This window comes from Rhinoraja longicauda, chromosome 5 (genome assembly GCF_053455715.1).
Source record: "Rhinoraja longicauda isolate Sanriku21f chromosome 5, sRhiLon1.1, whole genome shotgun sequence".
Classification (NCBI taxonomy): Eukaryota; Metazoa; Chordata; class Chondrichthyes; order Rajiformes; family Arhynchobatidae; genus Rhinoraja; species Rhinoraja longicauda.
Genome location: NC_135957.1, coordinates 27,314,417 through 27,386,505, shown reverse-complemented (window position 1 = coordinate 27,386,505; position 72,089 = coordinate 27,314,417).

The following is a 72,089-nucleotide window of genomic DNA, read 5'->3' as shown; positions in this document are numbered from 1 at the left end:
GACGGCAGACGATCTCCGAGGTCTGGCAGATGCATAAGCCTCTCGGCTCGCTCGTGCCTACTAAACCCGAAGGTTCGAAGCATGATTACCTTTAGTGCTTCGTACTTGCCGTCTGCAGGAGGAGAGGTGATGAACTGCATCACCCGCGCGGACATCTCAGGCGGTAGAGCACTGACCAGGTAGTAATATTTGGTCTCATCCACCGAGAAGCCTCTTAGATGGAACTGCGCTTCAGCATGCGCAAACCAAAGGTGTGGTTGGTGCGCCCAAAACGGAGGAAGATGAACGCTGACCGCGCTTAGCTGCGGTACGCCGGGCGTTAGAACCGGAGCAGGGATGTCGTGTCCCTGCATGGTGGGTGATCGGCTAGATCACGTCGGGGTCACCAATATGGCGAGTCTGAAGGCTTGTAACTTTGCCAAAGAAGTTTATTGCGGTAGCAATATTCAATTACAAAGATAACAACCGAGATCGCAGACGACCATTAAACTCAAACTATTCACATCGAAGTCCTCTTCCCACTGACTGGTTTTGGGCGCCAAAACCACCACGTGACCTTGCTGGCCAATCCGAGTGTTCGACTCTCAGGACCAATCCCTATGGTCGCTACAGCATCACAGTTCGACATGCTGTTCTCACTAACCCCCCCCTTGCGTGAACTTCTTGCACTGCCGTTAAACATTCTCTAACCCACTGCCTCTCTCAGCTCCAGGAAAGGAAAACCACGTACAATCATTACCACACTCATAGAACAAGAACCAAAATATAATAACAAGGAACTGCAGAGGCTTGCTTATACCAAAGATAGACACAAAATGCTGGAGTAACTCAGTGGCTCAGGCAGCATCTCTGGAGAACATGGAAGATTGAACATGGGGAACTTTTCAAGTCGGAACCTTTCTTCAAACTAATTGTAGGGAGGCGGAAAAGAAAGGTGTGAGAGAGAGACGGGGCAGGACAGAGCATGGCAGTAATAGGTGAACACAGGTGAGGGAGTTATTTGATAGGCAGATTGTTGGACAAATGCCAGAGATGAAGAGACAGGTATGAGGATAAAGAGTTGTGAATTATTAAACTCAGGGATAGAAAAGTTGTGTATTGGGTATATATTATAAAAAGTACAAATGGAGGGGGAGGAGGGGGAGAGGAGAGAGGTAGGAGGAGGAGAGAGGTAGGAGGAGGAGAGGAGAGAGGTGAAAAGAAGGGGAGGTGAGGGGAGAAAGGGGAGGGGGAAGGAGGCTGTTGCTTTAGTTACTTAAAATTGGAAAATTCAATGTTCATAGCATTGCTACCCAAGTGGAATATCAAAGGTCAAAGGTCATAGGTATGAGGTGCAATGTGAGGAATATGAGAACAAGAATCTGAATGGATCCATATCTACAGTCAAACAAATAATAAACTGATGGAAATTAAATTTTAAGTACTCAATTTCTAACACTCTATCGCATTAACAAATAACCAAACTAAAAATTACCCAGTAATTGCAAATAAATTAGCAGAATATTTATCTTAATAAGAAATTGTAGGCTCTAACAAGGACTTGCAGAAAGATGATTTTGATAAGTTACTCCGTGCATTTTCAGAATATTAAAATTTCAAGAACAATGTAGGAAAAACTGAAACTAGCCATAAAGACATGGAGGTCAAGTTAACATTATTTGATAGGTTAGCATAAGGATATGGAGGAAGTTTACATAGATATGGACTGTCTTAAGATTTAGTTCACAAAAGCTCAGGGCTCTGGGTTTTATTCAGCTTCAGGGTGGCACAATGGCACAGCGACAGAGTTGCTGCCTTACGGCGTCAGATATCTGAGTTCGGTCCTGACTACATGTGCTGTATGTACGGAGTTTGTACGTCCTCCCTGTCACTATGCGGGTTCAGTAAATTGGCTTCAGTAAATTGGAAATTGTCCCTAGGGTGTAGGATAGTACGAGTGTCCGGTGTGATCGCTGGTCAGTGGGGACTCAGTGGGCCGATGGCCTGTTTCCATGCTGTATCTCTAAAGTCTAAAATATGTAAGGTGCTGATATGTCAATAAGCAAGGCATAGATTGAGAAATTCTGGGTTGGTGGTACTCCTCGATGCATCTACTTTGGGGAATTTGATGGCACTCTTTCTTGCAGTGAAAAATTAAAATAAACCCTGTGCGGAAACAGATCTTGTATCCCAATTCCCACTTTATCCGAGTTTCTACTCGAGAGACCTCATAAATTGCAATGACACAAGATGCTAAAATGATAGTCATCTGCACTGGATTGAAAAGCTAGATTCCAACAATCTGCCTTCTCTGTCCTGAACATTTTCTCATGCATTTTAAGAGCAAAAACTATATCCATTTTAGACTTCAAAGAATGCTGCTCTGTGTGATTTCTACAGATGGAAATAAGACTGAGAATTTGAAGCTGAGGCAATTCAGAAGCATATGGATCTCGCACATTAATATGAGGATCGTAGGCTTTCAGCATTCAGCATTCAGGCTGAGTATAAAAATACAGTTTTCTTTCTAATATGTTGAATATGAGAAATATAAGATCTTGCAATTGCTTTGACTCAGAAATAGGTGTTGATAAGTACAGTACTTTCGATAATTCATAAATTCATTAAGGTTCACTAATTTCTTCACTCTCGAACAGTTAGAACCAGAGACAGAGCTTCTCCACCTGCGCCTCCTCCAACCTCGTCTAATGCATTCATTGATAGCAATATTTTTGGGGGCTGAATAACAATGCCCACTTCCAGCGAGAAATAAATAAAAAAAATTACAAAGATCATGGAGAGAACCATACAGCACGGAAACAGGACCACCTGCCCAATTTGTCCAAGCTGACCAAAGTGCCCCATCTAAGCTAGTCCCATTCACCTGCATTTGGCCCATATCCTTCCAGACCATGTACGTTCCCTAAAATCTTGAAATGTTGTTATTGTACCTCCTCAACTATTTCCTCTGGCAGCGTCCTGTGCTCCAAGACATCAATCCTAGCCTGTCCAACCTCTCCCTGTAGCTCAGGCCCTCAAATCCTGGCAACATCCTCACACAACATTGCACTCTTTCCAGATTGAGTGATCGGGAAAAATAAACTCCAAGCAAAGAGGCTCCTTAATGGTCCAATGGTACTTTATTGTCACGTGTACCTCAGTACAGGCAATTCCTTTATACAAAGACACGATCATACTTTAATACAAGAGTGTAAGAATAGTAGATTGCACTGACGCAGTACTCAGGTCACCAAGTTTGCAGCGCCATTTTGTAGTCTTCAAATGCAAAGTTGTTAAAAACGTTAGTCTTAACTCGGCCTTAAAGGCCCATTATCCTGGCAGCAGCACTAGGTTGCAGTTGCAGGGGTTGGCCCGGCCAGGTGATGTTGTCAATGCCCCCACTGCTGCTCTGCCATGTTGAGGTCATGTGACATCCTGAAAATTGCACATTCAAGAGGAAGCTGAACACTACACAAATTGCGCACCACTCCGAGTACGAATTAGTGACAATATCTTTCTTTGTGGTAAATATTTCTGGCACCTCATAATACTGAAACATCTATTTTTCCTCTCTTCATCCAATACATTTCTGTACAGGGTGGAAATAATTTCTGATGCCAATGTACTACGAGTTTTGAAATCTGGTTGACCAAACTGGAAAGTGAGATTACAAAGTGAGTATTTGCAATTACCTTTGCCTAGAGCTGAGGAAAATCTGTTCTCCTGAGTTTCCTGAAAATTACCTCCATTCCTCCCATTAACAATCTAACCGTAAGAAATATCAGCGGAGTTGGAAGTTTGCAGGAGAGCCTCTTGTGGTGCAAGAAACCACGGCTAAAAGTGATCAGTCTGAAGAAGGGTCTCGACCCGAAACATCATCCATTCCTTCTATCCCGAGATGCTGCCTGACCCGCTGAGTTACTCCAGCTTTTTGTCTCTGCCAACTGCTAAAAGTAAAGTTCTTCACTGTACCTCAGTACATGTGACAATAAACTAAACTAAAACTACTGGTCAGGTTTGCCTGATCTTTTATCTTGCATTACCAGAAATTACTTTGCCGAACATTGTCTGAGGAGTATCAGTCCAAATCACTGCCTTTTATAGCAGACCCTACCCATGTCCTCCAGATATGTATTGAGTTACTCCAGCACTTTGTGTTCTATGCAGGATTCCAGCATCAGCAATTTTTTGTGTCTCCTTTCGCAGCGAACTGCTTCTGATTACACACCATTTAGAACACACTGAAATTCTAGCCTCTGGCATTTATAGCTCTCGGATCAGATACATGTTGAACCTATGTGAGGGTGCTAATTGACACAGCATGACAACTTTAGTTGGAAGACTACTCAGCATATCCAGTACTCTCTGAAGAGAAAATATTTATCTTTTTTATTTAATCCTCTCTCTCGAGCTGCTTAATATTGTATCCACAACACTCAGTTTATTTGCTGAGTTAAATATACATAATCCATTCCCTGCAATATTGCAATAATCCTTTAACTACCTGCAATATTGAGTACAGGAGTATTCGCGTAGGCAGGCATAACATAGATTAAAGAACGTCAGGCAAAAGGGCCTGTTTCTGTGTGATTCACCTTGATAACTCCATGAGACTTTTTTTGATCCAGGGTCATTCAACCAATGTGATCGTTATCCAAGACGACAAATTGACATTGTATGTGATGAAGGTTATTGCCAGTGTTGGAGGGGAACTTGTTCTTAACCTGCACCGTGAGTCACAAATTAAACATCTTGTAGAACAATGGTGAGTTTTTCAAACAAGTCGGTTTATTCGAGGCCTTAATAGCATGCACTGGAAACACTGAGAGAACCTGGGGTGGCACGGTGGCATAGCAGTAGAGTTGCTTCCTTACAGCTCTTGCAGCACCGGTGTCCTGGGTTCGATCCCGACTGCAGGTGCTGTCCATACAGAGTTTGTACGTTCTCCCCGTGACCGGGTGGGTTTTTTTCCGAGATAGACAATAGACAATAGACAATAGGTGCAGGAGTAGGCCATTCAGCCCTTCGAGCCAGCACCGCCATTCAATGCGATCATGGCTGATCACTCTCAATCAGTACCCCGTTCCTGCCTTCCCCCATACCCCCTCACTCCGCTATCCTTAAGAGCTCTATCCAGCTCTCTCTTGAAAGCATCCAACGAACTGGCCTCCACTGCCTTCTGAGGCAGAGAATTCCACACCTTCACCACTCTCTGACTGAAAAAGTTCTTCCTCATCTCCGTTCTAAATGGCCTACCCCTTATTCTTAAACTGTGGCCCCCTGTTCTGGACTCCCCCAACATTGGGAACATGTTTCCTGCCTCTAATGTGTCCAATCCCCTAATTATCATATGTTTCAATAAGATCCCCCCTCATCCTTCTAAATTCCAGTGTATACAAGCCCAATCGCTCCAGCCTTTCAACATACGACAGTCCCGCCATTCCGGGAATTAACCTAGTGAACCTACGCTGCACGTCCTCAATAGCAAGATCTTCGGTTTATTCCCATACTCCAAAGACTCCAAAGACGTACAGGTTTGTAGGTTCATTGGCTTGGTGTAAGTGTAAATTGTCCCTAGTGTGTGCAGCATAGTTTAGTGTGCGGGGATCGTTGGTCGATGCAGACTCGGTGGGCCGAAGGGCTAAGTAAATTAGCTATACGGTGGAACCTAAACGCCGTGATAAATCTATTTATTGGCTCACTAATTTCCTTCAGTTCCCTACTTTGGCTATTTTCCCATCATGTATGTAAGTTCTTGGGTTATACAGATTACAAACTACTCATCTTCCTTATAATTTTCAAAATTTCCAACATCACCAGCGAGATCCAACTGCCATTCAATAAAAGTGACTGCATCTATTGAGTAGGAAGGAGGGGACTGCGTATGCTGGTTTACACCAAAGATAGACACAAAAAGATGGAGTAACTCAGCGGGTCAGACAGCATCTCTGGAATAAAGGAATAGGTGACGTTTCAGGTCGAGACCCTTCATCAGACTGAGGCTCAGTCTGAAGAAGGGTCTCAACCCAAAACATTACCTGTTCCTTTTCAAATCTTCATTTGATATTATGAAGAGATATAAAAGGTAGAATAGAAATATTCCAGCATTTAAGAAACATATAAAAAATGAATAACTCTCATTAGTTACTCAAAAAAGCAGAGGTTTCATAATTTCTGTGCACAAAGACTTGAAAATTCTTACAGCTCCGAAAATCCAGTGAAGTTCATTTGGCATATAGTGCTACAGGGAGGGGGGGATATTATTTTTAAGAAGAAATGTAAGTGATTTTACATTAAAAATCCATTTACCATGAAGGTTGCACTCCCACTTAATCACCTCTATTTAAAATGCTTCCCATGATTGAAAATGTATTCCATTTTATGCACACTGAATGCATTGTAATGAGTTTTGCAAAATTATTCTTTCTGATCACTGGAAATCTGAGTATTGACAGTGTATTTTGCATATGATTGCAATACACTCAGACAGTGGCTTCTTTTACACATGTCTATGAAAGATTATCGAGCTGAGTTGAATGCATAATGAGAAGAGGAGTTTCTATTTCAGAAATCTCAAGGCACCTTTCTACTCATTAATCTGAGCAATAAAAGATGTCACTATAAAGTGGGAAGTTCTGCTGTATTTCCAATTTTATTTTATATTTTAATTGTCAATGGGTTATTTGTCTCCTACAGAGGCAGTTCCAACTGGGCAGCAGACATGGACTGGCTTTCCCATCATGTATGAAAGTTCTTGGGTTAAATGGATTATGGCTATGTTCACGTTGACCTGATTTGCTGGACTCAGGGTGACGAAACTGACGGCACTGCACTGCTCAGTAAACTGGCCACCTTTGGTCTCTCCCTGACCTCACGTTAATTCTGGAAGGTCAGGGAGAAAGTCCGCCGGGCGGTTCATAAGTTATAGCAACAGAATTATGGGTGGCACGATGACACAGAGGTAGAGTTGCTGCCTTACAGCGCCAGAGACCCAAGTTCGATTCTGACTAACGGTGCAGTCTATACGTAGTTTGTACGTTCTCCCCGTGACCTGCGTGGGTTTTCTCCAGCTGCTCCAGTTTCCTTCCCACTCCAAAGATGTCCAGTTTTGTAGGTTAATTGGCTTCGGTAAGGATTGTGTAGGAATGTGTCGCGAATGTGTAGGATAGTGCTAGGGGATTGCTGGTTAGTGTGGACTTGGTGAGCCGATGGGCTAGTTTCTGCATTGTATCTCTAAACTAAACTAACCTAAACTAAATTAGTTCATCTGTCCAATCAAATCTACTCTGCCATTCAATCATGGCTGATATATCTTTCACTCTCAACTCCTGCCTTCTCCTCCTAACCCCTGACACCCTGAGAAACAGGAATCTGTCAATCTGTGCCTTAAAAGTACCCAGACTTGGCCTCCACAGCTGCCTGTGGCAATGAATTCCACAGTTCAATGAATAAGAGCAGTTTCCTCTCCTCGTCACTGCTTAAAGTGCATTTTTCTGCAAAACAATAGTGTGCCATAAAATCATTAAGTACACTTTAATCAAATCTTCATTTAATATTGTAGAGATATTATAAGAAGTAGAATAGAAATATTCCAGCATTTAAGAAACATATAAAAAATGAATAGGTTTCATTAGTTTCTCAGAAAAGCACATAACTTCAAGACAATAGACAATAGGTGCAGGAGTAGGTCATTCGGCCCTTCGAGCCAGCACCACCATTCAATGTGATCATGGCTGATCATTCTCAATCAGTAACCCATTCCTGCCTTCTCCCCATACCCCCTGACTCTGGTATCCTTAAGAGCTCTATCTAGCTCTCTCTTGAATGCATTCTGTGCAAGAAGACCTGAAAAATCTTTACCATGAAGCTGACATGAAGACGGAGACACAAGAGTCTGCAGATGCCGGAATCTCCAGTATAAAACTGCTGGAGGAACTCAGTGGGTCAGGCAACATGTGTGGAGGGAAATGAACAAACGATGTTTAAGACTGGAGTAGAGAGGATCCACCAATCAATCGCTGCTCTTGTACCACCCCTTCCCCTCACCTCTTTCTACCGGCTATTTTCTTTCTCCTCCAGTCATGAAAAAGAGACCCTGACCCGAAACTACATCTGATTATTTACCTCCTCAGACACTTCCTCATCTGCTGAGTTCCTCGAGCAGTTTGTTTTTTTACTGAAGACTGTCACAGCCCAGCACTCACCATAGCTGCTCTCTCCCGCACTGGGCTCAGTGTCACTCGCCAGAGGTTTACAAGTCAAGCAACTGCGACTGAGACAGACACAACATGGTCTACAAGCCGGAAATCCCTCCTTTTGATGCACTGGACATCACCGTTTGTTGCCAAAACAGCCTTGCTTAGACCAGCATGGGAATCTGTAAAGGAGTGTTTAGAGTTTAGAGATACAGCGCGGAAACAGGCCCTTCAGCCCACTGAGTCCGCACCGATCAGCGACCCCCATACACTAGCACCATTCTACACACTAGGGACAATGCACAATTTTTCCCAACCCAATTAACCTACAAACTTGCATGTATTTGGAGCGTTGATGGAAACCGGAGCTCCTGGAGAAAACCCATGCGGTCACGGGAAGAACATACAAACTCCATACAGACACCACCCAGAGTCAAGATTGAAACTGGGTCTCTGGCGCTACAAGGGAGCAACTCTACCACTGCGCCATTGTACTGCGCAAAAAACCCTGAGCGATCAGTGAATATTCTGCAGGACAAAAAAACAAAATACATCATTAAAGCAAAACAACTGGAAATTCTGAGATTTAAACAGATAATGTTGGAAATATTCAACTGGTTAAGCAGCACCCATGGTGAGAAAAACAGTAACGATTTACGGTCAATTATCTCTCACCACAATAGGAAATGTTAGAATTAAAAAGTTTTAAGTTGAAGCGAGGTGCTGGGGGTTTGGGGGGGAGGGGGTGGCGAAGGGAATTAAGGGAATGTTAGCGGAAAACAGACTGAATGAAGTGAAAATGATGAAGGTTTGCAGACCTATCTGGGGTGACATAAATAGATGGATGTATACAGAGAAAAAGGTAGAACAGTGAAATGCAAAACACTGCAGTTGCTGGAAACTAAAATACATTTGAACTCTGGAAATACCCAGCAGGTCTATTCACATCTGTAAAAAAAAAATCAGAGTTAACATAATATATAAAACCTGGCCAGTTCTGACATAAATTGGAGTTGTTGGTGTCTGAAATAGGCGTATTTAGTGTTGTGTCCTGAGGAACATAATGTGCCGTGATGGAAGATGAGATGCTGCTCCATCAGCTTATGTTGAGCTCAACTGGAAAACAGAAAGGCACAAAACATGGAACAGGGTGAGAGCAGGATGGAGAATTAAATCCAGAAGTTCAGGGTCAACATTCTGTGGAGGACGGGAGGGGGGGGGGGGGGGTGGGGGGGGGGGGGGGGGAGGGGACTGGAGGCGAGAAAAGGCCAGAACAAATCAGAGGCAACAGATGACCTCAGGAAGGGTGGTCCATAATGGCCCATTGTTAGCTAGGGAAGATGTGCTAATGAGAGGGATGCAAGGATCTGAACAGCGAAACTAGTCAGGCCACTGGGGTGGGGAGGCAGAGAGAGGAGTGGGGGGGGGGGGGGTGGGAGAATGCAGGAGTTACTTAAAATTAGAGAAATCAACGTTCAGACCTCTGGGTTGTAAGCTGTCCAAGCAAAATTTTAGGTGCTGTTCTTCCAACTTGTGTGTGGCCTCACTCTTACAGCGACGCAGGTCCAGGACAAAATGGTCAGTATGGAATTCATTAACATGGAGAGATGGAGTGGGTGAAGCTCCAGGCTTGGTTCAGAGTGAAGATAATCAGAAGATATAGTGTGAACAGCGTGACAAGGAAAGAGAGGAGATTTACAACAGCTGCAAAGTTATTACCAACTATAAACCTATTACCTGACTCTGTCCTGCCCACCTATCTTTCAACTTCTGAAGAAGGATCCTGACCCGCTGATCCATGTTTTCCAGGGATGCTGCCTGACCCGCTGAGTTATTCCAGCACTTTACGACTATTTTTGTAAACCAGCATCTGCATTTCCCTGTATCCAGATTCGCAAGGTGTTTCCTGTGCTGGAGGTATAAGGGGAGATTGCATGGGCTGGATCCATTTTTTCTGGGTAGAAGGAGGCTAATAGCTGATGTGATAAAACTACAAAAAATTACGAGAGGTTTAAGGTGAGAAGGAGAAGGTTTAAAAAAGATCAGAAGGAATTTTATTTATTTCAGATTTGGGATCTACAGTAAGTTGCCAGATGAGGTGATGGAGGCAAGAACAGTAACAACATTTAGTAATCATCTAGTCAGGTACTTGACTGAGCAGAACAGTGAGAGTAAGAGGTATATGGCATTAATGCAGGCAAGTAGGATTAGTATAGATGGTTATGATGGTCAGCATAAAAGTGGTGTGTTGAAGGGCATATATCTCTGCTGTACAACTTTACGACTCTGTGACTCTAACTGCCTACTTAATATAGCTGATAATTTTAAAGCTTGCAGAACCATCGGATGAGAAGCCGAAAAGCACAATTATGACAGCATTACCTGGGAAATTTCTGGCGAATTATCAGAGGTTGTGGGGTAATCACTTCACAAAAGCAATATGATGGATATTGATTTCACAAGTGTTTGCCGTCTGGATGATAGGTGATGATTTCTCATATATGCGATGTATATTAGTTCATCCTGCTGCAGCCTGTATCTCATCATTTGATACTTAGGTATACCTGAGTTGAATGAGAATAGTAACACTGTGCTGTGCTGATTTGTTGAAGAGGCACGGGTGTCAGAGATTATCGGGAGAAGGCAGGAGAATGGGGTTAGGAGGGAGAGAAAGATCAGCCATGATTGAATGGCGGAGCAGACTTGATGGGCCAAATGGCCTAATTCTACTCCTATCGTTATGAACTTATGAGGTACAAGATTTATGTTAAGTTTGAATTATTGGAAGGTTTCACATACACTGTTCTGCTGGAATACCTCTAATATTAACTGGCTTTGTATCAATCATTACTCCTGGGTCTGCATTTAATTAAAATTGTTGGAAATAACATTGAAGTTAATTGGAAACCAAGACAATGATTTACAATTATTGTGACATCCATACTGAGGATTACAATGAACACTCTCAGATTTTATTCATCTTTGAAATGTTAATTGCAATGATAAAAATAGAATTTAACACTTTCATTTTCAATGCAAGAGTAATCTCAGCACACAATTATATCTTGGTACAAAACAGCAAGGCCAGTAATAACAGTTGTCAATATTAGTCCACAAACATTATCTGAGTTAATATGCTCCTGAATTCCATTTAGTAGGAGTGCTAATCCATTTAATTTTAGCAGAATGATGAATGCGTTAAAGCAGTATGCAGAGAAAGGTTATGCAAACCTGATAATCTCATTAATTAATACCAAACAATAGTGTCCAGGCAAAGTTCTTTGCCATAAATCACATAGAGAGGACCTGGAAAAAGATAGGGAGCAGATATTTACAGGTAAAACAACAAATAACCAGTGAAAGATTTTTAAGAGAGTTAGTAAAAAGTCAAGGCCAGCATGCTCCAGCAAGACTGAAAGGCAAAGATGGAAAGGTTTGGGAAGAGGAAGCATGTGGTGGGTTTGGACAACGGAAATAAAGGGAATGAGAAATATAGAGTGTAGAGATGAGAAAATGAAATTAGGAGAGTATAATGGGGCCATCAGTTGGACGGGAGATGTAGGAGAATCCCAATCAGTGCAAAATGGTTGGCAGGGAAAGAGTGGTTCCTATTTGTGATTAAAGAGATAACCTCTTTGTGGAGCGACCAGATGTGGGCAAGGTCCCAAATGAATACCTCTCATTTGTATTCACCAAGGAGAAGGACGTGGAAGATAGGGAGTTCAGAGACGGGTCTGAGGATAATCAGTAAGTCAGTGTTAAGAAGGAGGAAATGTTGAAAGTCATAGGATGCTTAAAGATTGATCAATTCCCTGTGGTAGATGAAATTCTCTCCCAAGATGCAACGGGACCCACGACTGGATAGCCAAGTACGGCAAATCGATCTTTAACTTTGCTGATGATGCTGCTGTTGGTGAGATCACATCAAAGATGAGATGAAGTACAGAAAAGAGATGAAAAACCCGGTGCCGTGCTGTCAGGCCAATAACCTTGGTCTTAACATCAGTAAGACAAAGAAGTTGGTTGTTAACCTGAGGAAGCTTGAGCAACCTAAGGAAACAGGAAGGTGGACACAAGGTGGATAGTGGGCAGCGCGGTGGCGCAATAGTAGAGGGGCAAAGTTTAAAGGAAATGTGCAGGGCACGTTTTTAACACCAGAGTGGTAGATGATTGGAACCCACACCCAGAGGTGGTGGTAGCGGCAGATGCAAAAGGGGTAATTTCAGAAGCTTTAAGATAGGCAAATGGATAAGCAGGGAATGGAGGGATGTGGAACCATGTGCAGGCAGAGGAGATTAGCTTAATTTGGCATCATGCTGGGCATGAACAGAGTGGGCTGAAGGGCATGTTCCTGTGCTGTACTGTTCTATGTAGGATCATAGTAGTTAATAAATCGATAATTGTCCATCTCATCATGAAACATCTGAGACACTGCTAATTAGAATCTTTCACAAACATCCATTTTCACCTTTTCCCATGAACAACGATCCAAATCCAAATGGTCTGAGGTTTTTAAAGTAATGGGAGTAAACAAATACATTTAGGTGATTGGAGAATGGCACTCGCCCTCTACTGCAACAGTAAGTCAACAGTCATCCCATACTGCAACAAGAAACAACAGCCTCATGCCTGAAAGTGAATAGATCAGGCCATCAGGCCAGAAGTACTTGATTCCACATTTTAACACCACATGCCCCTCTGAAATGGAGATTATTGTTCAATTTCTTACATTGCATTGTGTCTGCAAGTATTGTGGATTGATTTGTGTCAAGTTACTTATAAATGAATGAATTTAGCTGGAGAAAGAATCTCCTTGCGTCGCCCTCCTGTAGCCCAGTTCAGCACTCTGCAAATCCAGGAACAGCTGGGCCTATTAGACTTTAGAGATACAGCATGGAGACAGGTCCTTTGGCCCACTGAGTTCGCGCCGACAAGCGATCACCCCGTACACTAACACCATCCTACACGTTAAGGACAATTTATAATTTTACCAAAGTCAATTAACCTCCAAACCTGCATGTCTTTAGAGTGTGGTAGTAAACCGGACCACCCGGGGAAAATCCACGCGGCCACAGAGAGAACATACAAACTACGTACAGACAGCACCAGTGGTCAGGACGAAACCCATGTCACTGGCGCTGTAAGGCAGCAACTCTACTGCTGTGCTACTGTGTCACTCCTAATGTGTGTGGTTAGCTTTTTCGGGGATTCCTTCCTCTGATCATGCCCCAAATTACTGTCACAGATTTGGCTGGATGCAGGGAAAATTAGCAGTTTTCATTGACTGCAAAGCAAAGCAATCAGTTAGAGACATGATACTGATGTTTAAGAGGCTTTTAGATTGGCATGTGGATATGCAGGGAATGGAGCAATATAAATCATGTGTAGATTAACTTGGCATCATGTTCTGAACAGGCATTGTGGGCCAAAGAGCCTATTCCAGTACCTTGCCGTTCTATGTTCTAATCTGAGCAGCATATTTGTTTGAAGTTGCAACACCATGTTTGTGCGTTCTTTCACAATTACTCTTTTCTGTTCTTGCTCTGCAAGGTACAAAATTTCATAGAATTGACAGAGTTCCATTTACTGAGCAAACCAAAAAAATGAATAATGATGTTTTGATAAAGCTTAGCGGGAACCTCTTCTTATTTCCTGCTTCTGTAAGACAGCAGTCAGCGTGTTCCCTTAAGCATTTGTTTTCCTAGCTGATATAAATTAATCCTCTACTGAAATCCAGGAGTCAATAATATTTTATTCCAATTCTTCACTGTTATTCAAATGAACTCCTGCAGATGTTGATCTGCAGATTTCAGCGTTGAAATTTATTGGAAATTGAATGCAATATTAAAAGCAGAGATGATCTGTAATTATTTTTATTTGTGTTGGGAGAATTTATGGATTAACCGCACCAAGGACAAGCAATGTCATGTTTTTCATACTTCCTCATTAATTTGCAGACAGGAACCACAACAGATTGTTGCAGGTAGCTGAAAGTGCAAAGGAAATTGTAACGTGCCAAGTCATGTACACAGAGAGCAGACCGGCATAAGTACTGTGCAACATTTTGTCAGATGCAGATACAGATGCATCTCGAACTGAACAGAGAACCTATTGTGAAACAACAAAAGCCACCAGGTTGTTTCAATGTGAGGTAGTTCACGCGGCATGTATTTCCTTGCCAGCGGTAACTGGATTATGGGACGTGTGTCGATGCATATTTTATCACAGTTAGGGGTTGCTTTTGTAATCAATCTCATGCAAAACAATTTATTTCACCCAACTTGTAAAAACTAAAGCACCCTTAATCTTCACCTCATGCAATTCTTGGTTAGTCTGGATAATGAAAGAAATAATGAAACCAGACCCGATCACTGTGAACAGGCACGCTGCTCACCCAATGATACTTTCTGCTGAAGTCTAACTGCTGCACAAGCTGTTCTGCATGTTTCCCCCACCACGTGCTTCACATCCAACAGGTTAAACCTATTCCACAACCGTAAAGTGGCTCGACATTTACACCTCTGCAGCTGGCCTGAAATCTCCCGCATGAGTTCAGTTCAGCTTTAGTTTATTCAGTTCAGTTTTAGTTTGTCGTCACATGTGCCGAAGTACAGTGAACTCAGTGGGTTAGGCAGCATCTTTCGGGACCGACCCAAATGTTTTTTTGTCCACACTGCCCGACCCGTGCATTCCTCCAGCACTTGGAGTTTTGTTTGAACTTCTGCTGCCACTTCTTTTACCAGCTGTTGTTGCGTGCTAACCAGTCAGCGGAAAGACAATACATGATTACATTCAAGCCAGTGAGGTATCGCATGAGAGCAATACCGTTTGTTAGCGGCCGCCGGCAGGCAAAGCCTCAACATGCACATTGTTGTTCACATCAGAACCACGAATTGCAAGCTTTCTGTGCACAGCTGGTAAAAGAAGTTGCAGCAGACGTTCAAACAAAACTCCAAGTGCTGGAGGAACGCACGGGTCGGGCAGTGTGGACAAAAAAACATTTGGGTCGATCCCGAAAGATGCTGCCTAACCCACTGAGTTCCTCCAGCACTCTGTGTTTTGCTCAGGATCCACCATCCACAGTTCCTTGTAGCAGCAGAAGCTCAAACTCCATTCAGCTCTCTCCCGCACCGGAGGCTCCAAATAGAAGGTCTGGGGAGAGGTATCAGGCGTTCCCAGCTGACAGATGTACCATGACAGGCGATGAACCAAGTAGAGATAGCGAGTGTGCCCCAGATAAAGTACTTTAAGGCTGACCTTTCAGCAGGGCAGTGTGACTTAAGGAGCCTCTGCCGAGCCCTTGAACTACACGGAAATGAACTCACTATTTGGCCTACTCTAGCAGTCTAAGATTAAGCTGTTCCATCACCTGAATGGCAACAATAAATGCATACACGAGGCCATTTCTCACCATTTTCTATATACTTCAAACGTAGAGAGCACACTGACCGTTTGCATCACTGCCTCCCCCAAATCCCCCAAAATGTAGAAGGCTGCAGAAAGTGGTGGATTTAGCCAGGCACAGGAGATTGAGAATTGACACTTCCAGGTTCAAAAGCAACCTCTTCAGGCTATTGAAGAACCCTGCACAACTCTAACGACTACCCTACCTGAGTACCAAATTATGGTCTCTTTAAAGGTTGCACTATGTGCTTTGGCTTACACTATTATGGTCTGATTGCCTAGTATGAATGATAATCTATTGGTTATTGTATATTTACTTTGTGTATTGTTGTGGTAATATGTCTGTAAAGCTGCAACAAAGAAGAATTTTATCATTGACAATTAAACACTTTTGACTCGACTTAAAACTATCTTCTATGCCAACTGATGCCAAGCAAAACATGGGAATATCAAAGCTGATCAAAAGCTTTATCAATGAGGCGGGTCTTAAAGGGAATTTTACAGGAAGACAGAGAAATGGAGAGCGGTAGACATCGGCTGGAGAATTCCAAGCAGCAGAATCCACATGGAAAAAAGGCCAAATCTGAAAGGTGAAGCCAAAGGAATTTTCTGGAAGGAAGGTGAAGGGGTGAAAGCCTGCCACTGTGTATCTCGAGCAGTTTGTGGCAGGAAATCTTGCAACCTAGCCTGTACTTTATTGGTAAATTAATTATGTTGAATGGCTAATGCTAGGTTTAAGGCACTTACAACCTAATTTATTTCAAATCCTGTATTATTTGTTCCAAATTCCGGTCCAGCTATCATTTTATATCATTCGATTTAAATCTTTGGACGCATTAATTGTTTACTTTTTATAATTGCAAAATAAAAATCAGATCATTGGGGTTTAGCACTCTTCCACACTTTTTTGGATAGGATCCTCTCATCTCACACATTAGATTGGTGGAGCATAAAACTGATTCATGTTTTGCAGGTTTAAGAAGATAACTAGTAAAATCTATCAATTAGTCATACATAGTTAAAATCGTGGTTCATTTCCAAGAAAGTTCAAAAGAAGAATTATTTATTAACTTTAAGAAAGAGACTCTCAGTGATGGTGGAGAATTCTTAATCATTATCTCTTCCTCACAGGTTATTGGTGCTCTGGCACTCACTGTCCGGGACCAAATGAGAAAATATTTTAAAGTTGACGTGGAAGACTGAACACATCACACAGAACAATGAAGGGAGAATTTCTGAATCAGTAGTAAATGGGAACAGCAGGGGATAAACCTGCCTTGCCATCCAGCTTGCTTAAATGAACGTTGTGTATCACGCCTATCAAACATTTCACATGCACAGGGTTTCATCTCACTGATCACAGATGAAAATGAATGTTTGTGAAAGATTCTAATCAGCAGTATCTCAGATGTCTCATGATGAGATGAATAATTATAGATTTATTAACTGCTATGATCTTACATAGAACAGTAAAGCACAGGAACATGTCCTTTGCCCCACTGTGTTCATGCCAAGTTGAACTAATCTCCTCTGCGTGAACTTGGTTCCATATCCCTCCATTCCCAACATATCCATGTGCCTATCTAAAAGCTTCTGAAATATCCCCTTTTATATCTGCTTCCACCACCATGGGTTCCAGGCACACATCACTCGTGTGTTAAAAATGTGCCTTGCACTTCTCCTTTAAACTGCTCACCTTAAAACATTGCCCTCTGCTCTGACATTTCCAGCCTGGGAAAAGGGTTCTGACTGTCTAACCTCTATATGCCTCTCATCATTTTATATACATCTATCAGATCTCTCCTCAATCTTTGACATTTCAGAGAAAATAATACAACCTCTCCTTATAGCTAACCTCTCCATATAGCCACGTTAGCGCAGCGGTAGAGTTGCTGCTTTACAGCGAATGCAGCGCCGGAGACTCAGGTTCGATCCTGACTACGGGTGCTGCACTGTAAGGAGTTTGTACGTTCTCCCCGTGACCTGCGTGGGTTTTCTCCGAGATCTTCGGTTTCCTCCCACACTCCAAAGACGTACAGGTGTGTAGGTTAATTGGCTGGGTAAATGTAAAAATTGTCCCTAGTGGGTATAGGATAGTGTTAGTGTACGGGGATCACTGGGCGGCACGGACTTGGAGGGCCGAAAAGGCCTGTTTCCGGCTGTATGTATATGATGATATGATGATATGATAATACCCTTCATTACTAACCTTACAGCTGATATCCTCCATCATCATCACCCTCTGTCTCCTATTACTGAGCCAATTTTGGATCCAATTAGCCAGCTTGCCTGCGATATCATGTGGCTTAATCTTCTGTACACAAAGATCTTTTGGTTATCGGGATCCACTCTTTCCCTAACTAGGCTCTTGCTCCTAATATATTTACAGAATGTCTCGATTTGTTCTTACTCATACCTTCCTTTTTGTACCCCTTATTAAACCTTTAATATCTTTTGTCATCCAAGATTCCCTAATTTTGTCATGTTTGCCTTCCACCCTTAATGGGAGGTGCTAGCCCTGAAGTATACTAACTCTCTTTTCGAAGACTTCAACTTGTCAGATGTAGATTTACCTACAAGTCTGTTCCCCATCGACTTTTGCTAAGTCTTCTCTTACGCCATTCATATCAGCCCTTCCTCAATTTAAGGCCTTAACCCGAAGAACAATTTATCCCATTCCAGAACTAAATTGAAACTTACAAAATTGTAGTTCACTTTTCCTAAAGGCTCAGGCTGAAGAAAGGTCTCAACCCAAAACTTCTCCCATTCCTTCTCTCCAGAGATGCTGCCTGTCCCACTGAGTTACTCCAGCACTTTATGTCTATCTTCGGTGTAAACCAGCATCTGCAGTTCCTTCCTACACACTCCATCAACATTTCCACCAACCACCCAGATTAATTTCCTAAGATAAGGTTGTGTACAACACCATCTCTTATATGACCATCTACACATTGTTTCAAGGCACTTTCTTGAACACACTTCAGACAATCTACCCCATCTAAGTTCCTTACAGTAAAGTAATTCCAGTCAACATTAGGAATACTGGTAAACTAAGATAAATGTGGAATACAAGAGAAATTTAAAACCAAGCCATTTAAATAATTAGGAGCCTTATTTTGATGAAACCTCCTATTATTTGTCTTCACAAAACCTTGAATTATAATTCAAATTTCATTTCTTGCACATAATGGAATCATTGATTGAAATTTATTATTCAGCAATGGAAACTAGAAGCTTCAGAATATTGCTGCAATTTTGAGCATTTTGTCATGCAGAAGAATAATCTATAGATATGCAGAGCTCTGAGAGTATTGCATGGTAAAACGTTTGATTGCAAGAATAATGATTTTTATCTGCATATTAAAACATGTTGAATGCAATTGTAGAGCAATTGGAATAAATAACGACATTTCACAGATTGGGTTTCTTTTGTTTGGAATGATCTGAGGGTGATCCAAGAAAATAATGTAAAATTGTGAAAGATATTGTTGAAATGGACACTGGAGTGAATGTTTCCATTTATGGGCTAAAGCAAAGTTACTGACCGGTCAGAGAAGACCATCGGCAAGGAGTTTGTTTTCATCATAAGGTCAGAAGTGGAGACGTGAAATGGAGAGTACGAAACTGTGCATTTTGTTCAGAATTTATCAGCAAAAGAAGATAACACATTCCTGCATGCAGCAAGACCAAAACAACATTTGGATATGGGATGAAAAGTGGCAAGTAACATTCAGGTTATATGAGTAGAGAGCGACCTTCTCTAACAAAGTAGAGGTTAACATCCTGCCCTTGATAATCACAATGTGACCATTGCTGAGTCCCTACCACTAACATCCAGTGAGTTATCATTGAGAAGAAACTCAAAAGTTCAAAAAGGATGGCAGTGAACTCTGGCCTTGCACAATGTCCAGGTCCTACCAGTTAATATGTGACAAAAATCCATAGAATTGTTGTACATATATTTATTTTGGCCAATTATTCAAATCCCGCATGCCCTCAACAATTGGTTTATCGTACTGAAGAGATTTAATTAATGTCTGTGAGAGGTGCAGAATATCAAAGGACTTGGCACTACCATCTCTCAGGTTACTCTTCCATGGCCAGCAATGTATCCACTCCAAATCTGCTGGACTCCCTCCATTAGCCCAGAAATTGGTCCAAATGAGCAAATAGTTGATGCTTGAATATCAAATCCAGAATCTCAACATGGGAAATTGTTTGAAAGACCACACAATTTGTTTATTTGTTCAATTTCAAATCAGAAACAGAGTTATGCTTAGATTAATTAGTTGCTTACCTTGCATTCATGACTATGTGAAGCATTAAATTAAGATTGCATCATTGGATTTCATGCAAGTTTTAATTTAATTATTTTGGAGAAATTTCAAACATGCAGTCATTCAAATATTTACATTTTTTCAAAATACTAAGTAAAGATATTAAAATGTGAGTAAGAAAATAAAGCTCTTGGTAGCTATTTTCTCCAGCAATATAAGTAGCTTTGGCTCTTTTGGCTCCAAAAGAGCCAAATATTTTTGGCTAATTAACTGCTTCTCAGAGCAACTTCGCAGCAACAAAGTATCATAGAGGCATAGAGTGATACAGTGTGGAAACAGACCCTTCGGTCCAACTTGCCCACACTGGCCAACAATGTCCCAGCTACACTAGTCCCACTTGCCTGTGCTTGGTCCTTGTCCCTCCAAACCTGTTCTATCCATGTACCTGTCTAATTGTTTCTTAAGCAATGGGATAGTCCCAGTCTCAACTACCTCATCTGGCAGCTTGTTCCATACACCCACCACCCTTTGTGTGAAAGTTACCTCTCGGATTACTATTAAATCTTTTTCCCTTCACCTTGAATCTATGTCCTCTGGTCCTTGATTCCCCTACTCTGGGCAAAAGACTGTGCATCTATCCGATCTATTCCTCTCATGATTTTGTACACCTCTATAAGATCATCCCTCATCCTCCTGCGCTCCATGAAATCGATACTCAGCCTACTCAATCTCTCCCAATAGCTCACACCCTCCAGTCCTGGCAATATCCTCGTAAATCTTTTCGAACCCTTTTAAGCTTGACAATATCTTTCCTATCACTTGGTGCCTTGAACTGAACACAATATTCTAAATGTGGTCTCACCAACGTCTTCTTCAACTGCAACATGACCTCCCAACTATACTCAATGCTCTGACTGGTAAGACCAAAGTGCCAAAAGCGTTTTTGACCACTTTATCCACCTGTGACTCGACCTTCAAGGAACAATGCACCTGGACTAGACTAGACTACTGCAACTCCCTATACACTGGGATCAGCCAATCATCCCTGTCCCGCCTGCAACTGGTCCAAAACGCCGCAGCGAGACTCCTGACGGGTACCCGTAGAAGGGACCACATCACGCCGATTCTGGCCTCTCTCCACTGGCTCCCTGTACCAGGGCTGTCTTAACGCATTGGCCTGATGGGCACTTGCCCGGGGCCCCACGAGCATAGGGGCCCCATGCTGATCTGTGTATGTTAAGTGACTTGCAATAAATAAATACTACTTTAAAAATGTAGGTTCAATAAATGCTTTTTTCGCAACATTTTCGGTCCCTAAGTGCTTCTCACAGCGATCTGTAAGTGCTTTTCGCAACAATGTAGCACCCTAAGTCCATCGCTAAGTGCTTTTCGGTAAGTGCTTTTCGCCGGCACGACAGGGGGGGGGCTGGTAGGGAAAGGGGGGTGGGGGAGAGTAACGGTAGGGGCACCAGTACACTGCTTTGCCCGGGGACCCATAATGCTGTAAAAACGGCCCTGCCCTGTACGGTACAGAATCAACTTCAAGCTCCTCCTATTCACGTATAAAGCCCTAAATGGACATTCCCCCCCCTACATCAAAAATCTTCTAACCCACCTCTCTAACTCCAGGTCCCTCAGGTCGGCCGACTTGGGGCTACTCACTATCCCGCGGTCTATGTGCTTAAGCTCAGGGGTGACCGCGCTTTTGCGGTTGCAGCTCCTAGACTGTGGAACAGCATCCCTCTCCCCATCAGAACTGCCCCCTCCATCGACTCCTTTAAGTCCAGGCTCAAAACCTATTTCTACTCCCTAGCGTTTGAGGCCCATTGAGGAGGCGCTGTGAACTGTTTTGTATGTGCTGTTATGTTTGTGTGCTACTGTATGTTTCATTTTTTTCCTTAGTACCTAATCAGATGTACAGCACTTTGGTCAACGTGGGTTGTTTTTAAATGTGCTATACAAATAAAATTGACTTGACTTGACTTGACTTGGACTCCTAGATCCCTCTGCTCTACAACACTACCCAGAGGCCTACCATTTAGTGTGCAGGTCCTGCCCTTGTTTGACATCCCAAAATGCAACACCTCACACACAATCCTACTTTTCCTCAGAGGAACAAGTAAGTCCCCTTCCCTTAATGTTCCATGATATTATTTTGTTGGATCTGGTCCCCGGACATGTTCTTGCTCTGCGATGCTGGCTTCCAGCCGCTTGACTTGGCCAAGCGTCATACAGGACCTCTCTGAGTGTAACTGACAGTTCCATCCCCTGGACTAACTGCTTGATGAGCTTCCAGCCCCTGGTTTACCAACTGTTCAAAGCTGTCTTTGAGACTGAATATTGGCGGAAGTTTTTAATGATAAATGCACCAAAATTATTCATGAATAAAAATACCATACAAGACCACACTAGAGCAGAATTAAACCAATACATTGAGATCAATGTGTCTAAATAAAAAAAAAAGATTATCTGAAAATCACCTATGTTTGGATTCATTCCTTTCCACTGAAATAAGTGGGTCTGCTGGACAGACTGCACGTGTAACAAGCTGGACTCATGGGATCTGTGATAAGTGGCACAATAACGCAGGGGTAACAGAGTTTGTAGGTTCTCCCTGTGACTATGTGCGTTTTCTCCGGGTCTTCCGGTTTCCTCCAGCACTCCAAAGATGTTCAGGTTTGTTGGTTAATTGGCTTCTGTAAATTGTAAACTTGTCCGTGAAATGTAGGAATAGTGCTAGTCCATGGATGATAGCTGGCCGGCGTGAACTCGGTGGGCCGAAGGGCCTGCTTCTGCACTACATCTCAAGTCTAAAGGCTGAGGAGGTTGCGAGGCTTCTGCCTGTACTCAGGAGGACCGATCTTCTCTGTTGGTAAATATGCGGAAACAGCAGTTCTTAGCAGAGTAGTCAAATTTTGAATTGCCATGATAATTCTGCAGTTTTGCTGACCCAGTCTGGCCTTAACAATCCCCTAACAACATGTCCTCATGTCCAAGGGATGCAGACTTTAACTTGACCTGCGTAGGTTTTGTAAAAATTGTCCCTAATGTGTGTAGGATAGTGTAAATATGTGGGGATCGCTGGTCGGTGCGGGCCCGGTGGGCCGAAGGGCCTCTTTCCTCCCAGTATCTCTAAATAAAAAAACCTTCTGGAATGTTCTGGAATTTAAAGATAATTTTCACTGATAGGGATGCTGATGTGGTAATCAACATTTATCAGGTAATCAGTCTTAACGTTTTGATGTATAGTTTTATCTACCAGAAAATAGGGCAATTTCATGACATTCAATGCATTCAGTTTATTAGATGAACGGCAAAAGATATTTTTTTTTACATTTATAAACTAACAGTGGAGCCATCTGGTAAGAATGAAAAGTTTTGTACCTTGCGTTTTCTAGTCCATTAGACTGCAATTATTAGCGAGGGCCATTCATCTCACTTATTTTACACGAAATCATGCATGAATATTATTGTATGGAATTGTTATCCAGACAATGAATGCAGACATTCATTAGCTTAGAGCCTGTGGTCTAACCTTATTAAAGGTACTTGAAACATAATCCACTTCAGTAGAGCACAGAGGGAGCTGCAGTAACAGAGCTGTCTCTTGGACACGAGGCTCTGTCAGACCTTTCAGGTGGACACTGCAAATCCAAAATCTAATGACTGATACTTAATCGTCATATAAAGGAGATTTTCTGCTAATTTTTAACATTATGTTTCTGTGTTTGAATTAAACGATATATTTTTGACATAACAAGTGTGACTCTTTTTCAAAAGTAATTAATCAACTATAAATGTCATCAATCGTCCTGAAATCATAAGGGCGTTCAAAGCCTTTATCTTTTACACTTAGATCGTAGGAAACATGATGATGTGCTTCAGCTGCCAGAGAACATGAAAGGTTCTTATTGATGAAAGTGATGACAATGAAACAGAGTCACGCTTAATTTTCACAAGAATACATGGCCGCTATGAATCATAACAGAATCATTTGGACAACAAAACTTCTCTTAAAATTTGGTTCAGGCTTTTTGGATATTTACTTGATCACAATGGTTATTAGCACTCTTGCCTCTAAGTAAGAACTTGTGAACTAATCCCAGCCCAGGTGCACTGGTGCAGAGGTCAGATGGAATTTTTAAATTTAGCCCACCGAGTCCACGCTGACCACCCTGAACACTAACAGTATGCTATGCACGAGGGCCAATTTTACAATTTTACCAAATCCAATTAACCTACAAACCTGTACATCTTTGGAGTGTAGAAGGAAGCCCACGCAGTCACAAGGAGAAACTCCGTACAGACAACACCCATAGTCAGGATTGAACCTGGGTCTCTGGTGCTGAAAGGCAGCAACTTTACCACTGTGCAACTGTGTGCCGTCCTAAGTGATAGGGGAGGCTGGTTGGGGAATGGTTGGGCTGTATTTATAACTCTGCAATCTCTCACAGTCTTGGGCAGAGCAATAGCCATATGGGTATTCTAGATATCTAGCTTGGTCCAGTTTTGTCTCTTGGCATCCCTGATGCATTTGCGAATGTCCGTAATAACATTCATAATCTTTCTGAACTCTACAAATGTGGATAATGAACAGGGTGTCTTTCCAGTTAGAAGTACGTACGGTATTAAAAAGACAAGCAGGTTACAGAGAGGCTGTACAGCTGTTCAAAGCCTTTATTTATGCGATTACCCATCCACCATATTAGGAGCCGTGAAACCTGGTCTGAGGTTATCTTGGTCTACGGTTTGTCATTCTAATCATTTTTCTCTGCCGTGTAATCAACCTTCAGCAAGCAGTATAATTTAGATAAGTAATTTAGTGCAATGGAAAAGGCAAACCTAGCTCCAGAAACCCATTTGCTGCATTCTTTATTATTATGTTTGGAAATTAAATCAACAATTTGACTTAGTGTAAAGACCTTGCCTTTACTCTTTCTAAAAATGGAAAATAAAGCACAGCTCTGCATATTTGCGGAAATAAATTTACACAAGAATAAGCCTGACGAATGTAAAATGAATTTTTATTTTTAAAAAGTATCATCCTTGGACTGTTTAATTATTTTTTTAATTAAAATGAAAATTACAAACAAATTTAATGGATAACTTGTGATGTGTGCTTTCAAACACTTGGCACCAATAACCTTCAAATATATTAGGCAGCACTGTGTATTTATTCAATATGCAGCAGAATGCAGAATGAATAAAAATGTTCTATTCCTTTTTATTGGTAGTTATTTCTAGGTTGCTTACAATGTGAAAGGAATAGACCTGCAATGATGTCTCCAAATATAGGCACATATGCTGAGCTGTATTTAATTTAATGAATGTGGTTTGTAAACAGAAAGGTTTAACCATGCAATGTACTGTGCTTATCAATTTATAGTTATTTAGAAAATATTAATCAAGCTACATTCTTTATTTTGCTTCTTGCCACAACACCAGGAAATATATGTAATGGCCATAGTTTGGTTTATCGGTGTATATTGGTTTGAACATTGATTTTCAAATTTTCCTGAATAAAAATTTAGCTGTTTTCAGGAAGTATTCAATGTTCAGGAAACTGGCATTTTCCAGGTGCTTGATGCCCCACCTGGAGCAGGAACATAGAGAGGGAAGTGTTTGGAAAAACAACCTGGAGACCACACTTCAGCCAATGTTCCTTGTGAATAATTATATTTACTACTATATTTAGTACTACTTTGTTTAGACCATACTTTAGCAATGGCTGCCTCGCCAACAGTCTGTCTGCCCTTTCTTCTGTTTTTGTTATTTTAAGTCCTTGTAGGAGCCATTTATGTTTAGACCACCTACTGTTGGCATATTATATTATTTTGTCTAGATATATCTTGCCGTGTTATTTTGGACACTTGGGGGCAGTCGTTAGACATACAGGGTGGTGTAAATATATGGGCATAGGGACTGCGAGTGGTCAGATGCAGGGAGGGAGAGTATACATTCTTACCAGACCTGTGAGCAGACGGGGGAACAGACCTGGGAAAGACCTGGAGACCTGGGACCAGACCAGGGTCAGAGCAGCCAGCTACGACTTGTATGTGAAATAGCTACAGCCTGGTATGTTCATCTCCTTGTTTGTACAACTACTTCCATAAACAACTAATTAAACTGGAAAAAAGACTGGAAGATCTGTTCTGTTGAGGTTTGGGTAAAGATCACTCCAATTCCCTGTGTAGTAATGGCAATTAGAAAAGAATTTACTGGCAAAGTCTGGAAGTTGCCATTGCATTTTAAGTAAGAACTGGCTCTATGAGTGAGACTGGAGCTTGTGAATCAACTGGACAGAACAAGGATTGTTTTATTTCACAAGCCTGACGCCGATTCCCACAGACTGGACAAGGTCGCCACCTGCGCTAATCTGACTAATGGAGATTGGAAACTTCAAAAGCCAGCGCGCAGGGAAAGTGAGTACGTACAACATTAAGCTTTATTAGAGAAGCTACATGCGATAAGCAGTATTGGAAAATGGCTACTGTAATGGAGAATTGAGAACAAAGAAGTGACCCTGAGAATCGCACGATATCAGTTGTTTTGAATACTTAGGCTGCTATGATTTTACGTCAACGCGTCTTAAAGGGATATGTTCAAGTATGTCTGTGGTTAGATCTGATGTTCAGTCACAAGATGGCGATATCATAAAGGATTCCATAAAGAAAAAAAGGTTTTCTTCATCATGTGCACCTTCAACATTCTCTGCTCGTATTAAAGCTCAGGCAGATAAGGCTGTTCTCATAGAACGGGTGGTCGCCCTGAAAGGCAAGCATGAGATTGAGGCACAAGAAGAACAAATGGAGGAAGAACAGAAGAGAAGACAATTGGAAATGGAGGAAGAAAAGAAAAGATAAACTTCTTAAAGAAGGGAGTCTGTTTTGGATGTTTGAAAATAGGTCACATGAGCAAAGACTGCAAGAGTCATTTGGCTTGTGATGCGTGCAACCAAAATCATCCTGAAATACTTCACATTGAACAAAAGGACAAAGAAAAGAAGCCAAAACATACAGAACAGAATGAAAAACCAATTGCGATTGATGCTGTTCTCGCATCTCAAATGTGTGGGCATATTGGGGCCAGCATGATCCAGAAATCAAGCAAGACATCACAATGAACATCATTGTCAAAAATCCAATGAACCCCACAAACTCTTTGATCACCTATTTCTCATCATGGAGAAATCTGAAGACTGCCGTAGCGTGGCTTCTTAAAGTAAAAACAACACTCTTGCAGTTGACTCGAAAGAGAAAGGAGATTCAGACTGCTGTGAGTAGCCTTGAAAAAGATCCTGGCAAACTAAAGGAAAAGGTTGAAAAGGAGATGCAAGTCCTTAAAGCAACACTCCGTGGACAATGTTTATGTCCTGAAGATCTTTCCCAAGCAGAAACGGCAATCATCTCTTTCAGTCAAAGACAAAGATTCAAAGATTTTTCAGATTTAGATTTAGAGATACAGCGCGGAATCAGGCCCTTCGGCCCACCGGGTCCGTGCCGTCCAGCGATCCACGCACATTAACACTATCCTACACACACGCTAGGGACAATTTTTTTAAACATTTGCCCAGCCAATTAACCTACATACCTGTACATCTTTGGAGTGTGGGAGGAAACCGAAGGTCACGGGGAGAACGTACAAACTCCGTACAGACGGCGCCCGTAGTCAGGATCGAACCTGAGTCTCCGGCGCTGCATTCGCTGTAAGGCAGAAGAACTATCAGTACTAGAAGCTGGTAGAAATGATGTCAAAAGAAGCAGTCATTTGTACCAACTGCAACTAGTGCTGAATGATGGACTTCTGAGAGTAGGCGGTTGCCTGAATAGACTAGCAATGCCTGGATAGGCTAAACATCCTGTTATTCTCTCGAAGGACCTTCACATATCAACACTACTGTTATGATACATCCATGATCAGCTTAGACATGGAGGAAGAAATCAAATGCTGTCTCGCCTCCGTAAAAGATACTGGATTATCAAGGCTAACTCCGCTGCAAGAAAGGTCATAACAGATTGTGATGTGTGCAGACGACAGCGGGGAAGATTGAAGAATCACTAAAATAGATTAGATGCCAACATATAGTACATACCTTTTTTTTTGATTATGTGTAAAGTTTTTATAGCTCCTTTTAATGTTTATTGGTAATTGTTTTGTTATATACGTAGAACAATTAGGGGTCGGTGTGTAGGAGCCATTTATGTTTAGACTAGTCACTGTTGGCATATTATATTATTTTGTCTAGATATATCTTGCCGTATTATTTTGGACACTTGGGGGCGGTCGTTAGACATACAGGGTGGTGTATATATATGGGCATAGGGACTGTGAGTGGCTAGATACAGGGAGTTCTTACCAGACCTTTGGGCAGACGGGAAAAACAGACCTGGGAAAGACCTGGAGACCTGGGACAAGACCAGGGTCAGAGCAGCCAGCTACGACTTGTATGCAAAATAAGTACAGTCTGGTATGTTCATCTCCTTGTTTGTACAACTATTTCAATAAACAAGTAATTAAACTGGAAAAACAACTGGAAGATCTGTTCTGTTGGGGTTTGTGTACGATCACTCCGACTCCCTGTGTAGTAATCGCAATTAGAAAAGAGTTTACTGGAAAAGTCTGGAAGTTGCCATTACAGTACGTGTTAAAGAGTATGTTTTAGTGTTCCTTGGTTGTTTTATGTGGGGGCGGGGGGTGGGGGCTGGACGATTTTTTTTAAAATCTCTTACCTCGACAGAGATGCGATTTTTTTTCCGTGTCGTATCTCCGTCCCCACTGCGTCCTAACATCGTGCAGTGGCGCGGCCTTTCCTGGAGACTGACTCGGCACTTCAACCGCAGCCACGTGGACTTTAACATCGTGGAGCCCGCGGTCCCTGGTTGGAGACCGATTCAGGAGCTCCCAGCTGCGGAGAGTTTCAACCATCCCGATGAGGGCGTTTAAATCACTCCGACGCGAGGGGTTCGGATGGCCGGCTGCGGGAGATTTGATGTCCCCGACTGTGGGTGGTTCGACAGCCCCGACCGCCCCGACCGCAGGAGAATAAAGAAGGAGAAGATTGAACTTTATTACCTTCCATCACAGTGAGGAATGTGGGGAGCCACTTTGGTGGATGTTTATGTTAACTTTTATTTTATGTGGCTGTGTGTCTTGGTGCTTTTCACTTAGTATGGCTGTATGGTAACTCAAACTTCACTGTACCTTAATTGGTCCTGTGACAATAAACTGACCTTGAAACCTTGAAGTCATTGAGACAACTGATTATGAAAAAATACTGAATGAAATATTGAGGAGAATGTACTTTTCTAGGTGTTGATATATTTGCTTTTGTCTTCTATTATCTAGTCGTTGCTGCTCTATACATTTAACACAATTGACTGAGCGTAGATTTTTATCTCTTAGAAACAAAGGTCAACCACACAAAGTTTGATCTTGGCATTTTAGAAAGTAACTGGAACTGGACAAGCTATCAGGCACATGAGGAGTCATACCCTAAGGCAGTGTTTCCCAAAGTGGGGTATGCGTACCCTCATTGGTACGCGAAAGGTCTTCAGGGGGGTACGCGGCAATTTTCAGCTTTGTACTACTGAAACATAGATTCAATATTAGAAAAAAATACTGTGCTTACAAATTATTTTATACATAAATATTTGCAAATAAATTATATATTTTGTATGAATTCTCCTACTCAAGTTGTGATAGCTGCTGCATTTTGGGTATTTTGCAGACTCCCCCACTAAATTTTGTTTTCTTGTTTTGCAACAACTTGTAAATCTTTTTTCGAGCCCTTACATTCTCAATTACGGATCATTGGTTAAAAACTGGGTGTATAAAATACACCAAAAAGAGCAATAAGGGAGATAGAGGTAGCCACAGACAACGAGAAAATGTCGATATTTCTGAACCATACGAATGTAATGAAATTGAGAAGGGTGTGTGTGTGCCACCTGTCATCTCGAAAGGGCCAACTAAGAAGATGGCGAAGAAACTTCGTAAGCACGATGTAAAAAACTTGAAATATGGATTTTCATGGACGGGAGATGAAGATGAACCAGCTCCATTATGTGTCATTTGTCATGAAATTTTAACAAATGAGAGTATGAAGCCTTCCAACTTGAAGCGCCATTTTGAATCGAAAAACATGTCAAATACAAAGACAAACCTGTGGAATTTTTCAAGAATAAACTTAAAGATTTTTTAAAAACTCAGAAAATAATGCGGGGGCCTGACAGGGAGTGAGAATAAAAAAAGCCTTATTAGCTTCATATATGGTGTCACTCTTAATAGCAAAAAATGGCGCAATTTTAATAGCAACAATTGCCGAAACTTTGGTCGAGCCTGCAGCAAAGATAATGGCAGAAGTAATGATTGGAGAAGACGCATAAAGATCTTTCGATCGTATTTGTCTCTCAAATAATATTGTTCATCGAAGAATCACCGAAATGGCTGAAAATATAAAACAAATATTATTGTCCGACATCCGTCAGAATCGCTATTATGCAGACGAATCCACTGACTGCAAATTTTGCAAATCTTTTGCTGTTTGTTAGGTATGAAAAAGACCAAAAACTTCATGACGACCTTTTATTTTGCCAACCTTTGCCAGAACATACAACTGGAGAAATCTTTAACATGATGGATGAATTTATGCAACAAAACAAACTTGATTGGAAGCGTTGTGTTGGAATAAGCACAGACGGAGCGAAGGCCATGGTCGGATGTAAAAAAGGGCTTGTTTCAGGGATTAAAACTATTGCACCAGATGCAAAATCGACACATGGTTGCACACAGAGAGGTTTTGGCTACACATATGATGTCTGCAGACCTAAAAAAGTTCTAGACGAAGCAGTGAAAATCATAAATTATATTAAAGGACGTCCGTTAAATGCCCGACTTTTCTCACAACTGTGCAAAGAAATGGGTAGTAATCATACCCAACCTCTTTTCCATAGCGATGTTCATTGGCTTTCTCGTGGAAAAGTGTTGACTCGTTTATTTGAACTCCGGTATGAACTACTGGTTTTTCTTAATGAAAGCTGTGAATTGAGAGAATGTTTACAAGACTAGAGATAGCTGTCAATTAGCATATCTGGCAGACATGTTTTCTGTTTTAATTAATCTTAATTTGTCCTTACACAGCAAGGACATTTCTATATTTCACATTCAAGATAAGGTGAGCGCCACAGTGGCTAAATTGAAGTTGTGGCAAAAGCGAGTTATTAAGGGAGAAGTGGACTATTTTCCATCTCTTCATGAATTACAGACAAGTACGAGCGAACAAATTGAGGACGGCGTGATGATTATTATAATCCAGCATTTACAGAGTTTACATATGAATTTATTAAAGTATTTCCCTGAATTGGACATAGATATTGAGTGGATAAGATACCCATTCAACGTCAATCAATCAGTGCCAAAAGGTCTGTCACAAACAGAAGAAGAACAACTTTTGGAACTAGCTTCTGATGGATTCTTAAAAAACAAATATAAAGAGAACACATTATCTTCATTATGGTTACAAACACAAAATGAATTTCCAGAATTGTCAGATAAAGTCCTAAAGTTCATTTTTCCATTTCCAAGCTCATATCTGTGTGAAGTTGGATTTTCGGCCCTTGTGGACATTAAGGCGAATAGGAGGAACCGCATATTAGATGTCGAACCGCAACTGAGGTTGAAATTAATTTCTTCTCAAACGTTAGTATTGAATCTATTTCCGCACCCTTTCTAATGATGCAAACTATATCATTAGCACTCAATCCATGGAAAGTATGTGCCTCATCTTCTCTCTCGTTTTTTTTATCAGTAATGCTAAATCTGATCCTCTGAATACAAATCCTCCGCTTACTGGAATCAGTTTCTCCCTTTTATATCTTTTAAAACTTGTCATTATTCTGAACTCCTATGTTGAATCTCTCCTTTACCTTCTCTACTTGATGGAGAACCACTCAACTTTTCCAGTGTCCATCTTAATTAGTTGGAAATCTCATTCAGCCAGACTATATTTTGATCCAAATGAAAATCAATCAAATGACGCTCAGTAATATTCTAATCAAGAGTGTCAAATCACAAGGTCAACAACTGCTTGTACTTCTGTATTGTTAATACTGTACAAAGTTTGCAATACTTTTATCTTTCTCGCAGCTTTTCACACTTCTACCAATCAAAAACTTAGTTTCCTCCCACATCCTAAAGACGTGTGGGTTTCGAGGTTAATTGGCCTCTACAAAATTGTCCCAGGTGTGTGGGGAGTAGATGAGAAAGTGGTGAGATAACAAAGAACTAGTGTAAATGTGTGATCGATGTTCAATTGCTCCCCAGGTTATCATTGGAAGCCATTGGCCTTCCTTCCAATGGTTGACCAAAGGGCCTGTTTCCATATGGTATCTCTTAACTGAAGATGATAGGGTGTAATTTGAGGAGGCCTATGCAGGCCCTCTCCAGCTGGCAATCTCCTGACATATGCACTGCCCATACATCCAAACGACCATTCAGAAGACCGCTGGGATTGTATTTCCGGTTGCTGTGGGACTGTAAACAAATCCTGCTGTGTGGAAACTGAGTTCAAAGCTGCATTTCCAACTTGTAAACTGTCTGGGTTACAAATAAGAATCGAGTCCTGCTGTAATCTAAGGGAGGACTTATATCATCCCGAAATTTAATAATTTTTTTCTGAATTACTATTATGCCTTAATCAATTCCCCATTTCGCAAAGAAAGTGGTCTCTCTGAATAAGATTTCCAATTTATAAATAACTGTCAGTAAATTAACATGTAAACATCATAGTGACGCAAATAATTCCACTATTATTCTGGACATTGGAGCCACTAATTCAATTCATTTGTTGTGTCTGAATAACAACGTCAACATAACTAAAGATAAACCATTGCATTTAAGCAACATGTTATGACATTAGTGGAGGCATAAAACATCATTGTAATGATAGGTTAGTTGTAAAATGCTATTGATTGAAAAAAATTGATTTACAGAAAAGCATAACAATACTAATAGCCTGTGATTTAATATAAACAATATCTAAAGTCATCACTATGCTGCCAGCACACAACAGATCCAGGTCAAATCTTAACAGGTTTCCACCACCTATATTGAGAGGTTATTTAATGGGTTGAACAGAAGCGAGACAAGGGCCATATTTTTTCCATCCATCACTCTCTTTACTTCAGTCTCACAGATGCACAAAACCATTCAGATATTGAACCTTGATACAGGAGACAAAATACTGCAGCTGCTGCCAATATGAGATAATGAAATAAGAGTTACAGAGTAAAATAGCAAGGAAACAGGCCATTTGGTCCATCACATCTACACTGACCAGTGGTGACCAGCCCATATTAATCCCATCCCCCAGCAGTTGGCCGGTAGCTTTCCATGCCTGGGCAATTCGAGTGCTCATCCAGGCACCTTAACTCTGCATCCTTCACTCTCTGAGTCAGTGTAATCAATGTACTCACCACTCTCTGAGTGAAAATGGTTCCCCTCGGAATCTCTTCCACTGTACCCTAAATTATTGTCCTCCATATCGTTTTATCTACTATGATATGGGGAAAGATTTCTTGCAGTTTCATGGACCACAAACATGTCCCCTCTTAATCTATTCCACTCCAGGGGGAAAAGACCTAGCCTCTCCAGTCACTCCTCATAACTAAAAAGTTCTATTACAGGCGACATCCTGGTGAATGTCCTCTGCTCTCTCTCTCTGTCGCTATCACGTTCTTCCTTTAACATGTTGACCGGAGCTCTCCACGGTACACCAGCTGAGGTCTGACCTATCTTTTACAATGTTAGCATATAACCTCACTGCTCTTACATTCAGTGCTCCATTTAATGAAGACTAGGAACCCTTACACTTTCCTCATCACCTTATCTACCTGCATTGTCACCTTCAAGAATCAATGGATGCACTCCAAGATACCTTAATACTCCTGAGGACCATACCATTCTTAGTGTATTACCTAACCACAGTTCTGTTCCCAGAATGCGTCACCTCACATTTACCTGCATTAAAATTAATTTGCCATTTCTCAGCCCATTTCAACAATACTCCATTTGCAAGTTTGCAGATGACACTGAAGTAAGTGGTATAAGCAGTGAAGATGATTATGAAGAATTACAGCGGAATCTTGATCAGCTGGGTACATGGGCCGAGCAATGCTAATGAAGTATAATTCAGATAAGTGTGAGGTGTTGCATTTTACAAAGTCGAACTAGGTCAAGATCTTCACAGTGAGGAGCATTGTAGACCAGGTGGATGTAGGAGTCAAGTAGATAGTTCCCTGAAACGGATGTCAGAGGTAGTAAAGGTGATGAAAAAGGCTTTTGGCATGCTGGGCCTCATCAGGTAGGAAACAGAGTATAGAAGTTGGGATGGGTAGTCTTGGACCACACCATGACATCAATGATCACAGTCGTAAGGTCATACAGCACGGACGTCCTAGCCTGCCCAACCTCTCCTCAGGTCTTCAAGTCCTGGCAACATCTTTGTAAATCTTCTCTGTACTCTTTCCAGCTTGATGGCTTCTTTCCAGTAGCAGGGTGACCAAAACATAACACAATACCCCATGTGCAGCCTCACCAGAGTCTTGTGCAACCATAACATAACGTCCCAACCTCTATACTCAATTAGTATAATGAGCATGAAGATCAAAGTCACCAGCTTTTTTCACCACCCTATTTACCTGTGATGCCACTTTCAGGGTATTTGAAGCGGCATTCTTCGACATTGGGTAAAAAAATCTGGCCATTGCAAATACATAAAATCCCTCAAAATCTGTATTGTTTTTTTAAAAATAAATGCTGGGCTGGTGACTTGATTTAACAATTTTGTAATGATTTTGGAAGCTGTCTTGAATTTAGTATTAAATAGATTATGAGAAATTCTTTGTCCATCAATTATTAGGTAAACATTATGGGGAGAGTTGGGGGGGGGGGGGGGGGGGTGGTTGCTGGGTACAAAAGTCAACTGCTGATGCTCAGCAAACACAGTGCATTCAGAAATTATTCAGATCCCTTCACTTTTTCCACATTTTGTTACGTTACAGCCTTATTTTAAATTGGATTCTTTTTTTTTTTAATCATCAATCTACACACAATACCCCATAATAAAAAAGCAAAAACAGGTGTTTAGAAATTTTTGTAAAGTAATTAAAAAGAAATAACTGAAATATCACATGTACATAAGTATTCAGACCCTTTGCTATGACACTCAAAATTGAGCTTAGGTTCACCGTTTCCATTGATTATCCTTGAGATGTTTCTACAACTTGATTGGAGTCCGCCAGTGGTAAATTAAATTGATTGGACATGATTTGGAAAGGCACACACCTGTATGGTGTGTCCACACAGGTCCCGCAGTTGGCAGTGCATGTCAGAGCAAAAACCAAGCCATGAAGCCGAAGGAATTGTCCTTAGACCTCCGAGACAGAATTGTGTCGAGGCACAGTTCTGGGGAAGGGTATAAAACAATTTCTGCAGCATTGCAGGTCCTGAAGAGCACAGTGACCTCCGCCATTCTTAAATGGAAGAACTTTGGAACCACCAGGACTCTTCATAGAGCTGGCCAAACTGAGCAATCGGGGGAGAAGGCCCTTGGTTGGGGAGGTGACCAAGAACCCGATGGTCACTCTGACAGAGTTCCAGAGTTCTTCTGTGAAGATGGGAGAACCTATCAGAAGGGCAATTATATCTGCAGCACTCTACCAATCAGGCCTTTATGGTAGAGTGGCCAGACGGAAGCCATTCCTCAGTAAAAGGCACATGACAGCCCGCTTGAAAAAGGCACCTAAACAAGATTCTCTGGTCTGATGAAACCAAAATTGAACTCTTTGGCCTGAATGCCAAGCGTCAATAGACAATAGACAATAGACAATAGGTGCAGGAGTAGGCCATTCAGCCCTTCGAGCCATCACCGCCAATCAATGCGATCATGGCTGATCACTCTCAATCAGTACCCCGTTCCTGCCTTCTCCCCATACCCCCTCACTCCGCTATCCTTAAGAGCTCTATCCAGCTCTCTCTTGAAAGCATCCAACGAACTGGCCTCCACTGCCTTCTGAGGCAGAGAATTCCACACCTTCACCACTCTCTGACTGAAAAAGTTCTTTGGAGTCACGTCTGGAGGAAACCAGGCACCGCTCATCACCTGGCCAATACCATACATACGGTCTGTGAATGTCCTTGAGTGGCCCAGCCAGAGCCCGGACTTGAACCCAATTGAACAACTCCGGAGGGACCTGAAAATAGCTGTGCATCGACGCTCCCCATCCAACCTGACAGAGCTTGAGATGATCTGCAGAGAATGGGAGAAATTACCCAAATACAGGTGTGCCAAGCTTCATAGCGTCATACCCCCAAAAAGACTTGAGGCTGTAATCGCTGCCAAAGGTGCCTCAACAAAGTACTGAGTAAAGGGTCTGAATACATATGTAAAGGTGATATTTCAGTTATTTCTTTTTAATTACTTTGCAAAAATTTCTAAACACCTGTTTTTGCTTTTTTATTATGGAGCATTGTGTGTAGTTTGTTGATTCATTTTTTTTTAAATCCATTTTAAAGTAAGGCTGTAACGTAACAAAATGTGGAAAAAGTGAAGGGGTCTTAATACTTTCTGAATGCACTGTAAGTAACTAAAGCCAAGGTGATGTCTCAATAATGTTCACAATGTCTTTACAGTAATTAAATGCTGTTAAAAATAACTTTCTTGACATTTATAGCATGTCAAAACTTATGCCATTATTGATTGGGTGCTTGTATGCATATCTGATCGTTCCTCCAGAAATTCAGATCTCTAAGGTGCCATTTTAATGAACCATTGTTGACAGATCAAGTCATTAAAAGTCTAGGAGAATTATTCATCGTTAATGATACTGCTGCATCTCCATTGATTCTTGGTAAATTATTAAAGCCTATTTTAAACTGAAGATTAATTTCCCATCTGCCATTCAGTAAGTACAGGATGCATAAAATAGCTTTTGGAATGGAAAAAAGACTGGAAGCATACCAAAAATATTTAGGAGCTTAATGAATTAGGAATAAAATATGTCAAATGATATGGTAGATCCAGCATTAAAATTCACTGGTGTCCATGAAAAACAATATTTTTATTGTGGTGATAAACATGGGCAAATTAATGATGTATTAGTTTAACTTTGGTGATGAATTCTAATGACAAAATTGAATTCAATTGTACCTCAATACATTAGAGTTTTTTTAATACATATCACCTGAAGTCTTGATGGCCCGTAATCTCCCCATCTCAAGGCTTTCCTGATTATTCCAGGCTTTACTCCAGCACTTTATGGATAGAAATGAGAAATTGTAAGGGTAAAAAGACCCTAATGGGAGTTATCTATAGGCCCCCAAACAGTAGCCTCGACATAGGGTGCAAGTTGAATCAGGAGATAAAATTGGCGTGTCAAAAATGTAATGCTACGGTGGTTATGGGAGATTTCAACATGCAGGTAGACTGGGAAAATCAGGTTGGAAATGAACACCAGGAAAGAGAGTTTGTAGAGTGCCTTCGAGATGGATTCTTAGAACAGCTTGTACTGGAGCCTACCAGGGAGAAGGCAATTCTGGATTTAGTGTTGTGTAATGATCCTGATCTGATAAGGGGACTAGAGGTAAAAGAGCCATTAGGAGGCAGTGATCGCAACATGATAAGTTTTACTCTGCAAATGGAAAGGCAGAAGGGAAAATCGGAAGTGTCGGTATTACAGTATATCAAAGGGGATTACAGAGGCATGAGGCAGGAGCTGGCCAAAATTGACTGGAAGGAGGCCCTAGCAGGGAAGACGGTAGAACAGCAATGGCAGGTATTCCTGGGAATAATGCAGAGGTTGCAGGATCAATTTATTCCAAAGAGGTGGAAAGACTCTAAGGGGAGTAAGAGACACCTGTGGCTGACAAGGGAAGTCAGGGACAGCATAAAAATTAATGAGAGGAAGTATAACATAGCAAAGAGAGTGGGAAGACAGAGGATTGGGACTCTTTTAAAGAGCAACAAAAGTTAACTAAAAAGGCAATACGGGGAGAAAAGATGAGGTACGAGGGTAAACTAGCCAATAATATAAAGGAGGATAGCAAAAGTTTTTTTAGGTACGTGAAGAGGAAAAAAATAGTCAAGGCAAATGTGGGTCCCTTGAAGACAGAAGCAGGGGAATTTATTATGGGGAACAAAGAAATGGCAGACGAGTTAAACCGTTACTTTGGATCTGTCTTCACTGAGGAAGATACACACAATCTCCCAAATGTTCTATGGGCCGGAGAACCTAGGGTGATGGAGGAACTGAAGGAAATCCACATTAGGCAGGAAATGGTTTTGGGTAGACTGATGGGACTGAAGCCTGATGGTCTGCATCCCAGGGTACTTAAGGAGGTGGCTCTAGAAATAGTGGAAGCATTGGAGATCATTTTTCATTGTTCTATAGATTCAGGATCAGTTCCTGTGGATTGGAGGATAGCAAATGTTATCCCACTTTTTAAGAAAGGAGGGAGAGAGAAAACGGGTAACTATAGACCAGTTAGTCTGACATCAGTGGTGGGGAAGATGCTGGAGTCAATTATAAAAGACGAAATTGCTGAGCATTTGGATAGCAGTAACGGGATCATTCCGAGTCAGAATGGATTTACGAAGGGGAAATCATGCTTGACAAATCTACTGGAATTTTTTGAGGATGTAACTAGGAAAATTGACAGGGGAGAGTCAGTGGATGTGGTGTACCTCGACTTTCAGAAAGCCTTCGACAAGGTCCCACATAGGAGATTAGTGGGCAAAATTAGGGCACATGGTATTGGGGGTAGGGTACTGACATGGATAGAAAATTGGTTGACAGGCAGAAAGCAAAGAGTGGGGATAAATGGGTCCCTTTCGGAATGGCAGGCAGTGACCAGTGGGGTACCGCAAGGTTCGGTGCTGGGACCCCAGCTATTTACGATATACATTAATGACTTAGACGAAGGGATTAAAAGTACCATTAGCAAATTTGCAGATGATACTAAGCTGGGGGGTAGTGTGAATTGTGAGGAAGATGCAATAAGGCTGCAGGGTGACTTGGACAGGTTGTGTGAGTGGGCGGATACATGGCAGATGCAGTTTAATGTAGATAAGTGTGAGGTTATTCACTTTGGAAGTAAGAATAGAAAGGCAGATTATTATCTGAATGGTGTCAAGTTAGGAGGAGGGGGAGTTCAACGAGATCTGGGTGTCCTAGTGCATCAGTCAATGAAAGGAAGCATGCAGGTACAGCAGGCAGTGAAGAAAGCCAATGGAATGTTGGCCTTCGTAACAAGAGGAGTTGAGTATAGGAGCAAAGAGGTCCTTCTACAGTTGTACCGGGCCCTGGTGAGACCGCACCTGGAGTACTGTGTGCAGTTTTGGTCTCCAAATTTGAGGAAGGATATTCTTGCTATGGAGGGCGTGCAGCGTAGGTTCACTAGGTTAATTCCCGGAATGGCGGGACTGTCGTATGTTGAAAGGCTGGAGCGATTGGGCTTGTATACACTGGAATTTAGAAGGATGAGGGGGGGTCTTATTGAAACATATAAGATAATTAGGGGATTGGACACATTAGAGGCAGGAAACATGTTCCCAATGTTGGGGGAGTCCAGAACAAGGGGCCACAGTTTAAGAATAAGGGGTAAGCCATTTAGAACGGAGATGAGGAAGAACTTTTTCAGTCAGAGAGTGGTGAAGGTGTGGAATTCTCTGCCTCAGAAGGCAGTGGAGGCCAGTTCGTTGGATGCTTTCAAGAGAGAGCTGGATAGAGCTCTTAAGGATAGCGGAGTCAGGGGGTATGGGGAGAAGGCAGGAACGGGGTACTGATTGAGAGTGATCAGCCATGATCGCATTGAATGGCGGTGCTGGCTCGAAGGGCTGAATGGCCTACTCCTGCACCTATTGTCTATTGTCTATTGTCTATTGTCCTGATTTAGGTGTGTTCTTGCCCCAAAGCCTCCTAGATCTGGATGGTAGAATGAGGAAGACAGTCCCCCAAAACATTAAGTCTTGCCCCCAGCTTTACCAACTGTCAATATTGTGAGAGTAAATGAGATTGCTCTAAATATCTTTGACATTGGAATACTATTAACATTTCTAAACAAAAACAGCTAACTTAAAAATACTTGAAAACAATTGAAAATTTTAAACTTAGTTATAAAAAAAGAGATCCAATCTGCCTTTAATTGTGCAGCCTTTAAACTCACACTAAAGCAATGAGGAGTCAAATACTAGTCCAGAGAATTCGCGAGGCAATTCCTTACTTATGCCACAGAATCACTGTGAGATCGGGTCTCGGGACTCGACTGCATGTGGATTCCAGCAAGAGAGCGAACCACAAGATCCTTTCAAAAGAGTCTTGAATAAAGTTTATGAATCAAGGCCTTCAAAGTTCTCTGGCAAGTACAAAATATCTATGTAGGAAGGAACTGCAGATGCTGGTCTATACCGAAGATAGACACAAAATGCTGGAGTAACTCAGCGGGTCAGGTAGAATCTCTGGAGAAAAGGAAGAGGTGATGTTTCGGGTCAGAACCCTTCTTCAGACAGAAAGATTGAGAAGTCCAGAACAAAACAAGGGCCGGCAAAAGATGACCTCATGAAGCATGGAGTTCATAATGGCCCACTGTTGGCTGGGGAAGATGTGCTTACGACAGGGATACAAAGATGCGAACAGTGGAACTAGTAGGATGACTAGGGTGGGGGGGGGGGGGGGGGGAGAGAGAAAAGGGGGGAGAGAAGGGGGTGAGAGAAGGAGGGAGAGAGAGAAGGGGGAGAGAGTGAAGGGAGGGGGAGGGTGAGAAGGATTATTTGGCAGAACTAGCATACAAACAAGTCCATAACTAAATTCTATGTAGACAGCTAAACACCAACAGTAGTGTTTGCAACCAGCAGCATTTGGTGGTAAGATCTGCCCAATTATAACCCATTAAAATGATCTTTCACTTGAAAACCTGCCCAACATTTTGTTTAATAAAACTAACATTACAATATATTGTTGGAAAAGAAAATAAGATAGCGTTACATATCCTATTATAATTACAGCGATAATGAATGCTATCTGCACTCTTTCATGCACGAAGGATATTGGTGATCAAATGCATTTAAAATATTCAGTAATAAGCTTGCATCTTTATTGTTAAAGATGAGCAATAAAGTCATTGTACTCATGAGTCTCCAAAAATGTGCACTATGAATTTATTACATATTATTAAGAGTACACGCAAGCTCATTTCCTTCATATGGGGTGTAAAATTGTTATCTTAGATCGCAGTGATTTGATTTCAAAGAAATCTTTAATTAACTGGCATCAAGTGAGAATGATCTAACATTGGAATTCTCAAAACATTATTTAATATCTGTTCTATACACATAGATCCTGAAATTGCTATCTCCTCTGATACAGAGAAAGTATTTTATATCAATAAGTAACCATATCCACTCTTTAATACCCAAGTGCCTTTGAGTTCAGATGTTTGGTTTTATTATCCTCAGGCAAAATATGAGGTTTCTCTACCTTTTAATGGAATAGAGCCACTCACATCTGTAAGATTTCAGATTATTCATCCATGATACTGTGCACTTCAGAATCTGAGTTGGGTAGATGGTTTCATCATATGCATTGAATCGTGCTGGTAAAACACAGAAGGACTGTTCAGAATGAATACAGAACAAGTTCTGCTAAAAAAAGACAAACTCTTCATCCATGGGAAAATGGGTGAGCACATTGGTACCAGTGGCCATAATTCCAATAGTATCAAAGTAGTTATAGAGAAGGATAGCAATTGCCCACAAGTTAAGGTCCTGAATGCCATACTCAAAGATACCACATCCCACAGATATGAGACATTGTAGGTTAATTGTCCTCTGTAAATTCCCCTTCGTGTGTAATGGGATAAATAGTGTGAACGAGTGATCAATGTCAGCATGGACTCGGTGGGCGAAGGGCCAGTTTCCATGCTGTATTTCTAAATTATACTAAACTAAAACATTTTGACATGTACAGGGAAAGGAAAGGTTTAGAGGGATCTGGGCCAAACGCAGGCATGTGGAATGAGCAAGATGGGCATCTTGGTCAGCATGGATAAATTGGGCCAAAAGGCCTCTTTCCATGCTGTATAACTCCTTCGCACCCATTTTTACTGGGAAGATCATGAAAGCTAAGGAATTGAGGCATAGGAGTTGTGATGTCTTAGATCAGGTGTGAATTATGAAAGAAGCGATGGTTATGGGTTTAAAGCATATTAACAACAAAAGCTTTTCACTGTACCTCGGTACACGTGACAATAAACTAAACCCAGCTCAATATATCCCCCTGGCCTGACCAAATGCATCCTCGGACTTTGTGGGAAATAGTGGAGGCCTTAAAGAGATATTTGCATCATATTTAGCCACAGGTGAAGTTCTGGAAGACGGGAGTCTGGCAAATGTGGTACCATTATTTAAGAAGGGCAGCAAGGACAAGCCATTGAACTACAGGCCGGTAAGCCAGACGTCAGTGGTGGGAACATTGCTGAAGGGGAATCGTAGGGATAGTATTCACCAACATTTGGACAGGCTTGGACTAATTAGGGATAGTTAGCATGGCCTTGCGCATGGGAAATTGTGCCTCACAATCCTATAGAATATATAGAAGAGGTCACCAAAAGGATTGATGAGGACAGGGCAGTGGACGTTGACAATGTCAACTTCAGCAAGGCCTTTGACAAATGCCCACATGGTAGGCTAGTCTGGGTGGTTAGATCACCTGGAATCCAAGGTAAGCCAACAATTAATTAATAATTGTTTAATAATTGGCTTGGAGGAAGGAGTTAAAGGTTAGTTGTGGAGGGTTGTTTCTCTGATTGGAAGCCTGTGACGAATACAGTGCCGCAAGGGTCGGATTATCCTACAAACCATGATGACAATAAGAGACCAAAATACAGACTGATGCTGGGGAAATCCTAGTTAGGATTATTTTTTAATGTCAGAAAAACAGTCTTAAATGAAATCCCAGTAACTATAAGGTTTATAGTCGAGGAGACCTTTAAATTGTATTGCCAGAGGATATAGTCTCCTTGCGTTTCAAGTTACTGGGCACATTCATTATGTGCTGGGTCTGGCATTGGAAGCAGTTCAATTTCACAAGGGACTCTGGCAACAGGCAGAGTGGCATCATTTAAATACTGTACTGGAGTTTACATTTTGGCTGTGTCCTTCGTGTTTCGATCCAAAATGATAAATTATGACCTTCCAGGAATGTCTGAAACACAAATCTTACAACTGATTTCTAGACCTAGAGATTTTAAGAGCTAAAGGAAATGAATTCAATATAGAAGTGAGAAAAAAACAAAAATCTCATAATGCTTTTCCTTCAGCCTCAAATTGAGATTATTTATATTTCAAATGTTGTCAATAGAGGGAACTTTCAGAAATTACAGATTTATTTTGCTGTTACAAATGATTAATTAATCTTGTTAAAACATAATAAATTGATTAAGACACAGCATCTATGAAATATTAAGCAGTTCAGCTCTGGTAGTTGGGTCAATGTTGACATATTTAAGTCAAGAAAAGCTTCCATTTTTGAGGAGCATTTCCTGATTACAGGATGTTGCAATCCACTTTAAAGCCAATCAAGCACCTTTTGACCTCGGGTAACTGTTACAATGTAAGAAACAAAGATCTAAACAAAACAAAACTAAACTCATTTTATTCACGAAATGCTGGAGTAACTCAGCAGGTCGGGCAGCATCTCGGGAGAGAAGGAATGGGTGACGTTTCGGGTCGAGACCCTTCTTCAGACAGTCTGAAGAAGGGTCTCGACCCGAAACGTCACCCATTCCTTCTCTCCCGAGATGCTGCCCGACCTGCTGAGTTACTCCAGCATTTTGTGAATAAATCGATTTGTACCAGCATCTGCAGTTATTTTCTTATAAAACTAAACTCATCTGAGCAAGGCAAGATCTGATAAATAAAAGTGTGATAATTACCCAATAAGTTTTATTATGAAGATAATTTGATTCATAAGGTCATAAAGTCATCAGGAATAGTAGAATAAGCCATTTGGCCCATCAAGTCTACACTGCTGATCTATCTCTCCTTCCGAACCCCATTCTCCTGCCTTCTCTCCGTAAACCCTGACACCCCTACTAATCATCTATCTCTGCCAGAAAAATATCCACTGACTTCGGCATCTACAGCCTTCTGTGGCAAATAATTCCACAGATTCACCACCCTCTGACTAAAGAAATTTCTTCTCATCTCATTCCTAAAATAATGTCCTTTAATTCGAGGGTAGATGCTGGCCATAGTTGACAATATTGACAAATTCCCTTGGTCCTTTGGAATAATTTCGCAAGAGCACTTATATCCACCTATACAATCAGGAAATGCCTGAGTTGAACATTTCTTCCAAAGGAAGATCCCTCTTATCACACAGCAAAACGTCAGGGCTGACTGGACGTTCTGACACCTCAGAGGGATTTGAACCATACCATTAGGTTCAGAGACAAGAATGCAACCGCTGTCGCTACCATATCAATTTCCCATGTCAATTCCTCCTGGTGTCACGTTGAAACGCTCTTAAATTTTTTTCACAAAAACCCACTGGAAATAAGGCTTTTTTAATTGGATTAATTCTTGTTTGCCTTTCCTGAGCATTTTCATTTTCAGCACTGACACAGCCCTTTGTTTTCTACCATTGCTTCTGCAGTAGCAATACCCTCAAAGGAAATTGGAAACTCTTCACTTCATTCCCAAGCCTTTTGAGGTTTGAAATAGTTTGATAAACATTATGATAAGGTGCTGGAGAGATTATTGACAGACTCTCAAACATATCGAAACAGATGTTCAGCCCAAATCTATGCAGACCAAGTTGCTTGTACCAGCCCCACACCCCCCCCCAAATCTTTTCTATTCACACTTTTAGGTGCTCAAAACCTGAAGTGGTTTGGAACCATGAACGCATAAATCAGAGCTAAGAGTCCTTCCACTGAAACAAGCTAGCAAGCTAGCAACAAATAGTACAATTCTGTCTTTAAAGAAATATGCATGATGTATCTAATTTCATGGTCTGTGCATTTCACCAGAATATTAATTGCACATGGCCATCATTCTATAAAAGTATAAGTTCTTGAAGTGATTCATTTTTATGTTTTGTTTATCTATTAACAGTCGTTTTATGTAGTATGAAATTAATCCAGATTAATTTTGTGATGGAATAACTGTTCTGGTTACTTTGGGTAGTGAAATCATAAACATATTCTTTTATGAGCACATTTGAAATGATAATTTACTGACCAAAGGGAATCTTCCTCCGATGTTCAGAGATGCATTGGCACAACACTATTGAAGGAAAAATGCCATTTTCATTGAGATTTATTTCTTTTTTTTTTTAAACGCCATTTATTTCAAAGAAAAAATTGCCATTTGGTCCCCACATCCGGACCAAACTCAGATCCTGGGGGGACAGGGCTTTCTCCATCGCTGCTCCCACCCTATGGAACTCACTACCCCAAACCGTTAGAGACTCCTCCACACTCACCACATTCAAAACATCGCTGAAGTCTCACCTGTTCAGTACTGCCTTCAACCACTGAAGGTCACCTCACCTTCTGTCTCCTTTCTCTGTTCATTTATTATTTACTTATTTATCTATTTATTCATTTCCCTATGTTCTCAAAATCTCTGTAAAGCGTCTTTGAGTATAAGAAAAGCGCTATATAAATAAAATGCATTATTATTATTATTATTATTATTATTATTTGCATTGAGATTTATTTCATTTCTAAAAAAAAAAGCCGTTTAAAAAAAAATGCAATTTCCCACGTCATAATGGGATCCCAATGAGGTTTGAGCCCAACGGGTGCACCCTTTACTAGTAAAAATTAAAATGCAAAGCAGGATCTCTAGAAAGACAGGCCATAAAAACAGAAAGTAATAAAAACAGCTTTTTTTCCACGAGTAGTAGTTCTACTCAATAACCAAAGTCTGTAGTCTCTTTTTTGCTCTGGTTTATTTTCACCCACATGTTTAGACCATAATGTTGTATCTTTATTGTTTTGATGTGTTTATGCTTTATTCTTAATTGTTAACTGTATGTTTGTGTTGTCATTTGTGAGCGGAGCACCAAGGCACATTCCTTGTATATGCGCATACTTGGCCAATAAACTTATTCATTCATTCAAGAGATAATGAAATCTAACATAGAGTCATAGAGTCAAAGAGTGGTACAGTGTGGAAACAGGCCCTTCGGCTCAACTTGCGTACAATTAAAGCATGGAATAGTCTTCACCCTACTATAGTTACTCAACCAGACGAAACTAAATTTAAGGCAGCTCTTCTCCAAGAAGCCCTTCTTGCTTAAGACAATACTCCGCCACCTCCAGTTTAAATTCCATTTGGAATATTTTGGAGGACCAAGAACCAAGAACCATGAACCACCAGCCAACATGTACCAGCTACACTAGTCCCATCTGCCCACATTTGGTCCATATCCCTCCAAACCTGTCCTATCCATGTACATCTGGTATAACAAAGCATACACAACATAGTCAAGCATTTTTTAAAAATCTTATCGTATAACACTGTCAATGGTTCTCATTGGCACAAATACAGATCTTCAGTTACTTAATAGCGAATCAACAACCATCTTTTCTTCAACTGTTCTTTACCTATCTTAAACATGATGGATTTAAATCTGGTAATATTTAATTTCATGGCATTAATTCAATAGATTAAAAATGCAAATGATCTGAATACATTAGTTGCAGATTATTAAAATGCAGCGTGAGGAATGCTTCACAAGGTAACTGTAAATAATCACAAATAAATCATATCATAAATCTTTAATGAATTTCTCATGGAGACTTTGTTGTGTGATTTAGTTATGGTGTCGGCTTTAAAATATTTCACACATGTTATTTGTAAGCCGTAAACCACATGATTAATTAAGCATCAGTACGATAAATGCGGGATATTCATTTACTCTTTGATTAACCTTGTGCTTGTCAGGAAACTTGTAACTCGTCTTTTATGTTTACTTATATTAATATTGATTATATACCACTCTCATTATCAATGACAGGTATAATTAGGTTACAAAGGGTTGGACATGATCTTATCGTGCAATTCACTGGGTGAGTTGGATATCAGTGCAGTTGCTTGTTACCTATAACATGTCTTGAGTCTGTGTTGAGATGAAATGTAAAAGCTGCAGTGGGACGATAGATAAGGTATGCATCAATAACAAATGAAACTTGAAGTAACAGCAGGAAACAAAAGTTCAACTCACTGTCTAAACTGAGACACAAATTGCTAGAGTAACTTAGCAGGTTAGGCAGCATCCCTGGAGAACTTGGATAGATGATATTTCAGTTCAGGATCCTTCTTCATACCTATCAGACCAGTCTGCTTCTGCCACAGTCATAGAGTCATACAGCATGAAGACAGGCTCTTTGGCCCAACCTGCCCATGCCGACCATGACACCGCATCCAAGCTAGTCTGAAGAAGGACCCCGACCTGAAACGTCACCTATCCATGTTCTTTAGAGATGCTGCCTGACCTGCAGAGTTACTCCAGCACTTTGCCTTATTTTGTAAACCAACATGCTTTTACATTTCACTGCATAAAGTGTTGGTAGGACAACATGTTTTCGAAGAATTGAAATACTGGTTCTATTTTCTTTTTATGCTCCTGGCATATAATACTGCACCATAGAACATAGAAAGGTACTGCACAGGAACAGCCCCTTTAAACCACGTTGTCAGTGCCGAACATAATGTCAAGCCAAACTGAACTAGTTTGCCTGCACATGTTCCATACCCCTCCATTTCCCTGCATGTCCATATGCCCCTCTGAAAACCTCTTAAACCCAAGAAGTATTCAAAATAAAATTAACTCTATTTTGCATTGGTTGCCAAGAACCTTGCAGAAGATTTGTTGGTAAAAACCTAATTAAGTTTAAACTCTAGCATGAAATTATGCATGGGGCCATAACATAGAGTGTTATGCACTTTAACATAGATCTTAACTCAATTATTTGAAATAGTTGAAGTCTTTGTTAAAAGAGCCAAAAGAGTAAGTCCAGTATCATAAATTCGTGGTTCCAGAAAATTGGAAGTGTTTGATCACTTAGTAAATCTGTTATGTGATCAAACACTTCTTAAATTTATTGTTCCTTGGCAGAAATTAACTCATGGTAAATGACATGTAAAAGAAATATCGAAATATTTGATATTTCAGCCTTCAACAGCCTAAAGTGCCTTTCAGCCAACATTTTCCCTCTGTGGTTAATCCATATTTAGAATGAGCTACGAGAGAAAGCTAGAGTAGTGGATACAGTAAGCGAGTTTGGTATTCCCACAGAGCAAGCATGGGGGCATAGGTCATGGGGGCATAGGATTGTTGCTCGATCATCTGCTCCATATAAACAAACCTTCGTTTCATCCGTTTTTTCCAGTTTTTCTCCGTATAGGTAAGAAAATACTGTTTTCAAAACTCTTAATTTGATGTATACATGATTAATTAGTCAAAACCACAATGATTTTGTTGGTTTTTTTTGCTTTATGCGGCGAGTTCCCCATAACTCTCCCCGACTCTTTAACTTGTCCCGGAGCCATGGAACCACGGCGGCGGCAGCTACGGGGACTGGAGGCAGAAGCTGTCGGCGAAGGTTCAATGGAGAGTGGATTGCCACCCACTCAGAGCCGGGACAAGGCAAGAGATCGCAGCGCCCCCTCGCAAACAACAAACTCAAGGAAACTTCCCTCCTTACCGCTGCCGCCCTAACCGGGGATGTGCAGCTTCTGAACAACAACTACAACACTTGTGTTTATTCTTATTTTGCTGCGTTAGAGGGAGACGGGTCGGGGAAGAGAGTGGAGGAGCGGCGCAGATCTCGCTGAGCGGCGACGGTGGCGAGGAGGGACGTTTCTCCCTCTACTCCCTGTAAACAGCCTTTAAGCGATTCCCACATGTCATAGGCGGACTTACCCAGACGCATGATAATGTTGAAATGCTGCGATATTAACACACAGTATGCTGCAGAATAGACATATTGAGACAGTGTCCTCACTTCAGGAGCGAACTGACTGAGGTTCTGTTGAAACGTGTCGGACCTGTTTCAGTGTCAGTGCACCCAGCATCAATGCTGAAAAGCTATCAAGGGTGCAGTTGAACTAGTTTGTAAAATCAGAGATTGATCTGCCATCTCATACATTTCAAGCTATGCTCTGTTGCTCATTCTATCTCCTGGGTACCTGTCTTCTCAAAGTTGTCCCAGTCAGTTCCACTCACTCTCAACTGTTTCTTCACCCCTCTCCCTCTCTGTGCATCGGACAGACTTAATAAAAAATATAAAGACACAAAATTTCAAAAGTGAAAATTTGAAGAAGCCCTTGATATAAATAAATCAATGACAGATTATATAGTGTTACTGGAGGCACAAGATATTTTGGATGCTGAGCAAAAAAATAAGTTGCTTGTGGAGGCAAAGGGATAGTCGACATTTTGGATGAAGACTCTGCATCAAGACTGAGACTGTAGAGGGAAGATAGCTGGTACAAAGAGATGAGTTGGAGGAGAGAGGCAGAGCTGGCAGTTTATAAGCAGGGATGCTGCCTGACCCATTGAGTTACTCCAGGTTTTTTGTGTCTATCTCCGGTTTAAACCAGCACCTGCTGTTCATTACTACACAGTTTATAAGTAGAACATGGCGAAGAGAGGATGAAAGGCAGGTTGGGCCAGGTGGAGAAGGGGGAGCTAGAATTGGGAGGCAACTGCTGGTGGGTAACATGTGGAGAGGAGGAGGGGGGGTGATGGGCACAATATCAACAATAGCATAATAACTATACAACTAAAGTAGGTTGTATCATAGACAGTGAAGGAAGGAACTGCAGAGGCTGTTTTCTTAACCAATGATTGACACAAAATGCTGGAGTAACTCAATGGGTCAGGCAGCATCGCTGGAGAAAAGGAATAGGCAACGTTTCGGATCAGAACCCTTCTTCTGACTCCAAAGTCTGATCTTCACAGTCTGAAGAAGGGTTCCAACCTGAAACGTCGCCTATTACTTTTCTCCAGAGATGCTGTCTGGCCCACTGTTACTTCAGCATTTTGTGTCTATCACGGAGAGTGAAGAATTAAAATTCTAGTGGGATCTTGATCAGCTGGACTTTTGGGCTGAGGAATGGCTAATGGAGTTTAATTCAGATAAGTGTGATGTATTACATTTTGGGGAGTCAAACCAGGGCACAACTGTCAAAGTGAATGGTAGTGGCCTGAGGAATGTTGTAGAGCAGAGGGATTTAATACAAGTACATACTGTAGTTCTCTGAAAGTGGAATTGTAGGAGGATACTGTGGAAAAGTTGGCTTTTATCACATTGGCCTTTATCAGATAGGGAAATTAGTACAGAAGTTGGGACATTATCTTACAGTTGTACAAGACATTAGTAAGGCTGCACTTGGAGTTTTGTTCACCCTGTTACAGTAAAGATGCCATTAAGCAGGAAAGAGTACAGAGATGATTTATGACAATATTGACAAGACTTGAAGGTCTGGTTATAGGGAAAGGTTGGGTGGTCTAGGACTTTATTCCTTGGTGCGCAGGAGGCTGAAGGGTGATCTTATAGAGGTGTATAAAATCATGAGACAAATAGATAGGGTAAAAGCACAGAGTCTTTTTTACAGTTTTGGGGAATCAAGAGCTAGAGAGCATAGGCTTAAGGTGAAAGGGGCAAGATTTAAAAGTATTCCTGTGTTACCTTTTCACACAGAGGGTGGAACAAGCTGGCAGAGGAAGAAGGCCGAGGCAGGTATAACAGCACTACTTAAACGATATTTAGACAAGTACATGGATAGGAACGGTTTTGAGTGATATGGGCCCAATGCAGGCAATGGGACTAGCCTTGATAGGACATCTTGATTGGCATAGATAAATTGAGCCGAAAGGCCAGTTTACTTTTTAGATTTTAGATTTAGATTTAGATTCTACAGCGCGGAAACAGGCCCTTTCGGCCCACCAAGTCCGTGCCGCCCAGCGATCCCCGCACACTAACACCATCCTACACACACCAGGGACAATTTTTACATTTACCCAGCCAATTAACCTACAAACCTGCACGTCTTTGGAGTGTGGGAGGAAACCGAAGATCTCGGAGAAAACCCACAAAGGTCACGGGGAGAACGTACAAACTCCATACAGACGGCGCCCGTAGTCAGGATCGAACCTGAGTCTCCGGCGCTGCATTCGCTGTAAGGCAGCAACTCTACCGCTGCGCCACTGTGCCACGTTCTGTATGCTTCTACGAAATAGTCATAATCTAGGCAAGTACATGTTTCACTGCAACCTATTCAACAGTTGAGAAGCCACATATTACTGCTATGAAGATCGCAGTCATTGCTGCCACTGGGGTCAAGGAAAGAGCATTCACGTCATGGCCCTGTTTCCACCAATCTTTCCACCACTACGCACAAGAAGCACAAGAGGCGCAAGATGCCATTGTATGCAGATGCCAAGAAGTGTGTTCAGCTTCGGTTGAACAATTTCTAATCTTGTGATGTGGACTCGATAAGAAGATTGCTGCCACTATTGCATTTCACTGCAGAGAATAGTTATGTAGTTTTTGTGGTTTTGAAGCAATCCATCGGACAGTCAATTCCAGTGCTAGTTACCTACTTACTGGAAAGAAACATTACTAGAGTTCATCATAAATTGTTGCCAAGAAATGCACAAAGACTCCATAGATTAGTTTGCAGTTTAAGTCGATCTTGAGCCACAAATTGAGGCAACAAAACTGCAAAATCCCATCAACAGAGACATTGCCTTAATGTAAAAAAAGCACAGTTTTGCTCAATGTAATTGGAAACAACGACTTTGCCATTTGGAAAATAATTATCTTGATACTTTAAAAGATCTTTCCTCGATAGCAGCACTTGTTTTTGAATAGAAGATATTTCTTTAATTTACTTTGAAGCAATAAGTCATACAAGACTCCTCTCTTCTATCAGAGGAACACGACATTGAGCAGCAGTAGGAGGGAAATGGACTGTATTTATATAAAATAAGTTTGTCTGAAGAATAATTAAATCTAGTCTGAGATTCAGCTTTCATAACTGTCAAGAAAAAAAATCACAGGGAAAATAGATTTTTCCTGAACTGTTCTGACCTTGGATTGGTTATGCCAACGAATCACCCCATACACAAGTTTTCAAAGAGCTGGTCTTGGTTTCCTTTATCTGGCAGAAAGTAACTTAGTCGAAGGAAAGATCAGTCTGAATCACAGTGGGTCAATTGACTTTTATTTGGCAAACATGCTGTCCCAAAACTTGGATTTGGAGTAGTAGGTTTTTTTTAGATTATATTCAACTACTGAATAAAATCTTCCCATACCTCGCTATTGTTGTACGATTTGAGACTCTCCTTTAATATTTAATATATGGAGATCCTCTTGCAGTTGATTTACCTAGGGATATCCACAGTATTTCTGTTAAACTGTGTTGCTGCTGACAAAAATAAATTCAATTAACAGTTGTGGTGATAATTTATTTTAATTTTATTTTTTGTTTATTATATAGTATCTACGTGTATTGTGTTTACAGGTCTGTTATGCTATGATAAGTAAGAATGTTAGTGTTCCATTGTCGGTACACACAACACTCTTGTGGTAATGAAAATTAAGTACATATTAACATTGGCATTGGAAATTGAGTACATATAAACAGTTAATAACAAGGCTGCCTAAAGTGTTTTTGCATTCAACCCAGGTACAGAAGTAATGAGATCAATTATCTGGCTATAATCTTTTCTTCCTTAATATATTTATCACTTATTGCACGTTTAAGATGCATGAAATTAAAATATGATTTGTCACGACGTAAACATTTCAGATCAGATTAAGTTGAAATAATAATATGTTCATTCTGATTTGTTTGTTCCTCAACTTGCTTCCTCTCATGCATGAAGTGTATGGATTGACTGTGAGTTGTGCTATCAACAGAGAACACTTGCATAAAGGTCAGTATGTAAATCATGCAAAATTAATTTGATGTGCATCAAAATAAAGTCAAGTCAGGTTTTAAAGCTAATTGACCATGATGTAGAAGTATAATTCTGTAATAAAAATGCAGTGGAGGTATGAATTATAACTATGAAACAGCACTGATGAAAATTCTGTCACCCCAGAAGTCTAAATAAATTCAAAACATGAACAAGGGCTCCATTTTCTTTGAAATTATATTACAATCTTTCACCAGTCATCTTGAAATGAAAGCTGGCTGTGTTAAATCTATTCTGATACCAGGATTTCTAATTAAGGTTTCCTAATTGTACATCAAGATGTTTAAATCTATGACTTAGTCAAAGTGTCACAGTTTTACTGCACAGAAAAACGGCTGACTATCATAGTACTGGGAATGGAATCTTTGTGAACAGTTTGTGATCTATTATATAGTCATAACTTGGTAACTGAGGGGTGGGAGTGTGGGGTGCAGAAGAATACCAGTAGCCATTCCTGAAGTTTTGTTCGAAGATAGACACAAAGCTGGAGTAACTCAGCGAGACAGGCATCATCTCTGGAGAGAAGGAATGGGTGACGTTTCGGGTCAAGACCCTTCTTAAGTCCCTTAATGGCACAAAGCGTCAGTCTCAACCTGAAACGTCACCCATTCCTTCGCTCTAGAAATGCCCCTTTCGGTGAGTTACTCCAGCTTTTTGTGTCTATCTTTGGTTTAAACCAGCCGCTGCAGTTCCTTCCTACACATGAGGTTTTGGTTCCTGTTCACCTCTCTAGTGTCTTTGTCACTTGTTCCACCTATCCGCCAGTCAATCCCCACAGACAGAACAGGATAGAGTTCCTCCAGTCCTCACCTTTCATCCCACCAGCGTCTGCATCCAACATGTCATTCCCTGATATTTCCGCCACCTTAAACGTGAACCCACCACAAGTCACATCTCCCGATCCCCACTTCTTTCCACGTTCCATAGGGAACACTCCTTGGTTTGCTCATCTCTTTTCACCTGACTCCCCCCCCCTCCCACATGTCATATCCTACAACCGCAGTAGATTTAACACAAATCCCTACACAGGGCGGCACATTGGCACAGCACAAAGGTTGCTGCCTTACAGCGCCAGCCACCCGGGTTCGATTCTGACTATGGGTGCTGTCTGTATGGAGTTTGTACGTTCTCCCTGTGACCACGTGGGTTTTCTCCAGTTGCTCCGATTTCCTCCCACACTCCACAGCCGTGAGGTTCTTAGGTAAATTGGCTTTGATTAAAATAGTAAATTGTCCCTAATATGTAGAGCATAGCGCGCGTGAACGGGATGATCACTGGTCGGCACGGACACGATGGGCCAAAGGGCCTGCATTCAGGGACTCCAGCAGCCCTTCAGGATGAGACAGAGGTTCATGGGCACCTCTTCCAATTATTCTACTGTGTTCGGTCCTGATATGATCTCCTTTACATTGGCGAGACCAAGCTTAGATTGGGCAACCATTTCACTTTCTTCCCTGTGTCTCCCACTCACATTCCATTGCTCTCCCATTTCCCCAACCATCTTCCACCCTCCTCTCCCCAGTCACCCTGCTCCTTCCCCTCAGTACTACACATCTCCCATTCCCAAGTTCACCCTTGCAGTTTCCCCCCCCCCCCCCTCTCTCCCCTTTCACCCATATCCCTCCCTCTGGCTTTACATTTCATTCCTCCTCTTCTTCCCTATCTGACATCCTGTTATCTCCTTTTCACATCTAGCCTTTGTACCTTCTCCACCCATCTTCCAATCAAAGCCCCCGTCCACCTATCACTCGTTAGGCTTTGCCTCACCCACCTCTCTGTTCCAGCTTTCTTCCCCCTACTTTAATCAGTCTGTGGAAGGATACCAATCCAAAATATCACCTCACCATTCCTTCCAGAGATGCCACTTGATCCATCACTTTGTGTTTTGTTCAAGATTCCAGCATCTGCAGGAACATATGCTACCAAGTACCCCGAAACCTCAACTTTCATAATGGACTCTAAAATCTTAACAACCACTGAAGTCAAGCTAACTGGCCTATAATTTCCTTTCTTTGGCCTCGTTCCCTTTTTAACTCTGGGCCCATGCCCTCTGGTCTTTGCCATTTCCACCCTGGGAATAAGGTTCTGAATATCTACACGATCTATGCCTCGCATAATTTTATATACTTCTATCAGGTCTCCCCTCTATCTCTGATTCCTCAGAGAAAACAATCCAAGTTTGTCCGACCTCTCCTGAGAGTTAATACCATTTAATCCAGACAGTATTGTGGTAAACCTCTTCTGTACGTTCTCCAAAGCCTCCACGTCCTTCCGCTAATGGGGTGAGCGGAACTGCTCACAACATTCCAATTGTTGTATAATCAAACTTTTATAAAGCTACAACATGACCGAACAAGAATGTGTACTGTAAAAGGTTGGACTATAAACAATGTTGTTCAAGACTTTTAACACACTGATTTTCAGGTTTTCAGGTTTTACAGTTCTTATTAGGGCTTGTTTCTGAGGTAATCACAGAGCTTTATCTTGTAAAATGCAAATGAGCAATCAGATTCAGGTCATTCCTTTCTCCTGGGATGCAAATAAATGTGCAATGTGCTTGTAGTTCAGCATGTATCTGGTAAAATGCAAATGGAGGTTCAGTTTAAATCTAGGATGGGGCTAAACAGCAGCAACACTTAGCTGGTCAGGGAGAGAGAGGGAATGTAAATCCTCTTCCAGCAAGTTAATCAAGTTACGTTAAAGGATCTGTCAGGTGGACTCGGTCACAGGTGGTGCTGCTGATCAATGACCCAGCTGACCCAGCAAGGCAGCCAGTGGAAGCTAAAGACGAGTGCACATATTATTCTCGTCCACACGGGAAGAACGGGTGAGAGTCAATCGGCTAACGATCTCTTTACAGGAAGCTCGCATAACATAGACCCGCATTCAGCTTCTTATCTGACTGCTCCAGCGAGTCCTGGCAGGATTATGGAACCCTGGATGACAAGAGGAGATGGAGCATTCAAAAACGTCATTCCAGGCATTGGGAGCATATAGATTGTGTCAGATTCTCCATCACAACCTATCCACCCATTTGCCCTTTAAGATACCTGCTGCTCCTGTTGGGAATATCCTACAGTTCCTTCATTGGCCTCATCAGTCATCTCAGAACCCATTGAACCAGTGGAAGCAAGCCATCTTCAATCCTGAGTTTGGCCTCAGAAGTACCTTACACCTCCCCTATGAAGGATTAACGATGTGCCATTAGCATCAAGAAATTAATGCATGAGGTGTCAACAGTCGAAAAAGAACCGAGATGTAAACATGAGGAATTGTACTTGATTATGAATAGGAATCTATCTTTGAAATAATCCATATTAAATCTCAAACTGCAATATGTTAAAGCAAGCCCAGGTTTGACCTTTTCCAGCTCTACACATGAAACCCTAAATCTTCCACAAAGATTGTTGGCGGATAGTGAATTTAGACCATGGCACTGGGCAAGTGTGAATGCTGCATTTTGGGAGGCCGAATGCAAGGGAAAAGTATAGGGCGAGTCTGGAAACTTGTTCTTTGTTGAAGAAGTTTATTGCGACAGCAATATCCGATTACAAAGTTTTTTTAACAAGATTACAGACATCCATTATAACTAACTGTTCTCCTCGAAAACGTCTCCCAACTAACTCTTTTCGGGCGCCAAAACGCACATGACCACACTGACCAATCAGCGGTGTCGCTCTCTGGACCAATCCCTACGGTCGCACCCACACCATGAGAACGGATGGCAGCCGATCTCCGAGATCCGGTAGGTGCATAAGTTTCTTGGCTCGGTCATGCCTATTGAACCCGAAGGTTCGTAGTAACAGTGCCTTCATGGCCTCGTACTTGTCTTCTGCGGGAGGGTTGACGATGAACCGCATCACCCGTGTGGTCGTCTCCGGCGGTAGAGCGCTGACGAGGTAGTAGTATTTCGTCGCATCTGCCGAGATGTTTCTTAAGTGAAACTGGGCTTCGATATGGACAAACCAAGATTGTGGTTGATGTGTCCAAAACGACGGAAGGTGAACGCTGTCCGCGCTTAGCTCCGGTACGCCGGGCGCAGCAGCCAAAAACGAGGCGTCGTGTTCACTCATGGTCGGTGATCGGCCAGATCACGTCGGGGTCACCAATATGGCGAGTCTGGAAACTTGTTCTTTGTTGAAGAAGTTTATTGCGACAGCAATATCCGATTACAAAGTTTTCTTAACAAGATTACAGACATCCATTATAACTAACTGTTCTCCTCGAAAACGTCTCCTAACTAACTCTTTTCGGGCGCCAAAACGCACATGACCACACTGACCAATCAGCGGTGTCGCTCTCTGGACCAATCCCTACGGTTGCACCCACACGTAACCTTGCTGGCCAATCTGAGGGTTCGACAACTAAGACCACTCTCTATGGTCGCTACAAGTATACAGTTAGTGCGAAGAGCCTTATCAGCATCGCTGTGCAATTAAATCATGGGGTTCAAGTCCAAAGCCCTCAAAAAGTTGTTTTCTCGGGGACAGAGGTTGAGGAGAGAACCTGATAGAAGTATATAAAATTATGCATAAACAAGGTAGATAATCAGAACCTGTTTAGTTTAGTTTATTGTCACATGTACACGTTTAGTTTATTACCATGAGGTGCGGTGAAAAGCTTTTTTGTTGCCTGCTATCCAGTCATTGGAATGACTAAACGTGATTACAATCAAGCTGTCCACAATGTACAGATACAGGATAAAGGGAATAATGTTTAGTGCAAACTAAAATCCAGTGAAGTCTGATTAAAGATAGTTGAGGGTCTCCAATGAGGTAGATATATGGCATATGGTAGGTCAGGACCACTGCCTAGTTGGTGATACAATAGTTCAGTTGCTTGATAACAGCTGGGAAGAAACTGGCCCTGAATCTGGAGGCATGCATTTTCACACTTCTGACTCGTGGCTGATGTCTGGAATGTGCTGCCAGAGGAGGTGCTGCAGTCAGAGATAATACTAAATGTAAAAGACATTTAGTCAGCAACAAGATTGTGATAGAGAGACTGCAGGTAACTGCAAAACAATTCCCAGCCAACCATAGGACACCACTCTACCGGAAGAAAATGTCATTTTTTAGTCAGTGTTTGATCACATAAACTTTTCTTCTCTTCGTAGTCCTGCATACTCCTTTCTTCGTAGTCCTGCATACTCCTTCCTTTCAGATACTTTCCAATTCGTTTTTGGGTGCAACAATTGAAACTGCCTCAATTACCTACGAACTTAGCCATTACACCTCCTTGTCGTTTTACCAAGCACTTTCATTGCACATCCCCGAGTTCTTCGATCAATGGGGGCATTTGCTCCCCACCAATTCTGTCTATGGCCTTCATTATTTTTAATACAACTCTTTGATCCTCATGCAACCTCCTTTGTTCCAAAGAGGGAAGACTCTGATTGTCCTTTCTATCCATGTAATTAAATCCCCTACCGGAATTATTTTAGGAAATCTATTCTACATCCTCTCTAATTTTTTACACCTGTCTTAAAAGTGTGGCAGCCGAATTGGAAACAATACCCCTGTTCTGCTCGGACCATTGTTTTATAAATGTGTTTGTGGCTTCCATGCATGCATGCTGCACTCTATTTAAAGCCAAGCTTGTAAGCCTTTTTAACCATATACAATCATGCACTGTCACTCTCCAGGAACTTTAGCCATGTAGGCTTCAGACCTTTCAGTTCTTCAACCTCTCTTAGAACTATTACCAATAGTTTATGTTAACTCTGATTATTCTTCCTATTCAAATGTAGCACTTCACATATTTCAGCTTTAAATTTCATCTGGCCATTGAACCTGTTATTATCTGCTTCAAGTCTACTATTATCCCCTTCACAGTTCATCCGTGACATTTGCCTGCTTCAGTCATCAAGTCCAAGTCACAAAGATCTATTAAAAAAAACACTGGTCCTAGAATAAAATGCAGGAGAAATCCACTATGTATTTCACTATTACGCTCTGTTTCATGGGGACGCAAAGGAACGCAGATGCTCCAATGTGGAGCAATAACTAACTGCTGGAGGAATTCAGCAGGTCAACCAGACTGCAGTCTTTCCCGCCAATGCCTTTGCATTGGCTGCTCTAAGGTTCGGTGTCCCTGAGCACGTACTCATGTGGCCTGGAATGTGCCATTTGGCAGCATTTCCTGGTGGAATGGAGGCCCAACAAGTTTCAGGCAGAGCAATGAGCTGATGATCCTCCAGCAGCATGCCGTCCGTCTACGCGTGTGTCCCTAGGAACAGCCCAAAGGTCAGATTCCTTCAGTAGCTGCTTGGGATGAACATCGACCGGGGAACATTGCATCCTATTATGTGTTGACCATTACAGATGGACTTGTTGGTCTGGAAGAACTTTCCCATGAACCACAGGTGGTACGGCAATGTGCAGCAGACCAGGACGTTGTGTGGTGACGGGGCCAGGGAGAAGCTCAACATGCAGTGACACCTGGTGGTTCTCCAATACATTGGTTCCAAACACTGGTGACACAAAAGTGGTTATCAAGATGAGGGTGATGTTGGATACACTTTTACCCCTGTGGTCCATGGAATTGCGCATCACGACCTATCCAATCAATTCCATCTTGGATCCCCAGATGAACTGGAAGGCTGCCTGGGTGATTGCGAGAGCTGAAGAGTGGGACAGACCATACCTGCACCAACTACAGCAGCATGAGGCAACACAGTAGGGCAGCGGTAGAGTTGCCACCTTACAGCGCCGGACTCCCGAGTTCGATGCTGACTACGGATGCTGTCTGTATGGAGTTTGTACGTCCTCCATGTGACCACGTGCGTTTTCTCCGGGTGCTCCAGTTTCCTCCCACACTCTAAAGGCATACAGATTTGTCGGTTAATTGGTTTCGGCAAAATTTGAAAATTGTCCCTGTGTGTAGGATAGTGGTAGTGTGCGTGGTGATCGCTGGTCAGCGCAGACTCGGTGGGCCGAAGGGCCTGGTTCCGCTTTACCTCTAATGTCTAAAGTCTAAAGAACCAAGGACACCTCACACATGAAGGCCAAGTTCTTACCAGTCATTGACGAAGATCACCGCTCCCACAGTCCCAATTTTTGTTTAACCTGGCCTGTCTACTCCAGCCAATATTTGTTAATTGCTTCTTCCTGTCGGATGCAGATCCTGAGCGCTTTCGTGGAGTGGGAACTGACAGCGAAGGGAATCAGTCGAGCTGGTTGCCGAAGAGAATGGTCTCGCTCATCCTGCAGCTGACTCTCGTCCTTGGTGCCAATTCAAACTAGTCGCTGATGCTGTTCAATCTGCGGACCGACCGTGGAAGTGAGCAGAAGGCAACAGTTCTCTTCCCCGTCGGTTGGAGTAAGGCAGGGTTGCACAATTTCCCCAGTATCGTTTGTGAGCTTAACTGCACCCTTTTCCAAATCTATAAGAAGGACACAGGCTTAAGAGGGATTATGTTGCCTGGCAAAAGGGTGCACATAGATCTTGGCCTCCCTAGTCATGGACAATATCACTGCCTTCTGGTCAGATCTACATGTGCAAATGAAGCGCAGGTGGCTGCCTAGTTGGTGCTTGGTCTCGCCGACAGAGAAGAGGCCACAATGGGAACATTGAATGCTACAGTCGAGGTTGGAGGAGGAACATGCGAGGCCCAACACCACTCACCAAATCCCAATTCATCTGCCCATCTCCCAAAAGATTCCACTATCACCTGCACCCTCCCCTCCATCCACCTGTCTCCAACCGTCTTGTTAACTTATCTGCTTTTTGCTATCAGCCGCTTGCCTCTGCCCTCCCCCACTTGGCTGCTGATCCCTGTCCCGCACCTTCCCTTTGCCTCTTTATGCCGTCTATCTTCCCTCTCAGTCCTGATACAGGGTCTCGACCCGAAACGTTGACAAGTCCTGCCACCCCACCCCCACAGAGGCTGAGTTCCTCCTGCAGCTTGTTTTTTACTCTCTTTTTTCTGTTATCGAGCCATTTTTCTTTCCATGGGCTATGTTAATGATAAGCGCTAAGCTTGGTAAGAATTTATCATCAACCATCTACAGTTATTTGATTTTGACATTAATGACCATTCTAATATTCTCTGCTGAAGTGTAATTTCTGTCTTTATCCCTGCCAGTATGACTGATCTTTCCATCATGGTGGCATTACTCAGCATGTTGAGCTCTAAAACCACAACCTCTTTAAGAGGGCAAGTCCCTTTATAGATAGAAATCTTGTTTGGCTTTATTCAGATATTGCAAATATTAATGAATAAAACTGCCTTATCTGCAAAAGCTCGTCAACGGTACATTCAATTAATTTAAAGTTCTTAACTCTACTATTTCACTACTTTAACGGAGAAGAAGAAAATCATTAGTTACACCAATTACTGAACAGAGTTGATTGCATTACAATTCAATTGTAAATCTGACATTTCATATAGGACTGCTGCACTGAGTATAAGGTGGCTGTGAAATGTTTAACCACATTGTAGACTCCAATATATAGTTGGCATAATTTTAATGTTGGTCTCTGATGCTTTTCAAGTGGGTAATTTTCTCAGAAACATTATGTTGAATTCATTAACTCAGCTGAAATTTGACTCAGAAGGGAAAAAACTAAGTAATGACAAACGGGGAAAAAGGTAATAACTGAAATTCTGCAAGGGGTTTAGTTTAGTTTTAGTTTAGAGATACAGCGTGGAAACAGGCTCTTCGGCCCACCGGGTCCGCACTGACCATTGAACCCCATACACTAGCACTATCCGACACACTAGGGACAATTTACGATCTTTACTGAAGCCAATTAACCTACAAACTTGTACATATTTGGAGTGTGGGAGGAAACCGGAGCACCTGGGGAAAATCCACGCGGTCACGGGGAGAATGGAGAATGTACAAACTGCGTAGAGACAGCACCTATAGTCAGGATTGAACCCAAGTCTCTGGCCCTCTAAGGCAGCAACTCTACCACTGCACAATCATGTCGCTCTTTGAACCCCGTCCTGTTTATATAGACAACACAGCTTTATATAGGATGACTTGCTGCACACCACGATGGGTGAAGTTTCTAAATTGTTTTTTTCATCAAAGAAACCTTTGACAGTTTAGAGGACCTAACATGGTCCAATAACACTGCTGCGCTGGTCAAGAAGGCACAGCAACGACTGTTCTACCTAAGAACACTGAAAAAGTCTGGTCTACCCCAACAGCTGCTGACGACATTCTACCGCTGCACCATAGAGAGCATTCTAATACATGGCATCCCTGTGTGGTATCTCAGCTACACGGAGGCAGAGAGGAAAGCTCTTCAGCGGGTAGTCCAAAGAGCTCAGAGGACCATCAGAACACAGCTACCAGTCTTGGAGGGAATCTACAACACACGATGCCTCAGAAAAGCCACCAGCATCCACAAAGACTCTTCACACCCCTGCAACAGTCTGTTCGAACTTCTACCATCGGGCAGACGATACAAGGCCTCCTACGCCCGCACCTCCAGACTCAGGAACAGCTTCATCCCCAGGGCCATAGCTGCTATGAACTGGTCCTGCTGAGCCGGATGGTCACATCCCACAGTGAACCGGCACAGATCTACTTGCACTTTATTCTGTTTTAAAACTGTTCCAATTTGTTTCATTGGGTTGTTTAAATTAATACTGACTAGCTAATTAATTTATTGCATCGTATGGGAGGCACATTCCCAATCTTGTTGTACCCCTGTACAATGACAATAAAGATATATTGAATTGTATTGTATTGTATGCTTGACGACAGGTACATTTTGGGGGTAAATAGGAAACCCAAAAAATATAACCACTGCCTAGCAGAGTGAAAATAGCTGATAGCTGATAGCGGAAAGGCCGTTTCATCAATGAAGCAGATAAATGTTCTCAGAGCTGTTTACTAAGCCAGATGGCCATGCAGATCAAAGAATGTCTGCATTAATCTTGTATCAAACTCAACTGTCACGCTCTGCCAAGCAATGCAGCTGACAAACCATTGGCTCTCCCTCTTAAATATGTAAAATTGTGCCTCCAGTTCAGTTGCAGAGCGAGGATCTGTTCACTCAGACATCTTTGGCGTATTCTCTCTAAACTCAGCACTAAATCCTGAGAACTGGTTCAAGCTCCACATTTGACATCAAGTAGAATACTGTATCGAATTTCCAACAAAGGTGCCAATTAAGTTACTTCCCAATGTCTAAAGGAAACAATATTCACTTTATAGAGAAAATCACCACTAAAGGACTTCAGAAAAAGAGTTGTATGACTGGAGAAGCAACTGCCCTATCATGCCTCAGCTACTTGAAATGATCCTTCAGTTACAATAACGATACGACACGATACGATAGAACTTTATTTATCCCGGGATGGAGATTGTCTGCCAACAGTCATAAAACACATGAAACATAAAATTAAAGTGATAAGTGGAAAGGATTAGGGCACAAAGATTGGGGAGGGTGGTGGCGGGCGGGTAGTCAGTCTACCCCATGACAGAAGGGGGAGGAGTTGTACAGATTGATAGCCACAGGGAAGAAGGACCTCCTGTGGCACTCTGTGCTGCATCTTGGTGGAACCAGTCTGTTGCTGCAGGTACTCCTCAGGTTGACCAGTGTGTCATGGAGAGGGTGAGCTGTATTGTCCAAGATGCTCTGTAGTTTGAGAGGCATCCTCCCCCCCAAGACCACCTCCCATGAATCCAACTCCGCCCCCAGGATGGAGCTAGCCTTCGTGATGAGCTTGTTAATCCTGTTGCGTCAACATCTGCATCATTTTAATGCAGATATTGAAGGAGTGGAGCATTCTCAAAAAGTACATTTTAAAAGTACAGTAACAACATTTAATATCCATGGACAGACACATGGATATGCATAGAGAGATATGGATCAAATGCAGGCGAATGGGATTAGCTTAGATAGAGCATCTTGGTCAGGATGAACAAGTTGGGCAGACGGGCTGGTTTCCAAGCTATATGACTCCATGACTATCACTCTAAAACCATTCGGCTATGGTCAAAGGACTGAACTGGGGAACATTTGGATGCTTGCTGCTATTCCAAGATGATACGAGCTGACTCCAAATTATTATTTTTTTGTAAGTGCTAAATACATAATGGCAGCTCGGTTGAAATCTTGGTATTTCTGTACCCAGCTGCTGGCTGTATAACTATTATTGTTGTATTTTCAGAGCTAGAAAACTCACCATGCAGAGGGAGAATTGCACAAGCATCCCATCCAGCAGTCCAGATCTAGCACACACTGACCAAGATATATTGAATTCAGGAAAATTAAATGACATTTTAAGGGATTAACAGGTGAAGCACATAGCACCAGTGAAGAGGAACAGAGGAAGCAGCAGGCAACCAACAATTGACAATAAATAATAGGTGCAAGTGTAGGCCATTCGGCCCTTCGAGCCAGCACCACCATTCAATGTGATCATGGCTGATCATTCTCAATCAGTACCCCGTTCCTACCTTCTCCCCATACCCCCTGACTCCGCTATCCTTAAGAGCTCTATCTAGCTCTCCCTTGAATGCATTCAGAGAATTGGCTTCCACTGCCTTCTGAGGCAGAGAATTCCACAGATTTACAACTCTCTAACTGAAAAAGTTTTTCCTCATCGCAGTTCTAAATGGCCTACCCCTTATTCTTAAACTGTGGCCCCTGGTTCTGGACTCCCCCAACATTGGGAATATTTTTCCTGCCTCCAACGTGTCCAACCCCTTAATAATCTTATATGTTTCGATAAGATCCCCTCACATCCTTCTAAATTCCAGTGTATACAAGCCTAGTCGCTCCAGTCTTTCAACATATGACAGTCCCGCCATTTCGGAAATTAACCTAGTAAACCTATGCTGCTTGCCCTCAATAGCAAGAATATCCTTCCTCAAGTTTGGAGACCAAAACTGTACACAGTACTCCAGGTGCGGTCTCACTAGGGCCCTGTACAACTGCAGAAGGACCTCTTTGCTCCTATACTCAACTCCTCTTGTTATGAAGGCCAACATTCCATTGGCTTTCTTCACTGCCTGCTGTACCTGCATGCTTCCTTTCAGTGCCTGATGCACTAGGCCACCCAGATCTCGTTGTACGTCCCCTTTTCCTAACTTGACACCATTCAGATAATAATCTGCCTTCCTATTCTTACCACCAAAATGGATAACCTCATATTTATCCACATTAAACTGCTTCTGCCATGCATCCGCCCACTCACACAACCTGTCCAAGTCACTCTGCAACCTCATAGCATCTTCCTCACAGTTCACACTACCACCCAGCTTTGTATCAACTGCAAATTTGCTAATGGTACTTTTAATCCCTTCATCCAAGTCATTAATGTATATTGTAAATAGCAGCGGTCCCAGCACCGAGCCTTGCGGTACCCCACTAGTCACTGCCTGCCATTCTGAAAGGGACCCATTTATCCCCACCCTTTGCTTTCCGTCTGTCAACCAATTTTCTATCCATGTCAGTACCCTACCCCCAATACCATGTGCAATACCATTAGTGGGACTTTTGCCCACTAATCTCCTATGTGGGACCTTGTCGAAGGCTTTCTGAAAGTCGAGGTACACCACATCCACCGGCTCTCCCCAGTCAATTTTCCGAGTTACATCCTCAAAAAATTCCAGAAGATTAGTCAAGCATGATTTCCCCTTCGTAAATCCATGCTGACTTGGAACTATCCCGTTACTGCTATCCAAATGCTCCGCAATTTTTTCTTTTATAATTGACTCCAGCATCTTCCCCACCACTGATGTCAGACTAACTGGTCTATAATTTCCCGTTTTCTCTCTCCCTCCTTTCTTAAAACATGGGATAACATTAGCTACCCTCCAATCCACAGGAACTGATCCTGAATCTATAGAACATTGGAAAATGATTACCAATGCGTCTACAATTTCTAGAGCCAACTCCTTAAGTACCCTGGGATGCAGACCATCAAGCCCTGGGGATTTATCAACCTTCAGTCCCATCAGTCTACCCAACACCATTTCCTGCCTAATGTGGATTTCCTTCAGTTCCTCCGTCACCCTAGGATCTCTGGCCACTAGAACATCTGGGAGATTGTTTGTATCTTCCTCAGTGAAGACAGATCCAAAGTACAGGTTCCACTCGTCTGCCATTTCCTTGTTCCCCATAATAAATTCCCCTGCTTCTGTCTTCAAGGGACCCACATTTGCCTTGACTATTTTTTTCCGCTTCACATACCTAAAAAAGCTTTTACTATCCTCCTTTATATTATTGGCAAGCATTCCCTCGTACCTCATCTTTTCTCCCCGTATTGCCTTTGTAATTATCTTCTGTTGCTCTTTAAAAGAGTCCCAATCCTCTGGCTTCCCACTCTTCTTTACTATGTTCTCTTTTATTTTTATGCTGAACTTGTCAGCCACGGGTGCCTCTTACTCCCCTTAGAATCTTTCCTCCTCTTTGGGATAAATTGATCCTGTAACTTCTGCATTATTCCCAGGAATACCTGCCATTGCTGTTCCACCGTCTTCTCTGCTGGGGCCTCCTTCCAGTCAAATCTGGCCAGCTCCTGCCTCATGCCTCTGTAATCCCCTTTGCTATACTGTAATACTGACACTTCCGATTTTCGCTTCTTCTCAATTTGTAGAGTAAAACTTATCATATTGTGATCACTGCCTCCTAATGGCTCTTTTATCTCGAGTCCCCTTATCAGATCAGGTTCATTAGACAACACTAAATCCAGAATTGCCTTCTTCCTGGTAGGCTCCAGTACAAGCTGTTCTAAGAATCCATCTCGGAGGCACTCCACAAACTCTCTTTCCTGGGGTCCATTACCAACCTGATTTTCCCAGTCTACCTGCATGTTGAAATCTCCCATAAACACCGTAGCATTACATTTGCGACATGCCAATTTTACCTCTTGATTCAACTTGCACCCTATGTCAAGGCTACTGTTTGGGGGCCTGTAGATAACTCCCATTAGGGTCTTTTTACCCTTACAATTCCTCATTTCTATCCATACTGATTCTACATCTCCTGATTCTATGTCACCCCTTGCAAGGGAGTGAATATCATTCCTTACCAACAGAGCAACCCCACCCCCTCTGCCCACCTGTCTGTCTTTTCTATATGTTGTGTACCCCTGAATATTGCCATGTAGCCATGTCTCTGTGATTCCCACAACATCATACTTGCCAATGTCTAACTGAGCCTCAAGCTCATCCACTTTATTTTTTATACTTCGCACATTTAAATACAACACTTTAACTTCAGTATTCACCTCCCCTCTCACACCGGTCGCAATTGGCCCTGACCTTACTCTCTTATCCCATCTAGAACGTCCCTTCCCATTTATTCGAGAGTCCTTTGCAATTTCTCCTGTATTCGCTTCCCCTTTAACTCCATCTTCATATTCCCAATTTGTCAACCCCTCCTGCCCCCACTACTTAGTTTAAAGCCACACAAGAAGGAGGAAATGTTCAGTTCATCTCGGCATGCACTTGGGAATCCTCAGATTATTAACTTACTGTAAGTTGCACCAGCTGGCATTTTTTGATGGATCGTTTGCTGGCTCGAAGGGCCAAATGGCCTCCTCCTGCACCTATTTTCTAAATCCTGTTAAAGCAGCATTACTATTATGCAAGTGGGTTTAGGAGTCTGCAGAGAATGGTAAATGAAGGTAATCTGTGGAAGCAACCATACAAGAACTCAAGGCTCAGATTGTTAGTCCAAACTTACTTGGAAGCATTTTGGCTATTAATATTGAACTCCCGGTCTCCTGATTGCTGGATGCTCGCATTCTGACCTGAGAGATTAAGGGTGAACTTGGGAGTGCCAGGGTAGCTGGATTCATTCTCTTACAATCAGTCACACTGGACATTTGTAGAAGACAAATTGGTGGACTGAATGCAAAATTAGATTAATCCAACCAGGACCTCTCAGCATTTATACTATCCATCAAACCAATCTTAAATCTAAAATTATAGACCAATAAAAGTCTTGGTTTCCGAATTGAGACTCTGATCTGACATAACGCAAAGGATCTGTCAGAAAACTCTTCCCCCACTAGAATAAGTGGGAGTAATGGATAAAGGAAGTATGGGGGGGGGGGGTGATAATGAGAACTGGAATGTCCTGTTAGATTGAGGGAGTGGGGTGTCATTGAGTTATTCAACATGGAAACAGGCCCTTCCGCCCAGCTTTCCCACGTCAACCAACACACCCCTTCTACTCTAGTCCCACCTGCCTGCATATGGCACATATCCCTCCAAACCCATCTATTAACCCGTCTAAATGCATCTTAAACATTGCGTTTGTACCTGCCTCAACTACCTTCTCCGGCTGCTCGTTCCACACACCCACCACCGTTTGTGTACAAAGTTTGCTCAGAACCTATTAAATCTTTCCGCCTCGCACTTTAGATCTATGTCTTCTGCTTCTCAAATCCCCTACTCTGGACAAAAGATGATCTATTCCTCTCATGATTTCGTACACCTCTATAAGATCACCCCTCGTCCTCCTGCGCTCCAGGGAACAATGTCCTAACCTGGTCAACCTCTCCCTATAGCTCAGGCCTGGCAACATTCTCGTAAATCTACTCTGCAACCTTTCCAGCTTGATAATTTCTTTCCTGCTAACATGATAACATGATAACATGATTCCTTGTTAACATGACTTCCCAAAATGCAACACCTCACATTTCTCTATAATTCAATTCTATCAACCATTCATCAGTCCACCCGTCCAACCAATCAAGATCCTGCTTCAATTTTTAACAACCATCTTCATTACCTTCAAAACCACCCACTTTTGTGTCATCTGCAAACTTGCTAATCTTGCCCTGTACGTTCTCATCCAAATCATTGATAGAGATGACGATCAACAATGGGCCCTGCACCGAATCCTGAGGCACACCGCTAGTCGCAGGCCTCCTGTCCGAAAAACAACCTTGCACCATCACCCTCTCCAATTTTCAATACATTCAGCTAAGTAGGCTGAGGGGTGACTTTATAGAAGTTTATAAAGTTATGAGAGGCAAAGATGTGGTAATCACGATCTTTGTCCCACAATAGGGGAGTCAAAAACACAAGGACATATGTTTAAGGCGAGAGGAGACAGGTTTATGTTTGTGAGGCAAATATTCATACAGAGGGTGGTTGGTATATCAAATGTGCTGCCAGAGGAAGTGGCAGAGGCACATATAATTACAACATTTAAAAGACATTCAGTCAGTAGTTTATTAGGAAAGATCTAAAGACACAGCGTTGGAGCTGCTGCCTCACAGCATCAGAGACCCGGGTTCACTCCTCATTGTGGGGGCTATCTGTGTGGAGTTTATACATTCTCCCTGTGACCACATGGGGTTTTTTTCCGGGTGGTCTGGTTTTCTCCCACATTCCAAAGGGGTGTGGATTAATTGGCTTCTGTAAATTGCACCTTAGGTGTAGGATGTGAAACTGGGATAACATAGAACTAGTGTACAGGTGATCGATGGACGGGGTGGGATCGGTGAGCCGAGGGCTTGTTTCCACGCTGTAGCACTAAACTAAACCAAAGAGATATGGGCTAAACACAGGCAAATGGGACTAACATAGACCTTGGTCAGCATGGACAAATTGGATCAAGGCATGTTTCCACATTGACATCAGCTTGCAATCGTTGTAAGGAAGATTATTACAATCAAAACCATAAAAAATAAGCAGACTTTTCTGATGAAATCAGATCAAAAGAAAATTTGAAAATTATAAAACAATTTGAGTTATGTGATTTAGAAGCAGCATATGTAAGGAAATTTAATCAACTAGTAAAAAAACAAAGAATACATATTAGTAGTAAATTTCTTTGTCATTTGCAATTTAAATATCTGTTATATGCAGATTTTTGTAGTAAATTGTATGCACATTGCCCAAAAATGATTCTTTGTGCCTTTTTATTGTTTTGGCAGTAGCTGCCAGTTTAGATGACTTTCACTTGTGTCTGATTATAGAGAAAATATCTTTGGCAGTAGTGACTGAATTCACATCAGTGAAATGAGGATTCAATTCACACAAGATAGACACAAAATGCAAGTCAGGCAGCATTTCAAGAGAAAAGGAATAGGTGACATTTTGTGTGCGACCCAAAATGTCACCTATTCCTTTTCTCCAGAAATGCCACCTGACCTGCTGAGTTACTCCAGCATTTTGTGTTTTATCTTTGGTGCAAGCCAGCAACTGCAGATCCTTCTTACGCATTCAATACACAGATGGCTTGAAGCCTATCATTGTTATTTAATATTCCAATAATTCTCAAAATGTAATCTCTGAAAGCTTTGCCAAACATAAGAAAAAAATTACAAACTCTATTCCAGGGTGAATATGAGCCCTGCTTTTAATCAAGGGCAGAAATCAGAAGAATGGGCAATGGTAGAGTGGTAAAGTTGGTTGACTCATCTTGTGAGAGGCAGGCATTAACTCCTTTGAGACTAAATGGGCCCACCCACATCTAGTAGTTTGGGTGGGTCAGTTGGCTAAGTACAATGGGGTGAAGGCCATCAACCCAGGCCAAAAGGAAAAGTTGTTGCTCAGGGGTAAAAGGCGTGCCTGTGTGGAATCAGGAAATGTTATCAGGATTCAGATGGAGTGCCAAGTTGTCGGGTTGATGCCAACAATACTTAAATCTCAATGCTGGCTTATTTTCCTTGTTCCTTTACTCAGATCAACCTTTAAAATCTAAAAATAAACAGTTGGAGGAACTCAGCAGTCCAGGCGGAATCTGTGGGGGGAAATGCTGCCTGACCTGTTGAGTGCCTCCAGCATTTTGTTTTCCCTCAATATTCCAATGCCTGCAGCCTTTTGTGTCTCAGCCATTTAAAATAGCAGCTTGAGCCTGATAACGACCCTGATCTCCAACTCAGAAACACAGCACAAATTGCCCATTCAGAAGAATATTTAAAATGGAAGCAATAAGGAAGAGAACAGAATCCTTGACATGTACATCTTCTGCAAATTTTCCAACAGTTGAAATGCATATGAAGGAGTCATTTTTATCCAGATTGCCTGTGATGTTTCCTGCTTAGATTCATTTTAACAATTCCAAATCAATAATATGACATGGTAGGTACTCTGGAAGGTTAGATCACGTGAGATCCAGGGACCTTGCCGACTGGACCTTGCCAAGCAGAGGGTGCTGATGGAAGGTCATTTTACGGACAGCAGGCCCGTGATTAGTGATGTGCCTCACGGTCCATTGCCATTTGCGGTTTATATTATCGATATGAATGAGAATGTAGAAGGCATGATTAGTAAGGCAGCAGATGATGCTAGAGTGAGCGGTATCGTAGATGGCCAAGATGGTTATCAAAAATTACAGCTGGATCTTGATCAGTTGGCAAGTGGGTTGAACAATGGTTAAAGGAGTTCAATGCAGGTATGTGCAAGATGGTGCCTTTTGGGAAGTCAAACCATGACAGGGCCTTCACAATGAATAGCAGGGTCCTGGGATGTGTTGTACAGCCCAGGAATTTAGGAGTGCAGGTACATGGTTTCTTGAAAGTGGCATCATAGGAAGACAAGGTGGTCAAGATGGCTTTCAGTATATTGGCCTTCAATCAGGGTTTGATTACAGAAGTTGGGAAGTTATGGTACAAGACATTGAGAAGGCCAAATTAATTTTGTCAGCATTATCATACACTTACTTTATATCTCACGATAGTAACTCACTGTGGTCTTATAAATGGATTCATGTAACTGCATGTCAGTTGTTGTGCAATCGACAAAGATCCATATAGCTCAATATTACAACTGCATGTAGAGAAGACATGAAACTGACCTTATGTAATGCGATTGCACCCCAAGTCAATTGAGATATCATCGATCAGGTGACATTTCCTTCTTCACATTTAACTAACTCCACGGCAGTTTGAAGTTATGAACTAATTTGTCAATGGGGACCAAACTGAGACCGCAACAATTAATTTCAGTTATGATTCTTAACAGTTGACCTTCATCATCTCTCCCTGTACTGCCGAGTAAAATGAAAACTACTGGCAGATTAGCATCTCCGTTAGTGTTCTTTAATTTGAGGTAAAACTTAAGGTCAAGCCTGGTAGCTCTGAACAAAACCATTTAAGTGTCCTTTAAGCTGAACTTTAAGTTTAATTGAGCAAATGCACTTTTTCGACTTTTTGAAATCCAGTTTCTTCCCATTTCTGCTAGATACAGTGGTACATAAGTTGTGTCAGGAGAAAATATAGTTCTACAAGTGCCAACAATCTAAAATAC